This window comes from Myxocyprinus asiaticus, chromosome 44, assembly GCF_019703515.2.
Source record: "Myxocyprinus asiaticus isolate MX2 ecotype Aquarium Trade chromosome 44, UBuf_Myxa_2, whole genome shotgun sequence".
NCBI classification, from domain to species: domain Eukaryota; kingdom Metazoa; phylum Chordata; class Actinopteri; order Cypriniformes; family Catostomidae; genus Myxocyprinus; species Myxocyprinus asiaticus.
Window position 1 is genome coordinate 30,070,178 of NC_059387.1, and position 72,089 is coordinate 30,142,266.

Consider the following 72,089-nt stretch of genomic DNA (forward strand, 5'->3'; position numbering starts at 1 on the left):
TTAGTAAACTGCTTTCGTGTGGTCATAGTGTTACACATTTCCTTTCTTGAAAACAAACTATCCCCTTCTCCTCTTCCTCCTTTTTTGATAAGAAGAATGATTTGGAATCTTGCCAGCTAATCAAACTTTACCACCTCATCTCTGACTGGCTAAGATTCTGGCACATTATATTGCTTGTTGAGCAAGCAAGCGGTCAAAGTTATGAGCGCACATAGAGTGGGTAGAAGGAGAGATCGAGTGAGATGTTGCACACGCAAAAAAAAGGAGAGTTACATACATTTTTAGAATTATGTGCAAATTTACATTCAAATAAACTTTTCAAGTGCAAAATTTATTTTTTCCCCTCAAAATTAATTCATCTTTGCAAGAAGATACATTGCTTTACAAAACACACATACAAAATACCTTTTTGTGTGTTCAAAATATCATCTTGCCTGTGCAGAACATTTTTGTGTGCTCAAAATTTGGCGTGCGCAGAATTGTGGCACACATATAAATCCATATAAGGCCAGACTCTAGCTCTCAATTTCATCTCTCTCTCTACCCTTTCTCTCTCTTTCTATCCTCCATTCTCTCTCACTCAGGTAGTGGTTTCTTATACATATTTCATACATCCCATTTTTAACTATTTTATCTAAACTGTAACCATCTGATTTTACCTTGTAAGACTTTACTGTTATTATACATTTTCAACTTAATCTATGTCAAGTTTCTAACACTGTGTAAAAAATATACTTTCAAGTGCTCCATAGTGCATAACAATAAGGTCATAGTACGGCTCTAAATAATGCTCTCCCACATTTGAATTATTAGCTATTCTAACTGCACTTATTTCTGTCATTGGTATAATTAGCAGAAGGTGGTAGACAAGAAATGCAGAGTTTTATTCCATCTTGCTGTTAACATTTATTCAGTCACCTGGGCATTCTTACAGCTTGAACCACTGTAGTGGAAAAAACCCACCTTATGTGCCTAACATGTTCTTTTGGGTTCCACAGAAGAATGTAATTGTTCTGACTTTTTTTTTTGCAGAAAATTCCTTTCTTTGGAAAATTAGTTTTGACTTGAATTAAACCAGTTAATTTAGATGTAACCACATGAAGCACATTTTCAAGGTTTTCTGAAAACTGATTTTTTTCCAGCGTACTTTTTTAATAAAAATGTTGAATTTAAAGGAATATTCCAGGTACAACACAAGTTAAGCTCATTTGATAACATTTGTGGCATGATGTTGATTACAACACAAAATTTTCTTTAAAAAATGGAAGTGAACGGGGCCAATTCATAAATGTTCAAATACTTAAAATAAAATACAAGATGTAAACAGTAAACAAAACCTTTGCTGTGTAAAGTTATATCCAATTTTACAACTTTGCCATGACGACTAAACACCATAAACCTAAAGCCTAAAAAGAAAATGTAAAAACAACAATTTAAACAACTTTAAAGCTCAAATAATACACAAGCTTTAACAAAAGAATTGTTGTAAGTGCTTTTATAAAATTATAAGCTTCACATTTCTGCCTTTAAACCCTCCAAAAATTGGCCCCATTTGTCTCACTGTAACCTCAATTTTTGCTTTTTTAAGAAAGGAGGGACGATTTAAAATAATTTTTTTGTGGTATCATCAAAATGAATTAATGCCACAAATGCTGAAGACTGAGCATAACTTGTATTGAACCCAGAATATTCCTTTAACCAAAATCTGAATATTTTATGCTGCCCAAACCATAAGTATTTTATCTTTTGATTTATTGCAATTTTATCCCCCTCAGTATGGCCATTAGAGAAACAAACACACAGTGATCAAAACCGAACAAACTAGTTTTTACTCAACAGTTGAGAGATATAGTTTTCATGCAAGCATCAATGATTCAAACACATTTCAAAAACTTCCAGTGTCAAAACAGCATGTCACATGTGCACATTTCTCATTGTCTTATTGTGTCAGATGAAAACAGCTTCGCCCTGGTGTGATGAAGCATAGCTTTAAGCAAGGCTGCATTCATTTCTGTTTTAATAAAACATTTTTAGATTCCATCAAAGTGGTAGAAACGTGTGGGAGGATTATATAAAAAAAACAAATAAAAAAAACAAGATGGTGCACCATAAACAGGCAGGCAGGTGTTGATGATGCAAATGAATCAGATGACAGATGGTTAGCGACTCCATCACTTACTGTGTGGATAATGGATAGAGGTAATCAAATCCCTCTGTGAATTCGGGACTTTCTTCAGAACTTTCTCCATCTATATCACCATCAAACACTTCCTGAGAGATGCTGCTCCACTGGAGGGTGGAATCAGCATGGTGTAAACTTCTAAAGAGACAATTTTGTCACAAATGTTCGCTTTCCTGTTGCCTTTAGGTGTCAACCCCTTTGAGAAGTCACAGACATGATAATGAAGCTAAAACTCTGTAAACAGCACATCCTGTGTTTAAAACTCTGAATATGTCTGAAAATCCCATTAAAACATACAAAGCAAACAAACACATTACAGACCTTCTGAGAGATGTCCTTGGTACCAATCTATAACACAAACCGTCTTTAGGGTTGAGAATCAGAACCTCTTTATTACTCGTTATTAATATTCACAGCTGACCCTGCTGAAAAAAACAAAACGTTTTAATCCAGCATAAACTGGTTTGCAGGTTTTAGCTGGTCTCCGAGCCTGGCCAGGCTGGTCTGTTTGCTGGTTTTAGAGAGGTTTGGGGTACTTTTCCACTGGATAGGTTGGGAGTCCAGCTGTTCTCCCAGCTAGACCAGCTGAAGACCAGCTTGGACAGGTTGGGAGACCATCTTAAACTAGCTAACATCAATGTAATCCAGCTAAAACCAGCAAAGCACCTTAGTCTGGTTTAAGCATTTTGTTAATTCTACCAGTAAATTTAATTAAATAAATAAATAAACAAATACAATTCTGGAACCAAATGATTTTGAGTTTTTGAACAGTTCTTGACCATTTTCATGAAGAAAAAAAATATTTTGAAATGGAAGTGGAATTTGAATCGGAACCAGAATCATTAAATTCCTTACGATATGTTAACATCTATGTACAATGAATGAAGTTCATGTGCACATGCATGTTCAGCTTTACATCATACATAAAAGATGAACAAATACAGTTGAAGTCAGAAATTTACATACACCAGCCAAATACATTTAAACTCAGTTTTTCACAATTCCTGACATTTAAAGGAGTAGTTCACCCAAAAATGAAAATTTGCTGATAATTTAATCACCCTCAGGCCATCCAAGATGTATCTGAGTTTCTTTCTTCATCAAAACAGAATTTAAGACTTTTAGGATTTCATTTCAGGCCTCCTCCTCTAAACAATGCAAGTGAATGTCCTCCATTTTTTGACGGTCCAAAATGCATATTTAGGGTGCATCAAAATAATCCACACGACTCCAGTCGACAAATAAAGTTCTTCCGAATGCAAACGAGTGATTATTTTGAGAAACAAAACAATACTTATACACTTTTTAACTACAAATGTTCGCTTCCGTACATCTCTGTGACGTGCGCTCATGAGAGGGATGACGTAAGCTCGTTGGTAAGGTCACGCGTCACGTGGAGGAGGAGTCAGGAAGCGCGTCATTGTTTACAAGAGAAACTTGTGCCATTCACAAACCAAAACAGTCCAAAACAATTTAAAAACAATATAAAATAAAATTAAAATAATTTCCAAATAATAATAATAATAATAAAAACAATGTAAACAATGACGCGTTTCCTGACTCCTCCTCCACGTGACGATTTTCTGGAATTTTCCAAGCTGCTTAAAGGCACAGTTAACTTAGTGTATGTAAACTTCTGACCCACTGGAATTGTGATATAGTCAATTAAAAGTGAAACAATCTGTCTGTAAACAATTGTTGGAACAATTACTTGTGTTATGCACAAAGCAGATGTCCTAAATGACTTGCCAAAACTATAGTTTGCTAATATTAAATCTATGGAGTGGTTAAAAAATTAGTTTTAATGACTATGTAAATTTCTGACTTCAACTGTAGCTGATGTTTGTTACTAAAATCCCATGTGTATCTTTTAGGTTTGTTCATTTAAAATGCTCTTGTAGGAGACTTTTTGCACAGACCTGCAAAAGACATTTTAAATCTCTAATGGGTAAATTATCCAATTTAAAAACCCCATAAACTATCTCCTCACATTCCACGAAACATAATAAAAATGTCACAGACAGCTAAAAGTGACATGTGCATTAACAGAATAGACTCATCTCCTTCTATTTGACCCACTACTCTGTAAAGCTGATGAATGAATCTGAAGGGAGAAGCTGCAGTTTGAAACATAGCCCTCAGAATACGTTGAGCATATGTTACGTTCAGCTGAAACCATCACAAGATTTGTGATCAGTTTAGGCCTATGGGTGATTTCTCAATTTTAGAACAATTCTAATGAACCTCTCAAACATGTTTGCAAATTGCTGTCACTTCATAATTGTTCCATATGCACATGGCAACAAACTCTCCTTAATTTTAAAATGCCAAAAAAATATATATATATTTTTTTTACATTCTTAACATTTCTTTGACATATTTTTCAACAAAGCTAAAAAATGTTTACACTGTTAAATTCATTAATCAATAAGTTTGTATACTCCATATATGAACATATGTACACTTAAAGGAACAGTTCACAGTAAAAGCAAAGTTCGGTCATCATTATTATTCATTAAACCTATTTTTTATTTTTTATGTAGAACAACAACAGCTCATTGATCACATCTATAAAGCTACAAAAGGACAAAAACAACCATAAAATAACTCCCACTAAAAAAAATAACATCATGAAGGTGAATGAATAATGACAGAACCGTTGGATGAATTATTGGATAATTATTCCTTTAAACAAACTTTGTACTCATTGTTGGCCCATTCAACCAATTACACTATCTATTGTACAGCTGTCTTCTGCAACCTTAAAGGAATGTTTTTAGTTCAATACAATATTTGTGAATGTAAAAAAGTCTGCAAAGTATCAAAAATCAAAGTGCACGACAAATGGAGTTATTGACTCCCAAAAGAAAGAACCAATTCTCAACACCTGAAACGAGTCATTAGTCATTCCAGACTTACTTCCTGTACTAACCTACGTAATTTGGTAACAAAATACCCGCCTCTGGTCTCCACTGGCTGCTTGCGAACAGCTTTGACCCGCCCTCAAACACTACACTAAGCGGTAGACCAATCACAACAGACTGGGACATCTGACCAATCAGAGCAGAGTAAGCTCTTTGAAAGGAGGAGTTTAGAATGAATCCTTTAGAACGGATCATTGAACGAGTTGTATTTGACACTGGGAAAAAAAAGGTAATGCTGCAATTTAAATTATGAGCAATTTAAAGTGTTTTTTGACCTTGGATGCATGTAAATCTATTGTATGAGAACTTTAAAATAAAATTAGGCACGTTTAAAAACCATAATAGGTGCTCTTTAAGGCAATTGCAATGTAAGTGAATGGTGCCAGTCCAAAAACATGAAAATACTCGATGTTTTAAAATTATGGCCACAAGACATAAAACATATATGTGTTGATGTGATTTTAATGTGATAAAATAGCTTTCTAACCATATATGTGTAAAGTTTAAAATTCTAAAATTACAACTTTATTGTCATGACGACATAATGCAGGTGATCCCAGTAAGTGATTTTATAACACTCAAATGTAGAACTGTGATTTTATCGCACGCAGATTATGTTAACACATGTCATTTTTACATCTTGTGACTATATTTTGTAAACTTTGTGTATTTAAATGTTTATGGACTGGCCCCATACACTTCCATTGTAAGTGCCTTTCTGTAGCCGTCATTTATACATTTTTTAAACAAACAAGTCAAAGTTATTTTCTCTGAGAATCAACATTTTGCCACATAAGCTGTTGATTGAGATAAACTTGTATTGAACCTGGTACATTCTTTTATTTATTTATTTTTTCTGATTTTCTCCTCTTTTTCTCCCCAGTTTGGCATGCCCAATTCCCAATGCGCTCTAGGTCCTCGTGGTGGCATAGTGACTCATCAATCCAGGTGGCGGAGGACGAATCTCAGCTGCCTCTGCGTCTGAGACCGTCAATTCGCGCATCTTCTAACGTGGCTTGTTGAGTGCATTACCGTGGAGACATGGTTACTTTGGGCCTTTTGTGGAGGCTTCACACTATTCTCTATTCTAAAGTTCTCTGCGGCATCCACGCACAACTCACCACGCGCCCCACCGAGAGTAAGAACCACATTATAGCGACCACAAGGAGGTTACCCCATGTGACTCTACCCTCACTAGAAACCAGGCCAATTTGGTTGCTTAGGAGACCCGGCTGGAATCGCTCAGCACACCGGCACATTCTTTTAAATAGCATGTTTACATTAGAGTCATGACTTAGTGGTTAGTGTATGTGGCTTTGTGGTGCTCATGTGGGTGATGTGAGTTTGAATCTGACTCTCAGCATTTCTCCATCCTGTTCTACTTCATACCTTTTCTTCCTACCATTTCCTATATTCTTGCACTTATACTATGAATAAAATGCCAAAAAGACACTTTTTTATCTCAAAATATAAGATGATGATCAGGTACTGCAGAAATATACTGATGCAAACACACTGATGTCTGCTTGGATGAGTGTGTTTGCATGAGTGTTTTATGTGGGCTGGGTTGTGATGGTATCCTTGGGCCTTTTGTGCCAGTCTGTGCTGTTACACCTTGCTGCCTGCTAAGATTGCCCTGCAGGGACAGCAGGTAACACAGTCTGCCAGCCCCAGAGAGCTGCAAGTCAGGGAAGGCTGCCAACAGAATACCCAGGAGAGGATGGAAGGGGCCGAGGGCAGGAACATACACACAGACACACTCACAGCCTTCCTCTGGAGCTCATTACAGCAATACCTCAACATGATAGAGCAAATGTGGGTTGTGCTCCTACAAAACCACATACTGCAGTCTGCTTTCAGATGATCTGCAAGGAAGAGCGAGTCTGTGTGTGTGTGTGTGTGCATATATGCCACTTTTTTTTTATTTTTCATTTCCATCTCTAAATATCAGTAGATGGTAGAATGTAAATGAGATGGTTATTACAGCAACTTTCATCAAGCCGGGTTGGAGAGACTTCAATAGGTTGATGAATATGCATGCAAATTTGTTAATTAAGTTAATTATTCTGCTGAAAATTCATTTGTCTTCCAAGGACTTCTCTAGCAATGATTTTAACATGTTTCTCTCATTAGTCATACTCCATGCTATTTAAAATCACTTGGGTCCACTTTTTAAAAGTTTGACACTGTTGGAATGAGAATGGAAAATTAAAATAAGAACATGAAATGGAAAGAAAAAGAAGGATTTTTTTCAGTGCGAACATTACTAACTTAGATCCTGCCTTTCAGAAAAATAAAAATTCAAATAAACCAAAATCTTGATGCATTTTAGACACACATGATAGCATCAGAGGGTCAAATATAATGTTATTTTGACTAACAGTGGCATTTATTACCTGTAAATTGTTTTCTGAAAGTTGCATATATTTTGAGTTGAAAGCATTGCCATTCTTTGATACAACGAAGCACAATTTCAAATACACTGTAGAGTAACATTGGCTATGAAATGAGACTTGGAATTGACTATTGGAAGAAAAAAAAAATAAGACTCTAATTGGAATTAATGTGTACAGAGAACAAAATCAGAGCAAAATGCATGTGTCAAAATGCAGTATTTACATTGGCTTAATCGTACTTTAAGATAGTGGAAGTGGGATCATGTTGTTACATATTAAGACTGTTTGTACAAGACAAGTGTTTGTTTAGTCAATTAGGATCTTAATAGTAGCCTAGGGTCTGCCTCAATGGCAGTTACGGTTGTCTTTATCGGTAAATTTGCATGAAAACACAGGATTTTTTCTTTGCAGATGCCACTTAGTTTGATATTTTGCCATGTAACAGAATGAAATTCATACATTTTAGGTGTGGATTAAGTGCAGAATTAATTTTTGGGGCCACTGTATACACATATAACTAATCAATACAACAAAGCACAAAGTACTTTATGCAGGAGTCAAATTATAAACATTGGTCACATACATTCTTTTATTGCAGACACATAAATCACGAAAAAAAAGATAGAAAAAAGAAAAGAAAAGATCTTTCCCAACCCACCTAACAGAACAAGTTAGGCTACCATTTTATAAAGAATATCCAGGGTTTAAATCGCCATTTACCAAGATTACAGGGTGTGCGTGTTACTTCGTCATGGCAACAAAGTTGTAAAATTGGATATAATTTGACACAGAAAAAGATAGTAAGCAAAGTTATCATACAAGAATCATGTTACCACGTAAATTGTTTACGTCTTGTGGCTATACTTTTGAAACAGTGAGTATTTTAACATTTACAGATTGGCCCCCATTCACTTCCATTTAAGTTTCTCACTGTAACCAGGATTTTTGCTTTTTTAAAGAAAATGTGGGGCAAGTCAAAATACGTTTTTGTGGTAATCAACATTATTCCACAAATGCTGTCCATTAAGCTTAACTTGTACTGAACCCAGAATATTCCTTCAAATGTTAGAAACAAATATTAAAATAATGTTAATGGGACATCCTTTTAATGTTATTAGCAAAATAAAGAACATCCTTATAACGTTATAATTATAATGTCAATTGAGATTTTTTGGACATTTTCATTTTTTCAGGAATATTATGCTAGCCTTGAAATAGCGTTTCAAAGATGTTATCTCTACTAAAAAAATCCAGCATTGCTGGTCACCAGTTTACGTAGTGTTTGGTGTGCTTGTCCCCCAGCATGGCATGCTGGTGCCAGGCTTTTTAATTAGCTAAACCAGCTTCACCTGAAAGACCATGCTGGTCAACCAACTTCACCAGCTGGGTTTTGCTGGTGAAAAACATGGCTATGCTGGTCCACCAGCTAGACCAGCACCAAACCAGCATTAACCAGTTAGACCAGCATGGGAATTGCATACTGGTTAAGCTGGATTTTTTTTTTAGTAGGATAAGAAAACATGGACATTTCATATTCCCACAACCCCAATATAATGTGTTTGAAAACATTTTGAGAGCATAAATTTGTTAGCTGGTATAGCTGCAAACATTACAATACTGAAGTTCTAGTCCAAGGCAGATGGACTGTATTCAGTCTTGTCTATATGTCTGTCTGTCTGAATGCCATGTGCCTGCCTGATTTTGTGTGTGTGTGTGTGTGTGTGTGTGTGTGTGTATCTAGTTGTCTGTCTGTGTGTGACAGGAGGCTGTAAATCACTTGAAATCTCTCAGATTCAGTGAGCAGCTAGGCTGCTCCATAGGGGGCCTTCATCTTCTCCTTTCTCAAAACACGCTCCCATACTGCAACAGACCGGGCCCGACACATTACAGCAGCAACTGGCCAAAAACATGCAGAGACACATGCACATTCTGCATGTTTGGAGAATATCGTAGACAGACAGATTGTGAAAGCCCATGAAAGCTTATGAGTTTAAAGACAATATAACTCGATGCATAATAGAAATGCCTGACATACACAGATCGTCGAAGTCCTGAAATTTTACAGACATACTGCATTTGTTTTTTAAAAGTTATTTGCTCTGTTCCAAACCTTTGTGAGCTGCCTTGCAACCCATTGCCAACATTCTCAGACAGCATCCAAACTAAAATGGAATCTCCAGGGTTGCTGCACATAAAAAAAAAAAAAAAAGACCTGAACAAATCAAATGAATACCATATGTCCATACAATCTCAAAATAATTCATGCATCACAGATTCTTTTAATAAAACAGGCTGAGGCACACCGTAGAACTTGTAACCCTGCTCAACACCAAAACAGGGTATATGCATGTTTAAAACGCAAGATATGTTTTCCATGTTTTATATAAGCATGCAACACATGCAGACAATGTATACTTAGCCTTTAGCAGTTTAATAATCGTGTTATATAAAGATTCAAAATTAAAGAACTCAACAGATGACGATTAAGACTTTTGTCATATATTTAAGATATTTAAGACATTTATGGCCTTAATAAAAAAAAAAAATTAAAACATTATTTAAAACATTTTAAAACTTTTACAGGACCCACAGGAACCCTGATCTCATCAATGACTGATTTGGAACCTTTACATAGGAATAATTCAGCCAAACATGTAAATTTGTTGTCATTATTTGCTCACTCTAATGTCACTCCAAAACCCTGCTGTTATTTTTTCCAATGACACACTAAAAGGACAATTTTGGAAGAATATGTACACTACTCTTTTCTATACAGTTCAAAATGACTAAAGCTGAAGGACACCATAAAGGACATAAAAGTAGTCCATATGACTTGTGTGCTACATTCAATTTTTTCTGAAGCTTATGTGCCAAATTGAATATGCGGAATTGAGTGTGGGATTTGAGAGCTGCAGTGGAAGATCTTCAATTAAATAATAACAATTTTGGTCTGTTCTTCACACAAAGTTATAGGATGGTTTAAGAGGACTCGTAAAATAGTGCGTTGTAAAATAGCAAGTTGTACGGACTACTTTTATTGGATTTATTTATTTATTTATTTTGGTCATTTCAGTTACCTTGAAGGATACATGCAATGCTACCTTAGCATTCAGTCAAAATTAGATGTCTTAGAAGACTACTATTTGGAACAGCCTCCATTTCGGAAGCACCCCTGAAACCCCTAAAAAAAAAAAAACTGCCGCTCACAAGGTTTACTTTAATCACTATTTTTTTTTTTTTTTCTCTCTCTCTCCAGTCAAAGCAGTAAAACATTCTCTGGCTGACTTTATTAAGCTTCACACAATGTGTCCATGATGACCCACAAACCCCTGAGGCACACATAAAAATGGCACGAGTAGTAATTACCATCCAGCTTGTTGTGTCTTACCAATTAACCCTGTATACATCTGAAAATCATATTTAAGAAATTTTTGCATACATATGGTGCACAGAGACATTCTCAATGACTCTCTTCACATCTTTAAAAATGGATCACTCAGAAAAACATATTGAGGCAGAGCCAGACCATCCGTTTCACTGGCAGCTGCCGACACCGTGAGCATGAGCCAATGAAAACATAAAGTCCCCTGTTTCCTCTTTTAATTGGGATATTTTAGTGCTATTAGCAGCAAAAGGCTGGGTATGCACCAAACCTCCACCCCAAAACATTGCAAATGCAGATGTGCACCCATCATGGCCACTGGACCAGGTAGGCATTCAATTGTGAAACTCAGGTGTCTCTGAAACGAGATCATACAAAGCCATGGATGTATCTGGCAACATGCTCAGTTAATGAAGGTTGAGCTAAGACTAGAACAGAGGAACTGGATGGATGCCATCATTTTAAGGAGCTGCTGTTTTGAGGATGAGTGGGGGGTGTTGCAGCTCTCAGGGACTGACACCATATGTTATGTCAGCATTCATTACAGTTTTATAGAGGCCTACAGTGCTTTGCTTTCAACAGAATATTTTATGTGTTTATATAGAATGTATCTGCTTAAAGATGTGCGCTGAAAACAGTTTTAATATTTGATATTTAATCTATCCAAAATGATAAATCGGCAAGGTAGTTGTACACCGATGTCAATTATGTATCGCCACCTAGTGGTTTCAATCGTAATGACATATTGATTAATTCGTACAGACAGCGTTCTAGCAGATCAGGAAAGAAGAAAAAAAATTAACAAAATGGAACTCCTCTCTTGTTTCTCAAAGGAACAAAGAATCTCAATAATCCACACAAGTGTGACAACATTTAACAGCAGTGAGAGAATTTGTGTTTATTTATGCTTTATAAAGGTAGGCCAGGGCTAGTTGTCACACTGTTTACTAAACTCAATATTTCTCAGTGTAGGTTTATTTTATTTATTTCTGTAGACATACACTATTTTTTATTTTTTTTTACTGTCATTGCCCAGAAAAAAGATACAGGTCATTTAACATGCAGGATATCTTTCACACTATATGGGGTAAGTTGTCACAGTGGAAACCTGTGCATTGACACTAATTTGAGAAAAAATACTCTTTGAAATATGAAATACTATCTAAAAAAATTAAAAATCATAAAAAGTCATCATAATGGCTTGTCAGCAAAATGTAAACATTAAAACAATTACTGCTGCAAGAGAAAAGCCATTTATGCAATCAGACTTTTAACACAAAACCTTATCATTACTGAGATATTGTCCTTGTAACAACTTCCCAATGTGACAACTAGCCCCAGTCTCCTCTAGAGATTTAAAATACTTAGTAATGTCGAGACTTGACTGGATTAGATTATGCTGGTTATATTTAATTTTGCTGTTTGACCCTCAAATCTCCACACCTGCAACAATCAATTGTAAGAATTCATAAATGCTATTTATTTTTCATTTATAATTCAAACTGTGAGCAGTCTAAAGCCATGCATGTCTAGGCCATCCAATAGATAGATACTAGACAGACAGATAGATAATGCAATTAAATGCCTTATGAGTTGAATCAATGCTAATAGAAAGGTGAGTGTAGAGGGGTGAATGCTCGGGAATGCAATAGCACACAAAACAATAACAGCTGGTCGGCCTCTGGCTAAACACAAACAAAAATAATGGAATCTGCCGACTGCCAGACGGGCATTTACCAGTTCTGCCCAATATCAAGCTCTCATGTGGAATTAATACAAATGCATGCAAAGTCATTCCTTGCCTTTTTCATATTTTAACACACAATGAATGCATACACTCAGTGAGCTGCAAAATAGCTTTTAAACTTCTTTAAAAAGAAAGTTTTTAAAATGCCTCAGTCACCATTCACTTTCATAGTATCCCCCCACCCAATACAACGAAAGTGAATGCTGACTGAGGCAAACATCCTACCTAACATCTCATTTTGTGTTCCATGGAAGAGATAAAGTCATACAGGTTTGGAACTACATGATGGTGAGTAAAAGATGACATAATTTTAATTTTTGTGTGAACCATGCCTTTAAGTGGAAGAGATCTGATTGTTCAGCTTTGAATGGACTCACTGCGGGAGGAAGAAAACAATAAAGCATTAAGAACAGGAAGTGTGTGCTGATGAATGGGAGACATCCATCATTAACTCTGAATGTTTGTCTGTTGGAGGTAATGGAGTGGAGCGGAGAGGACGGTGGACAGCCCCAGGCATCCACACGTGCTCCGTCTGTTTCTCTATCTTTCTTAAAGACACCAGCCTTTAAAGTTACTGAGACCAGAACTCACCAACCAACTCTTAATGGACAAACTGCGTCTTTTGGCTTTTATAAGTTGGACTCGGAAAAACAGACTCTTCCAGAAGTAATGTGACATCATTCATAGAGGACGTTTAAAGCATGCTACCAAATTGAAATCATGTTTATAATCAGTTCTCATAGAATTTAGAAAAGTCAGGGAGGATTAAAGAATAGAATACAAATCTATCCTAATAATAATACGATTAAGCAAGCAATTCTCTAGCATGGCTTTTATGGGCTTTTTGCCTTTTCACATAAGAAAGTTGAGTGACAGGAAAGAGGATTTTGAAAATTCAAACCTTCATCTGTGCGAGTCCATACATAACCCACTGTGCCCATGGCTCCATCAATATAAAATGTTTTTTTTTAGATGTTACATTAAGTGTAAAGTTAGAACTTAACATTTTTAAACACTGTTTGAAAGAAAGCATTGTGTAAAAGATTTGCCATTCAGATTAAATATACAAACACAAGTTTTCACCCAAAACTGAAAATGGACAATTTCCCAACCTCACGTTGTTCAAAACTCGTATGGCTTTCCATACAACCATACAACTCTTGTTGTTAAATCCAGTTCTTCTGAAGTGATCCATTCGATTGGTTGAGAACAGACCAAAATATCACTCCTTTTCACCATACATCTTGCCATTGCAGTCTCTAAACACGATCATTTCAAGCTCAATTATACTTCCTAGTGCTTGACATGTGCAGAGCACTAGAGTGCGCTAGAAAATGTAACAGAGCTTGAAATCACGATTGCCAAAGAGACTGCTGATGTCAAGACTTGTTATATTTTGGTCTGTTTTCACCCCCAAACCAATTACATAGTTTCATAAGACATGCATTAAACCACTGGAATCTTATGGATTACCTTTATTTGCTTTTTTAAGCTTCAACATTTTAGTCACCATTCACTTGCATTGTGTGGACCTACAGAGCGGAGACATTCTTCTGAAAACTTTTGTGTTCTGCAGTAGATAGTCATACACATCTAGGATGGCATGAGAGTGAGTAAATGAGAGAATTCTCATTTTTGGGTGAACTATTCCTTTAAATTTTCTGTTGTTTCTCAACAAAACCTATAATATGCCCTCAAAAGACTTGGAATATGACATGAGTCAAATGTATTTTTTTAAACTTTAAAGTCACTATCAACTGCCGTTGTTTTGAAAAGATGGACCAGTATATTCTATAAAATATATCCTTTGTGTTCTGCATCAGATAATCACATGGGTTTGAGGGCAAGTAAATGACAGAATCTTTCTTTGTGGGTGAATTTTCCTTGAACTTTTTTTGTACATCTTCATTTCTGTTTAACATCTTAACATCTTAAATTCTGATACTTAGACACCACTGCAGATTAAAGATCATCATATGTCTGCTTTGGCCAACCAGAACAAAGCTTCTGAATGTGATACATTAGGTCATGTGCTTGTCTAACAGGAAAGAATGGCTAATTTCCTCTTCAAGTGTAGGGCCTAAACAAAGTCTTTTTAGCAAGTCACTTCACTCGGCGGCCATCTTTGGAACGCTCCCAGGGAGCTACTTTTCTATGTAAACAAGCGGTATGCAGCTCCTTTCTACTTAAAATGGGGGAAAAAGACCAAAATCTCCAAAACGGTTGGTTAAGATTATGATCAAAGAACATATTTCAAACCAGCAGTAAAATCTGACTACAATGGTATCACAAATTGTGCTTCTTTACCTCAGATTATGCTAAAAAATAAAATTTTCCCATCCTGTATAGCTAATGCGTATGCCCGTTCTCGAGTTGATTGACAGGCAATATCTGCATCTAAAAGGTGATTGGCTCTTTTACCAGAAGGCGGGACTTCCTTTCTACATCTGTTGACCATTGGGCATTCCAAATTCTCCCATCATTTAAATAGAAGTGGCCCATCTCCGCTAAATAATCTCTGGCCTCAACCAACACTGAACCAGCCATAGTAACAGAAGAACTTCTGTGCAGGGCTGCATGGATAACTCTTTCATTAAGGGCATCAAATTACTTGCGTTCACTTATTTTGTCAGAATCTACACAACTATGCTGGACCCATGCACAAGCATTAGTTGATACGGTTTATTTGCTAAATAAATTTTAACTTGTTTCCGCATTATGTGCATCCTTATGAACATACTGCTACGCAAGTCTGTAATCAGGTACGCAAACAGCAAATTTTTGGTGGTTGGGAGAAAAAGAAAAAAAAAAACAAAACACAGATGTGCAAAGTCACATAACTTTATTGTCTTTAATAAAAAGATATCTTGCAATTGTTTCTATCGTAAAACATTAGCTAGCATCAGCAACAAAAACTCGAGTCTAAATCAGACCAGCCTGGAATTAGCGGCCTGCTTGAGGTCATTGTGAAGATTTCAGCTAGGAATGATTGCAAAAAAATAAAATAAAAATAGCTTTATCCTGCTGTCAGTATTGTAAGAATATGGTCAAAAAAAAAAAAAAAAAAAAAAAAATGTACATACTAGGATTGCTACATGCTCGTGCAGTCCTTTTCAATCCCCCGGAGGGGCAATCATTTTAAAAACCATGAACCTTTAACTGTTCCTCCTTTACGATGTTGATCTATAAAACAAGAAAATAAAAATGAGCAACTCTCCGAGATTTGGGCTGCAACTGAATCAAACCAATTTAAACTAATACATTCTAGAAAGACAAAAAAAAATATGCTTGCCTCTAACAGAAATTGGCAGATGTTCTTCCTCTGGTCACCCTGTAACTGAATCACCTCTCCATACTCTGGATGCTCAATCACTGTACCATTGCAGGCAAATTTCTATAGAACAACATAGTCCAAGATTAGTCCATGCCAAATAATTAAGATTTTTGGGGGTACAATATTGAATGTTGGAAAACACCTTTTTGAAAGCTTTCACCAGCTTCTTTTTATCATAATCATCTGCTATTCCTTGCACAGTAGTCAGTGTTTTGCGGCCGTTCCGCTGCTGTATCCTTATATGTATTTTATCCTCTGTCCCAGCCGGGAGCAAGTCATCACCCTTAGTTGCATCAGCAAAGGGATCTATTGGATGGTATAGGACAGAATAGACATAAACATAACCATTAAACATCAGCTAAAGACCAATTAAACATATGAACAACCTTAGAAAAGCATCTACAGGTCTCATAGCTACAGTACTAGATTAATAAAGGCATAGGGTTGAAGATAGATTGTCAATGTTGCACAATAGGAGTGAACCCAGAAGGAAATCAAAGCAGACGCGTTTTTTGTACTCCTGATTGCTTGACCAATATTCTGAGCATTAATGTTTTTTTGTTTATTGGATTAAGTCTATTATACATGTTCAGGACTCCCAATCGACTTCCTTTGTTTTAATAATGACCTATTGGTATTTTCTACCCCCTTACACTCACAGATCTTTCTGCATTCTTAGATTTAAATGCATAAATATGATTTCTGTTCTCTAGATGATTTTAATCATTTGAACTATACACTGCACAATGGTTCAAACGGATTCTCATGCACGCAGTGTGTAAACTCGCGCACGAGACGTAGTTACTCACCGAAAGACTGGAGGTTCTGTATATTGGACATGCGATATTACTCAGATAACTTCAACAGATGAAAGATGTCGGCGATCACAGCCGCTTGGAGAGCTTTAGATGTGTAGTTATTGTTTTTAAAAACAGCGTCGAATCAGGGAGCGGCTGTTTATAATATGCCTGATACAACTTCCAACGAGTCTCTGAGCAGGACACGGAAGTACTTTAATGCGAAACAGAGCGCGATGACAAAGGGCTTTAAATATATTTCCAAGTGCACTTGATTTAGATCTTTTACAAAATCGATATATAGGGTATAAATTCAGGAAATAATGCTCGGGCTACAGCAATGGACTGAAAAAAAAAAAAAAAAGAACTCTATTTTCTAACGTGTTACACTATATATATATATATATATATATATATATATATATATATATATATATATATATATATATATATATATATATATATTAATAAAATAATATTTGATGTGATCTCCCATTCAATCCCATTCACCGCTATATATATATATATATATATATATATATATATATATATATATATATATATATATATATATTCAGCGGTGAATGGGATTGAATGGGAGATCACAGCAAATATTATTTTCACTTACTCATTTGCTCCAAGACCAAAAGAAAAAAATACACTCTTACGTTTTAATGACTTTACAGAATTCAAATACATAAATAAATAAAATTTAAAAAAAAATAGAGGGAGCGGTGGATTAATGGGAGAAGATGGCCAAATTTACTGTCTCTCAGCAGCTGTAATCTAAACCCCCTCGCAGCTGTGGTAATTAATTATTTAAAACTAATTCCTGGGTAATATAACACAAAGCATAATGTTATAAATTTACACTTAATATTTTAAAAATGTATAATATAAAAAAAAATCGCGAGGTTTACGCTGCTAAATAAGTCGGAAACGAAAGGACCCGGAAGTAAAGCTAAGCAATCGCTAAACTGGTTCCTCAATTTGCTTCTAAACAGAGTATGCTTTCATTTTGTTATATTGTCATTATAAAACAAAGAATTTAGAAATATATTTGGCCCGAAATGTTAAATAATATATATTTAAAAACAATAATAGTTGTATAATTTTGCCTTTTACACCAGGCAAACAGTAAGCTATTTAAATGGATGAACAAAGCCAATGAAATCTGCACACAGTCAGTAACACTAGATGGCGCTAAAAAGCGTTTAGAGTTTTTATTAGAATAAGAAGAAGAAGAAGAAAGGCTTTATTATTGTCACACATTATACATTTTTCATATATACAGTGAAATTTCTTTGTTTTCACATATCCCAGCTAAGCTGGGGTCAGAGTGCAGGGTCAGCCATGATACGGCACCCCTGGAGCAGATAGGGTCAAGGGCATTGCTCAAGGGCCCAACAGTGGCTGAGTAACCCAGAGCCTTTAACCACTGAGCCACCACTGCCCCAAGTGGTGCTTGCAAAGCATAGAATCACTATTATAATCTCACATATGTATTATTAGTCTTCCGTACACTAACTCGTCCCGCACCGTTTGTCATAGACCCACAAATGAGGTGTCAAAACCCCTGGGGAGGAAAAAAAAAAAAAAAACAGTCTCAAAAAGTCCCATGAGGTACTATGAGAAAGGATTTTTTTCCTACAATGACAAATCAATGCAAGAAATTTGTCAGATCATATCTCCCAATCAGAATGTTGTTAAGACATGGGGGCAGGCTCATTTCACTCGGGCTACAAATCAGTCTTTAAGTATCAGCTTGGAAATGGCGTAGCCACGCCCTAGCAACCATTTACAGCACCCTAGCAACCGCCCCCATAGACTTCTATTCAAAATGGCTCAGAAGGATATCTTCAGAAAAGAATATCGTAGACACTTGGATATTGGCTCTTTTGAGTCAGGTTAGTAAGCAGCCAATAAGAATCACTCTGGTCACTGGCTTGCCACGCTGTAGCAACCATTTAGGGCACCCTAGCAACCAAACCCCATTGACTTCCATTCAAAATGGCTGAGAGTGATATCTTTGGATCAAAATGTCCTAGAGACAAGAGAGTTGGTTTGTTTCACTTTGGTGAGCAATTAGTCTTCAAAATCACTTAGATCTCTGCACCAGAACATTGTAGAAACTTCCTGTTTGGCTTGTTTGACTCAGTCTAGCAAGGAGCCTTTTAACTGCCACACTGTTAACTGCCTAGAAACCATATGGTGTTACCATAGCAACCAAGTAACAAAACACATATCTCTGCACCAGAACATGATAGACACTTCCATGTTGGCTCATTTGACTCAGGCTGGCAAGGAGCCTGTTGAGTGTCACCCTGGTAACTGCCTAGTAACAAGATGGGATTACCCTAGCAACCAAGCAACAAAACACATATCTCTGCACCATTACATTTTAGACATTTTCGGGTTGTCTCGTTTGACTTAGGCTGGCAAAGAGCATTTTGAGTATCACCCTCCCTAGCAACCAGATAGAACACCCTAGCAACCATGGAACAACACCAATATCTTTGCACCAGAACATCCTACTGTCATGGGGGTGGCCTCTTTCAACTTGGGGCAGTTGGTGAGACATCGTAGTGACAAATTTCCACTCACATTTTCTTCAGGAAATGTGCCTATCTAGTTATTATTAGTAGTAGTATTATTATAGATCTATTTTAAAATTCAAAGGGAATTATCAATTCCCATTTGGCTTAATACTAACATTACTTATGCATTGGGAGACATGATATTGTTTTTTTTTAAAAATCAATCATTTTCGTTTTTGTTCTCAAACTATAAAGCAATGTGTGCCCTCTGGTTTATTGTTGTTACGGTATATTAGTTATGTCGAAAAACACAAGCCAACAAGATTATGAACTAGGTGCCTTATCGCTTTCTTCCAGCAGGCGGCAAACTATTGCTGTTTTAAGACTATGGGTGAATCCAATCGAAGGTGATCATCCCTATGCCCTACTCACTACGAAAGACAGAGCTCTTGATGTGGGCTCTCTGAAGGAAAATGGCATTACAGTTTAAATGTAGCCTTCACTGAAAGTCTTCTGAAAGGTCCCTTTATGAAAAAAAAAATGTAATTTCTTACTTATGTTTGGAACGGCCTTTCGAGTGGCGTCCCCTTCGCGAAGTGCCCTTCAAGGGTGCAAAAATGCCGTTTGATAAACGCCCTATCACAGAAGAAAACGTAACTGTGATTACTCCGGTGATTTTAACAACACTTTATGTTGTTTGTAAACGGGAGGAGGTGGAAACACCGGCGAAATTAACAACACCGGTATACAATAACCGATAATAGAACAGCAGCGGGTCTGACAGGAACTAAAGGAAAACTCTCAACTAAAAATATGGGGAAAATATGTTTACTCTGCCCACAACCTTTCAGTCACATTAACACATTAATAAAGGTTCATTTTTAAAGGATAGTCTTTAATTTAGGTTGGATTTAGTTTAAGCTCCTGGCCTGTCAGTCAATAATATTTTCGGAATCTTTTCAGTAAGTCTTGACCTCTTGGAGTAAATTTGATTGAAAAATATATTCTTGGATCACCCATTATGAGTGGTAAAACTGTTGTTCATAAAATCTACTTAAATCACAGAAACAGGGGCTTTTATTACTCTACACACCACATTTAATTCGGATCTGTTAATATATGTATTTTTTTTAACTCTTGTTTTATTACTTCTCTTGTAGAGGAGGCCAAAGCTAATGCCCCATGTGTGATTTTTATCGATGAGCTGGATAGTGTGGGTGGAAAGAGAATTGAGTCTCCAGTGCACCCATACTCACGACAGACCATCAAACAACTGTTGGCTGAGATAGATGGTCAGTCCATGTCTGCATGGCTTTTGTTTAGTTTTTTTCATTTATATACAGCTCTTTTTGTTTTTTAAATAGATAATGTGGCTCTCATTTATCATTTTGATGATTTCAGGTTTAAGTCCAATGTAGGGGTGATTGTGATTGGAGCCACACATTTTCTGAAGTAGGTTTCGTTACATTTTTATACAGACAGGAATTATGATGATTTTACAATGCACTGTCTCTCTAAAGCAAGCTTGGGGAAACATCTCACTCAGAAAGATCAAAGATTTTGGGATTCATGATTCAACCTAAATTCATAAATATTTGGCTTCCATCATCACAGTAAACCTGCATCATCCTGTTTTGTGATTTCAGTCCCCTGGTGAGACCAGGCAGGTTTGACATGCAGGTTACCATATCCAGACCTGATGTGAAGGGATGCACAGAGATCCTTCAGTGGTATCTGAAGAAAATTAAGGTGGATTCTGGTAAGAGTGATATCTTAAATATTTGTTAAATGAGGGCCGTAACCACTATAGACATTGAGGGGGGAGCATGTCAGCAGAAAATTCAGGAACGTGATTGCTCATGGATTTGATCTATGGAGTTTTGTGGTCATTTTAAGGTCATGTTTATTAGCCTTGAGTTCATGCTAGTGTACTCTTAGAAGTTGACAAAATCAACTTCTAGCAGTTAAACACATTTTAAAATGACAGTCTTTCTCTTCTAGGAAAACAGACCAAAAGTGTTGACTTGTGCTGCATTATGCAGATTTTTGCTCAATCAAATTCTCCCTAGAATGACAATTTTCCACCCCCTAATACCACCTACAACTGATTACCTAGTTGATTTATGTCTGTGACATAACTAAAGCCTTGTGTTAATTTAAAAAAGAGAGGTTTATTAAAAAAAAAAAAAAAAAAAAAGAGATGAGGCCTTTAATGTCCCACCAAAGCTTCCTGTTTCAATCGAAAATATACGTGAACGCAGGACAGACAACTGCGCTGAGCAATTTTATGAGGTATTTAAATTTTGCTCCTTCCCAATCTATGAATATTAGGTTAAATTAGAGCTGTTGATTTAACACATTAATTTAGTTTTAAAAAATCTATTAAAAAATAAAATAAAATAATGCTATTAATCTTGCCCCCTGACTGTTCAGAATTTCCGCAAGAATGAAGTCAAGCTCAATTTAAAGAGAGTTATACAGAGCACATCAGAATCATGCAGAGATCTCAAGATGTGTTTTTCAAAGTTTGAAACTATGTTTAACTTGACACAGTATCCTTAAAACATGCCATTTGACTGTGAGAACTAGTGAGATGCGATGCAACCAAAGTGAGACACTCCAAAAGTGTCTCTCTGACATATACAGTTGAAGTCAGAAGTTTACATACACCTTAGCCAAATACATTTAAACTCAGTTTTTTCACAATTCCTGACATTTAACCATAGAAAACATTCCCTGTCTTAGGTCAGTTAGGATTACTACTTTGTTTTAAGAATGTGAAATGTCAATAGTAGAGAGAATGATTTATTTCAGCTTTTATATCTTTCATCACACTCCCAGTGGGTCAGGAGTTTACATACACTTTGTTAGTATTTGCTAGCATTGCCTTTAAATTGTTTGTACTTGGGTCAAAATGTTTTGGGTAGCCTTCCACAAGCTTCTCACAATAAGTTGCTGGAATGTTGGCCCATTCCTCCAGACAGAACTGGTGTAACTGAGTCAGGTTTGTAAGCCTCCTTGCTCGCACACGCTTTTTCAGTTCTGCCCCACATTTTCTATCAGATTGAGGTCAGGGCTTTGTGATGGCCTCTCCAGTACCTTGACTATGTTGTCCTTAAGCCATTTTGCCACAACTTTGGACGTATGCTTGGGGTCACTGTATATTTGGAAGACCCATTTGCGACCGAGCTTTAACTTCCTGGCTGATGTCTTGAGATGTTGCTTCAATATATCCATCTATTTTGTGAAGTGCACCAGTCCCTCCTGCAGCAAAGCACCCCCACAACATGATGCTGCCACACCCATGCTTCACGGTTGGGATGGTGTTCTTCGGCTTGCAAGCCTCACCCTTTTTCCTCCAAACATAACTATGGTCATTATGGCCAGACAGTTTGATTTTTGTTTCATCAGACCAGAGGACATTTCTCCAAAAAGTAAGATTTTTGTCCACATGTGCACTTGCACACTGAAGTCTGGCTTTTTTTATGGCAGTTTTGGAGCAGTGGCTTCTTCCTTGCTGAGCAGCCTTTCAGGTTATGTCGATATAGGACTCGTTTTACTGTGGATATAGATACTTGTCTACCTGTTTCCTCCAGCATCCTCACAAGGTACTTTGCTGTGGTTCTGGGATTGATTTGCACTTCTCGCACTAAACTACGTTAATCTCTAGGAGACAGAATTCGTCTCCTTAATTGGTATGATGGCTGTGTGGTCCAATGGTGTTTATACTTGCATACTGTTGTTTGTAAAGATGAAAGGAGTCACTGAGTTTGAAGGTAGGCCTTAAAATACATCCACAGGTACACCTCCAATTCAGTACACTTCCTATCAGAAGCTAATTGGCTAATTGTGTAAAGGCTTGACATAATTTCCAAGCTGTTTAAAGGCACAGTTAACTTGTATGTAAACTTCTGACCCACTGGAATTGTAATATATTCAGATAAATGTGAAACAATCTGTCTGTAAACAATTGTTGGAAAAATTACTTGTGTCATGCACAAAGTAGTTGTCCTAAACAACTTGCCAAAACTATAGATTGCTAATATTAAATCTGTGAAGTGGTTAAAAAATGATTTTTTTAATGACTTCAACCTAAGTGTATGTAAACTTCTGACTTCAACTGTAAGTACATAGACCAACAATCAGAAATTGTGGAGATGGAAGCCAATAAAATTATGTTCAATGATATGGAAATAAAACATTTTTTGTATTGTCTAAATGCTTTACTTGTCTGCTGCCACAATATATGTGTATGATGTACTGTAATGGATTTGAATTATCTGAACTGTAATATTTATTATGTGTTATATTTATAATGATTATTTACTAAATTATATTTATTTGGCACCTTTCTCAGTAAATATTGATTAAATGCAATTAAGTCGATTAATTAATCGGCACATCATGTAATTAATTTTATTAAAAATTGCAGCCCTAGGTTAAATGTTTATGCTATATATGTGGAAAGAAATTCTAAATGTCTGTGTGTAATGATGATGTTTGTCTGTTGTAAAGACTTTTCTATTATAATAGTCAGTTCTTGTGTGTTTTGAAGATATTGATGCCAAGATCATTGCCAGAGGAACAGTGGGTTTCTCTGGAGCTGAACTGGAGAACCTGGTGAACCAGGCGGCCCTGAAAGCAGCAGTGGATGGGAGAGATCTGGTCACCATGAAGGAGCTGGAGTTTGCGAAGGATAAGATCCTCATGGGTGAGGGCAACAGGGATGGACGGCTTATTCTCTGCAACATGTGATTGGGAATATTGCCATGATCAAAGAGATTCGTTCCTAATGTCCCTCTCTCTGTCTGTCCAGGCTCAGAATGCAGAAGTGTGGAGATAGATAAGAGGAATAAGATGATAATAGCCTACCATGAGTCAGGACACGCTATAGTGGCTTACTACACCAAAGACGCCATGCCCATCAACAAAGCTACCTTCATGCCACACGGTCCTTCCCTGGGACATGTGAGTAGTTAGTCTCAACATTCAATAAAGACCATTCCAACAGTGGCTACCCATATTTTCCAGGATAAGTATATTTCCCATTCAAACAGCACCCCTGCAGTTAGAAATAATTGGGCCCAGTACAAAACGTATTCAGTTGCCCGACGGGAAGGGGGGTTGGGGTGGTGCAGACAGTTATTCCACCAACATGCGCTACCCCGACGGCTTTCGCTGTTGTGCACTATCTCTTTGTTTATATCCGCGTCTCTTGCTGAATACGTTTAGATGCGCTCTACAATATGGAACAGCCTTTCTGTGGGTCCCCCCTCAAGCCCGGGCCTAGGACAAAAGGTCTAGTTGTCCCCCCTTATCGGCGGCCCTGTACACACTTAAGTACGTGTGTGAGATTGTAGCTTTTACTCTTTAGCATTTATACATCATAAACTGATTCTGCTGGTGCCTCTGGTCTCTCTCTCAGGTATCCTTGCTGCCTGAGAACAATCGCTGGAGTGAGACACGAGGCCAGCTCCTGGCTCAGATGGACGTCAGTATGGGGGGCATGGTTGCTGAGGAATTGGTTTTTGGAAATGAGAACATCACAACTGGTGAGAGATGTCCCCAATTCACTCTTGTCTACTTCATATTCTTTAATGTATAGATACCATAAAGTTTTATTTGTCTCTCACACAGGAGCATCAAGTGATTTTGATGGAGCAACTAAAATAGCACAAATGATGGTGACACGGTTTGGGATGAGTGACAAGATATAATGGGTTCCATGTGTCCTCCAATGTATTAAGCTATTAGTGTATTTATGCATTTCTGAAATGTGTTATATGTGAAGTAAATAGTGATTTTCCCATTTATGAAACACCAAGTTTTCACTGATCATCCCAAATGACAAGATCGGCCAGATCACATAAAAAAATGGTAAACAATTTAAAGTATTATTATTATTTCTATATAATAAAAATAAATACAAGCAAATTTAGCAATGCTTTGTAAAAGCTTTAATAACATTTCAAGCTATTTGAGTATACATTAACAAACATAACATTTATATGAAACAGATCATTATTATATTTTATTACATATTTCTTGTATTTTATTATTTTGCAATTGTGACTGACTGACTACATTATTTCTTATGTATTTATAATGTTATACGTTATTATAAAGTCATTCAAAATGGGAACAAAAAAGTATATGGCTGTTAGGAGAGGCAATTTGAGTCCTTCCACATGGTAAAGGCCATTAGAGTAAGGTTGTGTAAGTACTAACATTCCAGACTTAAATCTGGGTTTCATCCTAATCCTTTTTTCTGTGCTAAATTCAGACTCAGTGCTCTGAAATGAGCTGTGCACATGCAGGGTCACTCACACACTTCCATTCATCTCTAACCTCAGGGTTTCTGTTGCAATCACAATGTTTTTTGTTGTTGTTGTTTTATGTGTGAAATGCTATTTTGTGTCTGTAACTGCAGCTCACACACCTCTCTATGATTTCCAGCTAGGGGTCATGACCTATAATGACCTAACGGACCATAGCCCGGAGACTCGGGCAGCTGTAGAACAGGAAGTCAGGGTGCTTTTACAGGTATGTGACCCCCAATTTACCTTTTGCGGCAATAATGACTGATATCAATCGTGACAATTTAACTTCCTCATTTTCTCTGTCAGGGTTCATATGAAAAGGCAAAGACACTTCTGAAGACTTACAGCAAAGAACACAAGCTGCTAACCAATGCCCTGCTAACTTACGAGACTCTAGATGCAAAGGAAATTCATATGATCTTGGAGGGAAAGTCACTGGAACCCAGATGGTGAAGGCTAGACTTTGACAAAGACATTTTAAGATATTAACTAATTTGTGTAAATACAAAATCTGTTATAAGCCTTCAAAACATTTTTGAATTACTTTTTAGCTCTCTCTTCATATGGTTAATTTTACATGCAACAAGTTGGCTTTCAAGCTGACACTATACTAACAGATATTCGGATATTTTCCATTGTTAAATTGATGCCAACTGTATGTATGCCTGAGCAGTGAACTCTGGGGTAATGGCTACTAATCAAGTAAACTTGGCCCAGTTTTTAGAAGCCAAGTGTATAACTGAAAAACAATAAATTTAATGATTCTTGTTACCCAATCATCTGAAATACATGTTCATATTAAAGGGATAGTTTTCCCATAAAACAAAAATTATGTCATATTTTTCTCACCCTAATGTTGCTCCAAACCCATATGGCTTTCTTTCTTCCTTGAAACACATAAGAAGATTTTAGTAAGAATGACAGCCACTGGCACTGTATCACTTTCATTAAATGGAAAAATGCAATGAAAGCAAATGGTGACTTAGACTGCCTAAAATCTCTTGTATCTTTTGTAAGGAAGAAAGAAAGTCATACGGATTTGGAGCAGAATGATTGTGAGTAAATGATCCCAGAATTTTTATTTTTGAGTGAACTATCCCTTTAAATTTTTTCAAAGCAACTTTTAATTTATAAATAATGTATTGTGCTTGAAAAAAAATACAAATCCAGAGCTTCTGTCTATCCATTTACAACACAATCGCAGTAATAATTTTTTTATGCAACTTAAAACCACAAACCAATTTCGAATGTGACTAGAATGTTGATATTTATTTCTGATCTACAGATTCTTTCAGTTTATCAAGTTTTTTATTTGAATACACTTTTTAATTCTGTCACTGTTTCAGTTTTCCATTTGTGTGTGCATGTTTAGACTGCACCGTATAAATAAGTATTGTGAGACATTTATTTGTGTTTTCTTTTAAAATTAATACCACGTTCAGATCTATTACTATCAATAAAAAAATGATATAAGTCTTTATTACTAAATTTAAGAAGATAAAGCCTGGATTTCATGTAAATGACTTTAAATAGGAAAACTGAAATTAATTAATTATTTTTTAAAAGGCTGAAAAAAAGAGGACTGGCAAAAAAAACAAAACAATGAACACCACTGTATTATAATCACAGGTATCGGGTTAGGTGCTCTAAGACAGTTATTAGCAATCTTACTTCAAACTGGTGATCTTCACGGACTACAGATTCTCCTTCCTCTTTCTTGTCATCTGCTATTTGTTTCTTCAGAGATGCCAATTAAAGCCAATCATGATTTTAGAGAATCACTCTATTTGAGTAGCTGTTTTGTCAATAGCTTTGTTGTATCCAGTAAGGGGTAACTGCAATCAGTATATTCCCATCTCTGCTCAAGCCTGCAATTACAGGCTTTTGCTTCAAACCACCTTAATTAACTGGTTACACTAAGTGCAAGGACTGCACATCTAAAGAACCTTTTGTTTTTATGAAACGTGTCTTCTCATCAGCTTTCACCAGTGGAAAGCTTTATAAAAATGCATGGATGACGTAGGGAACTGAAGAATACAAGTCACAACCATGAGCAGAGCAGCAGAGCTTGCACAGTAAGAAGAGCTCAGAGTTTCTTTCTTTCTTTCTTTCTTTCTTTCTTTCTTTCTTTCTTTCTTTTATTTTATTTTTATTTATTTTTTATTTCCTGTCCTTTGTTTTTAAATTTTTATGAAGAGTTTGCAAAATGACATGATCATTTGGAAAAGAAATTGACAAAATGGATGAGGATATTGCCATCATTGGAATTGGGTGCAACTTCCCTGGAGGTACTATTCTAATGTTTGTACTCTAACATGTACTTGAAGCTATTCTGGGAAATGTGCATGAATGATCTGTTCATGAATTATCACACTTTCACAGGTGAGGGTATCGATAATTTCTGGAAAGTTCTTGTGGAGGGCAGGAACTGTGTTGTTGAGATTCCAGATGAGAGGTTCGACACATCAGAGTGGTTTCATCCCGATGAGAGCGAAGTGGGAAAAACGCAGACTACAAAAGCTGCTCTCATTGATGGGTAAGAATCATTAGTTTATGACAAAGCATTTGAGGGATGTAATGTTTGTAATTTCTAAACTGATGGAACATTACTTAAGAAAGTAAATTTGATTACCTTTTTCTGCAGATTCAATGAGTTTGATCACAAGTTTTTTGGCATCAGCGAGGCTGAAGCTGATTATATGGACCCTCAGCAGAAATTGCTACTGCAGTGTGCATACCGGGCTTTAGAGGATGCTGGTATACCCTTGGAAAAAGTGAATGGAACCAGAACAGGAGTTTACATAGGTAATACATTCAATACAAACAGTAGAGCAATTCACCTTTTCTACAGATTTGTTGCTTTTGATTATAGTGATGTCATATGTTGTTTTCGGCATGTTTTGGTTTCAGGACTTATGAACAGAGACTATGAGACACTTTTAAACAACAGCCCCAGCACAATAAGCCACTATAATGGCACAGGAACTGCCATGAGTATAGCCGCCAACAGAATTTCTTACAGCTTCAACCTCACCGGACCCTCCTTTGCAATCGACAGTGCATGTTCTTCATCCCTAGTCGCCCTTCACTCTGCCTGTCAGGCCATTAGACAAGGTAAATCACAGTACATATGGTGGCATCAAAAATTATTTGGATGCCTAAGCCACACTTACGAATGTATGAATGTCAATGTATTAGATAAGAAAATACCAAACCAAGTAGCCTGTATTAAAAAAAGATAGCACAAGCATACTTTTCGAGTAAAATTTTTTTCAAGTTTGGTTTTAAATAATAAAACATTAGATGTAGGCCTTCTTTTCAAATTTAAGACAGAACGTATTTAAACACTGTGAGATTAGTCATACTTAAGTGCCGGGTATACTTAGTTTTTCTAATTTCTGGTTCGGATCGCACCTGGTCGAACATGTTGCCTTTCAAAGTGTACTCCTTTTGACCGCGAGCGAATACGAATGCGTTCGAAGCATGCACACTACGACTGCTTTGTGATACTCTTTTAGCATAGCCAGTGGCAGGCCCATACGCCGACAATGCACACAGGAAAAGGACTGACCACTTTTCGAGAAAATCTGGAGTGTTCACTTTGGTGAAATATGCCCATAGTTAATATTAAGACCTACATGTGATTTGCAACCAGCAGGTTTAAAGTATTTGACAAATTTGTAAAAGAAAAGTGTTGGCAAGTTAGTTCTGAGAAAAGGTCTTGCATTATTGTTTTGCAGATGCCATTAAGTTTGATAATTTATTGATATTTTGTCAATGCAATGAAATGTATACATTTTAGTTCCAAAACGCTTTTTGGAATACTGTATTTAAACTTACTAGATATTGCTAGATACTCACACTGTTAACCAACCATTTTTATTCATCTCTAGGTGACTGTGACATGGCTTTGTGTGGAGGGGTCAGCTGCATCCTTGAGCCTCGAGTCTTTGTGGCACTCAGCAAGGCGAAAATGATCTCGCCCGAGGGCACAAGCAAACCTTTCTGCCGGTCTGCAGATGGATATGGCAGAGGAGAGGGCTGTGGTATAGTTTTACTGAAGCCTTTGAAAAAGGTAGATATTTTCAAGTAGGGATGTCCCGATACCATTTTTTTTTGAGAACAAGTACGAGTACCCGCTGATACCGAGTCCGATACCTGTTTTTTCTTTTTTTTTTTTTTGGAACTCAATATTAGCAGTTTATTTAAATGTTTTCATTAAAATTGTGTTTAAATAAATAAATAAATTAAAACTTTAATCAAATGAAAATATAACAATTAATTTTCAACATGAAGTTGTATTATTTTTATCAAATGAAGTGATGTTATACAGAATCTCATTGCACAATCCTAAACACAACATAGGAGTTATTTTTGTCAAATAAAGTGCTGCATAATAGATCATCACAGGTGTGAGATATTGCTTAAATATAATTACTATTCATTTATTATTATTATTATTAGTAGTATAACAGTGAATATTACAAAACTATACTGTAGTGATCTGTTTCTGTCATACTTTTTCCCCTTTAAATTGCGCTTTTAATTTGGCGGTGCTTTTATTTGGAAGTGTTTCTGTGTTGTTAGACCAAGGAGCTCTGACGTAATCACTGCTGCTTCCCAATCCAGAAAAATCCGGTCGCCACGTGAATCACAGTGATTATTAAACCGCAAAAGGCTGCTATTTAAATAAATAAATATGTAGTCTGAATATGACTTGAATTAGTGCTCTGCCTGCTGTCATCTGCTACAAACAGAGCATGCGATGCTCATAATAGTGTTTTCCGTGTATGAGCCAAGGATCTCTAAAGGTATGAGCAGTTTGTGGCTCTATGCCTGCACAACACCGGTTCTACACATTCACAAGCACTCACGTTTAAAATGCTGCATGTGCAAACTATATATTTATCTGAGTAAATCGCAGCTTTTGCTGTTAATTAATCTCACTAGGACATGACATGATTTTAATCTGTGCACTGAAAGTTTACGTAATGACATTTGTACATCAGATGGTATTGGTTTTTGGTATCGGAGCATTTTCACGAGTACGAGTACAAGTACATCAGCACGGTATCGTTCACGATTCCGCTATCAGTATCGGTATTGTGCATCCCTGTTTTCAAGTCTTACAAATATTTGTCTCAAAGTGAAATGAGGTCTGTACACTTTAGTGACAGTCTTTTGATATTTCTTTGAAGTAAGCTGGTAAAATGTTGTTCCCTTCAGGCTCTTGAGGATTTTGATCATGTTTGGGGCATCGTCAGCAAGACTGCAGTAAACCAAGATGGTCACACTGTCACACCAATCACCAAACCCTCCATGACCCAGCAGGAGGCTCTTCTGCGCATGATCTACTCCTCTGAGGATTATCTTGCAAATGTCCAGTATGTAGAAGCTCATGGGACTGGAACACCAGCAGGAGATCCAGTTGAGGCAGGTAGTATCTCAAACATCATTTCAAAAGCAAGGCCTTCAAGCTCAGGTCCTCTATATATTGGCTCAGTTAAGAGTAACATTGGACACACAGAATCTGCAGCTGGGGTGGCAGGACTCATAAAGATTCTGTTGATGATGTGGCATGAAACCATCGTCCCCTCTGTGTTCTACTCAACTGACAATTCCAGCATAGACACTAAAGCTCTCAATCTTAAAATCCCCACCAGAGCTGAAAAATGGATTTACTCAGGCTCCAAGAAAAGGATTGCTGGATTAAACAGCTTTGGGTTTGGTGGCACCAACACTCATGCCATCATCAGTGAGCATGTGCATGCGACAGTCTCTAACATCCACACTCTTAAGTCTCTAAAACTGTTTCCACTGTCTGCAGCCACAGATCAGTCTCTTCAGATGTGTATAGCAGACATGTACCAGAGGATCACTGAAGGTGACACAGTTGATGTACAAGCTCTCGCTTACACATCTGCTTGCAGAAGAAGCCACAAGAGGCACAAATTTAGGAAAGTCTTAGCTGCATCATCTCTTTCAGAGTTACAAGTGCTACTCAAATCTAGCATGAACAAGATGTTAGCCCCAACAAAACAAGGCTTAAAGATAGTGTTTGTATTTTGTGGGAATGGCGTCACTTATAGGGGCATGTGTAAGCAACTACTGAAAGAGGAGCCTGTCTTTAGGGACAAGGTCAAAGAGGTGGAAAACTACTTTCAGAAGTTCAAATGTGCCAGTATTTCGCAAAAGATTGCAAACAGCTATGACAACGAGGATTTCTCTAAACCAATTGTTGTCCAGCCACTTCTCTTTGCAATTCAGGTTGCGATTGCTCACCTTCTTAAGCATTGGGGCATCAGACCAGATGTTGTTCTTGGGCACTCTGTGGGAGAAGTTGCAGCAGCTCATTGCTCTGGTCTACTGTCACTTGAGGATGCCGTAAAGGTCATCTACTGTCGCAGTGCTCTGCAAAGCAAAGTGACAGGTGGGAAGATGCTGGTCATTGGTAACATAGCTGTCACAGACATCCTGGAAATTCTCCCAGCATATACAAAGAAGATTTGCCTAGCTGCTGTTAACAGTCCAATGTCATGTGTGCTGTCAGGCGATAAAGAAGCTGTTGACAATGTGCACCAAAAGCTTCAGTCTTCATTTAAGAGCAAGAATCTGTTCCTTCATGTCTTGGATGTCCCTGCTGCCTACCACAGCCATATGATGGATCCTATACTGGGCCAAATCAAAGACAGTATTGGATATTTAACTCAGAATGAAATGGATTGTAAACTGTATTCCACAGTTACAGGAGAGATGTGTCGTCAAGGGGATTTTATAACCGGCGAATACTGGGCACGAAACATCCGAAAGCCAGTTGCTTTTGAACAAGCAATTAAATCATTGTCCAACAACAAGAAGAACATAGTCTTTGTGGAAATTGGCCCAAGACGGGCTCTGCAGAGGAACATCATTGAGATTCTGGGAAATGACACCACAGTGCTTCCATCAGTGCAACCAGATAAAGATCATGAGACAATGCTCACTATGGTATCAAAACTGTTTGAGCTGGGGGTCAATGTGAACTGGGATGAGTTCTACAAAGGGTATGAAACAGAGCTCACCCCTTTCCCAAGGTATCAGTTTGAGTGTCTAAAGAATGAGGTTTATTTTGAAGACGTAAGACTGGGAAATGAGTCAGTCTCTCGTTGTCCACATCCACTGATAATTCCAAGTAAATGTAACAGCAAAGTGGTCAAGTGCAACCTATCAGCAGGTGCAACCTCATACCTTTGGGAGCACAAGAACAATGGTGTAGCCATCGCACCAGGGGCATTATATGTTGAGCTGGCTTTCGCATCTGCAATTGAAACTGCTTTTCCAAAAAGGCCTCTTTCCTCATTACAGCTCACAATTGACTTTCAAAGTTTGTTTGTTCTAACTAAGAACTGTCGTCCTCTCAAAATAACACTAGAGACATCCATGGACAAAACCAATTTTCAGATACAGTCCTCATCTGCCATGCATGCATCAGGATTCATTTGTCATGGAGGGGGACCGGCCGTCATTGAGCAACAATCCATTCTCCTGACCACTGTTTTGAGGAGATGTCCATCAGTCATTAAAAGCCAGGATGTATACAGCATTCTAAATGAGGTAGGATTTGAGTACGAATCCAACTTCAAACAGCTGGGAGACATTAATTATGGACAGGAATTCAAGGAGGCTGTGACCAGTGTCAGTATTCCAAAGGGATTACTAAACCATCTGTATGATTATTGCTTACACCCAGTGGTCCTGGATTACTTCTTACAAATGTCTGCAGTTTTAGCATCAGCCTCTAGCACTATCAGGCCAGGGTTTCCTTCTGCAATTGGTAGTATGGTTATATCTGAACCTCCTCAAAAAGACATGTTCATGTACATGAGAATGACCAAAGAGAAGTCAGATTGTTTTGAGTTTTGTGGTTGTTTCACTGACAAAAATGGGCATGTGCTGATCGAGCTGAGAGACGTCAGAATTAATTTTCTGGGAAAACATGCACAGATCAGAGAATCATGTTTCTTTCACAATCAGGTGGTTGCCGTTCATGCTGAGAGCAATATTTCCAGCAGAATCAAGGCTTTGGTCTTTGAGGACACCCTGGGAATAGCCAAAGGTTTGAAACCATACTTACACCCAAAATCAATATTTGTACCTCCACCTGATTCAACACAATGCTCAGCCTTGGAAGTCCTAAACTTGCAGTCCCTTTTCAGTACAGCAGACATGGATCTAGATGAGATCTTGTTTATCTGGGGCATTCAGAATATTAGTCATTTCAAAACTGAGGCAATTCTAGAGTATTTGGCAGACAACTGTGAACTTTACCGTCAAGTTGTTTTGACTTTAAGAAGCTGCAGGTGTGCAAGTTCCATCCGAGTCATAACATATAGGTTGGCAGAAGGGACAGTTGATAATATTAGTCCTGGATTTGTGCTATCTGGCATGACAAGGGCATGTGCTGCAGAATTGTCAAGCATTTCTTTTCAGTTGATCGATCTTTCCATAGTGTCAACAGAGGACATAAAAGCACTGGCTCATGTTCTTCACTCATACAAGAGCCATGAGTGCCCAGAGGTCTTCATTAAAAAAGGTGAAGTTTACTCTGCTGTGATAAATCACACTCCCATTACCGCATTAGGGAGAGTACAAGCTAAATCTAAAACCCTTCAATCCCAAGAGTTCACTTTACAGACGGCCGATCCCTACAGAGTGACAGGCTTATCAGCTTTGCCCTTAGACAATTCAGTCGGCACTATTGAGCGGAAAAGCGTTGAGGTTCAACTCAGTAAAATATGTGTGCATTCATCAGACTATTTTCCAGTTAGTACCTCAGATCTAAAATTTGGTCAGACAATGTACTGGAATGAGCACACAACTCAGAACCACAGTTTCCTAGCACTCGACTTTAGAGGGACTGTTACGGCTTTAGGAAAGGATGTCAGCAAACTTAAAGTGGGTGACATGGTTATCTGTTGTTACCCCATACGAGCAATTTCTAAAGTTGTCCTACCGGAAGCTGTTTGCTATAAAATAAAAAGATTCCCATTTCTAAGGGACGTTCCATGTGTTTCTTACATTGTCCTGATCTGGGAGATCTTGCAATGTGCATTACCCAAGACCAAACAACAGCAAAGTTTAGGCATCTTCTGCACTGTTCATGATTCAGCTCTGGTTAAGATACTGACACTCATTGCAAATATATCTGGCTGGAGTGTGTTCACAGAGACTGATCTAAATGTATTAGTCCAAAAACCAAAGCACTGTCTTCTTTTTGTCATTCTCCCCCCATATGACCCCTCACGTTTGACAGAGATTGTCCGTGTTGCCAATGCAACTCAAATTGTCTTAGTAGGCGGCAATCGGGAGCAACAGAATTCTGCATTAGATGCCATTCAGATGGACAGTGAGAGTACTTTCTTCCAGACTCTTGATATTTCCAAAATCTTCCAGAAATCACGTCTTAAGGCATATGGAGCTCTTATACAGAAATGGCTAAAAGGAATGCACTTGCATAGAGGATGGCCATCGATACAAAGCAGAATTCTTCCAATCGTATCCCCTGAAAGTATGTCTCTACAGTCTGTAGAGCATTCTGGTTGCTACTTCAGTGCAAAAACTCTGGACTTGATAGTTCTTGGTAGTGATGACTCTATGACCAAGATATCACCCATTCCCTTGCTTCCAAGACCAATGCAGTTGTTCTCAAAGGAAGGTGTATACTTAGTTTCAGGTGGCCTTTCTGGTTTGGGATTTGAAACTGTTAGGTTTATTGCCCACAGGGGTGGTGGGTGCATTGCCACTCTCTCAAGGAGCACTCCATCTGAGAAGATATGCAAAGATATAAGCGCTCTCCAGAGGAGATATGGAGTAACAATTCTCACTCTCATGTGTGATATCTCTGTGCCAGAGCAGTTGATGGAAGCAATGACTGTGATTGGACAACATTTTCCCTCTTGTCCAATCAGAGGGGTGTTCCACAGTGCTGCTGTGCTACATGATGGATTACTTGAAAGCCTTGATAGGTCTCTTTTCCATAAAGTCCTGCGACCTAAAGTCAGTGGTGCTCTGAATCTTCACTTCGCCACTCTACAAAGCCCAACTCTCGATTACTTTGTGTGCTATTCTTCAATCTCTTCCTTCATTGGAAATGCAGCGCAAGCCAATTATGCTGCAGCTAATTCATTTCTTGACACTTTTTGTCACTACCGCCGTAACATTGGACTTGCAGGACAGTCCATAAATTGGGGGCCACTTAAACTGGGCCTGCTTATGGACAAAGACAATTTTCAAACATTCCTTGAAACGAAAGGACTAATGACAATGGATGTGTCAGAGATCCATGAAGCTTTAGAGCACTGCCTACTGTCAAACAATCCCCAACAGGTGGTTTGCAAATTCAATTTTAGGAACCTAAAGAACCACGTTCTCTCTCAGAATGCATCTCTAAACTTTCGCCTATCAGCTTTAGTGGAGGAGGGTCTGAAAAACAAGACTGTGGAGGACTCCAGGACAGATGTTCTGTCATCAGTGCATGAATGTGTTAAAGGGATTCTGACCGAAATTTGCAGTGTAGATACTGATGATCTTAGTGATGAAACTGTCCTCACAGCACTAGGAATGGACTCAATGTTGGCCATGACGATGCAAAATCGCTTGTTTCAAGAGATAGGAGTGAATATCCCTCTTGTTACCATACTTGATCCATGCAGTACACTGTCCTCACTGACTGCACTCATAAAACAGAGTACTAGTGAGGATTGTGAGCTAGATGTGAAACTATAATTCTTAAACATTGCCACCATATAATTTTCCTCTTTGTAACAATGTGATGTGTCTTATGTGTCAAATTGTCCTGAAATGTTTGTAAAGAAAATAAAATGTAATAATTTTTGAGCACAGTTATTTTGTTGTACATTAATGGAGAGAGAGCTTTTTTTCATTGTTGCGAGTTTGATTACAGTTATGATATAACCACAAGATTATTTTCTAAATGTGATACAAATATTATGTCAAACAATGAAATCTTAATTTCAATCATCCATTCTGATTAATAAGAAGCCAAATTATTTTTCTTTTTAAAAAAGTATCTCGAAGAGAGGAGAGGTGCTCATTGCCAAGTGGGGCAACCATCAACATCGAAATAAAGAAAACGTGCAAGGCGCTCAATCTCCAGTGGTATACAAAATTACTATATTTGGGCAACAAACATTAAAAAGCCAAATGTTTTTTTTTTGGCAGACTATCTGCCGTAGTCAGGGTCAATCCGATTCTGATTATTTTATACCTTCCCTGCCCCCTAGTAATACCAAGGAGTCAGAGATCAAAAGTCAGGTATGTCTAATCTTTTTTCTGCCAAATATGTAAATCCATTGAGGTTCTTATGCATGTAAACTATGTGCAGCAATAGGCTCTTGGAATGCTGTAAAGGGACATGCTTGAGGGTTTGCTGCCATTCATAAACGTGAAAAATACTTTTTTCAAAGTTGACAATTAACATTTCCACTAATCCTCAATCAGGCAATGCTCTTTTCACAAGGAAAGTTTTATGTGAATGTGTAAACAAACATGCAGGGTCAAAGGGAAAGGTATGTCTCTTAAAAGACAGTGAAATCAAATCAAGGCAGAAACAATCAATCTAATTCTTGTTTGGTGATGTTTGTAGTGAATTTTTACACCAAGAACAATCCATAAGAAAACACTGCAAAAATCCCATGAATACACAAAATGGTTACTTATGTGCTTTTAATTAGCTTATTATTTCACAGAAATTAGGAAAACTACATAATTCTACATTTTATAAAATAGAAAGATTCACATATCCAGCAAAAATTAGACACATTTAAATATTTTCTGAGAGATTATTATTACTCAAAATGTGTACATTGCTTACATGTGTGGTGAAGAATCTTGTGATATATTTTAAATGTTTTTGTTCTTTTACAGTATTTTTTTTTTTTTATTTTTTTTTTATATCAGATTCTAAGTCCATGGAGATATGCTACAGCTTGAACAGTTTCGCTGATTGCACTGATTATGTGTCTTCTTGGGTCACTAAATCCTGAAACTGGATACATTATATATATATATATATATATATATATATATATATATATATATATATATATATATATATATATATATATATATATATATATACCATTAATATAAACCATACACAGCACTGAACTGCTGCCTGCCAACATTTAACAATATTAGTTTATAAACATTAGATTTTATTACATGGCTACTTTTTTAAATTACTATAAATTTCAGTGGCCCTGCTGTATTTTTGTTAAAAACAGGTTTTTTACCTTGCAATAATTTGTGTTATATATTGTGATTTAGGTTTGCACCACATACAAAATTTGGTTCACAAACAAACAGAAAACATCTGGAAGGAAACGAAAGATACAGGTTTTATAAAACGGCCACATCAGAACAATTAGGAGTGTGAAAATTTGAATCTTGAATGTGGTTGCAATTTCCTAAAACAAAATGTTGCTCTTCAGAGCTCTGTTTTGAGTTTTTACAATGCATCATCAGACGGTGTATACATGTCACTTCATAGGTTTGACTGTCCACCCTGAACATGGGCATAGTGCTTGCCATGCACATGTGATTCTCTTGAACATGTTGGTTATTGCCAGTAATCATCCAAATGCAGGGCTGATACTGGCATGTTCAGTGGTGGTTGTACTTAACAGTGGTGGTAAATACTTTTTCACACAGGCCCAGTTGGTATTGGTTAACTTTTTTTTTTTTGCTTCAATAAATAACATTTTCATTTAAAAACTGTATTTTGTGTTTACTCAGATTGCTTTTGTTTTATGTTAGATATTGTTAGAATTTTTGAAACAGTTTAGTATGAGATATACACAAAAACAAAACAAAAACTTTTTCACAGCGCTGTATATGCATAATAATTATACAACAATTAGAAGATAATTTGTTTAAAATAGTTTAAAATGGAGTAGGCTATAGCATGTCACTGCAGGTCACTGTTGTTCTTCACATGTCAGCTATCCTTATATACATTACTACAGTACAGTGATGTTGATACCTAATATCAGGAATGGAGAGTTTGCTACTGTCATGACAAACGGGACTCCAATGTGTAACATCATTCCAAAAGAGGACAGGACAGCTAATCCAGCAGAGAACACCCTGAATGTAGACACCCACACTTTATTCCTGACACAATCAAACCTGCAAAACAGATAAAATACATTATTTTACCACAGTGAAAATAGTGAAATATGTCTAATAAAAAAAACAAAGCTAGCTGGACAACATCCTAGGGAACACACATACTAATAAAATGAATGCACTGCAAGTCACTTTAGATTAAACGCATAGACGTGAATAAAATAATTGTTAGAGTTAACATACTTCATACAAAAGAGAATGGATAATGCAATGGCAATAACATATGTGATCGAGAAGAGAGGAATCACATCCTTTGTGTTTGCCTCAAATTCCTTCTGTCTTGATAAAGATGTTGAATGGGTCACCTGAGAAAGCAAAATCATCATAATGACATCTCACCATCTCATGATATTTATACACTGTGCATCAGTAGAATACAGTTATTTATTTTAAAGCACCACACTCATTCTGTACAAGACTAAACAATTCAAACTCCATGCCACTGGATTTTCAGAAAGTGGAATGATTAATTCAGATTTCAGTTCTGAATGTCCTATTTGCACTGCTGTGTTGGAATATGTCTCCACATAAAGATAATAAAATAAGAAAAAATTTAAATAATAATTAGGATATGCATTTTATATTTGACAGAAGAATCCAAAAAGAAAGTGCAACAACAAACTGACAATGATGAAATATGTGTGACCTGCTCCATCATTTTGAGTCACTTTTACCCAGAGACACATTTGGAGTTTAATGCACTGAAGTAAAAAGAAAAAATAAAATTAAATGACAATATCAGCCATTGTTTAAATAGTTTGAAACATAACAATTATAGGCCATGTGATTAGAAAGCTGAGAATTTCCTTTTTACTTTAGTGCATTAAGTCAAACTGTGTTTCTAGGTCAAAGTGACTCAAACTGATTGAGCAGGTTCGAGGGAGAAACTTTAAGCTATTCATTCAGCCACAAATCTGTTCTGGACCGATTATCCTCCTTTAGGAAATAAAACAGGTGAACTGCTTTGGCACTTTGAATAACAGAAGAATTTAGATTCACTCCACCAACCGAATAGCCCAGGAAAATGTATGAGAATCCATATCGAAAGAACGGAAAAGTGAGCTCGGTCGTGTCCAAATGTTTACCAAACAACTTGTAAATGTCCAGTATCTTAGGTATGCATTTCTTGTACCTTCTCATGCAAAGTCCCTCCAAAGTGAGCACCCCGTGACCCATGGACACGTTCAGCTCCCTGACTTTCCTGTATAAAAATGCAATCTCCTGAAATGCAGCATCCGTGAGGATGTCGGACGATCTGGACACCGATATGAAGGATGCGTATACTCCATCCGTGTGGAGTCTCTGGTTGGAGAACACCGAGTCATTGTGCTGCCCAAATTGCCTCTCCACTTTGGCAGGACCGTTCACAGATGTGAACTGATCCTCAATGTCATTGGACTCACAGTCTTCTTAGAAATAAAACCCACTCCCCAGCACAGCGGAGATGAATAGAGGAGAAACGAAGAACCACCACGGATGAGAGCGACCACTCACGAGCATATGCAGCAAAAGAGGCACAAATTACATTTGTTTAGAATTTATTTAGACCGAATAGTTTCTACCACCTTGATAACACATAATATAATAGGTCAATTGTATCTGTAATAACTTGCCAATAAATAATTACATTAACAAACATCATTCAATTAAAAACCTAAAGAATTATATATATATATATATATATATATATATATATATATATATATATATATATATATATATAAATGTAAAATGTCTACAGAATAGTGAATATGCATTTTCATAGTCTAAAAATCTTCTTTTTTTGGCTGTAAATTATTCAGTGTGTGATCTAAAAAAATATATTTTCAAAAAACCTAACACAGTAATTCAAACGACTGGAAAAATAATGGAAATAGTCTTTCATGGAATTTAATGGGTAAAAAATGTAGGAACCTTGTATTTGACATTTAATTAACCAAAAACACATTGGTGTTTCGATTTTCATTGAGGAGGTCTGAAACTAAGTTGCTATCACTTTGTGCACTTAATATTTTAGGCCTGTAGTATAAAAAGTTATACTGTATCCTATATACACCGATCAGCCACAACATTAAAACCACCTGCCTAATATTGTGTAGATCCCCCTCGTGCCGCCAAAACAGCGCCAACTCGTATCTCAGAATAGCATTCTGAGATGATATTCTTCTCACCACAATTGTACAGAGCGGTTATCTGAGTTACTGTAGACTTCTGTTGATCTCTCTCATCAACAAGGCATTTCTGTCCACAGAACTGCCGCTCACTGAATGTTTTTTGTTTTTGGCACCATTCTGAGTAAACTCTAGAGACTGTTGTATGTGAAAATCCCAGGAGATCAGCAATTCAGATGAAACCAGCCCGTCTGGCACCAACAATCATGAGACCCGGTCCAAATCACTGAGATCAAATTTTTCCCCATTCTGATGGTTGATGTGGACATTAACTGAAGCTCCTGACGCGTATACGCATGATTTTATGCGCTGCACTGCTGCCACACGATTAGCTGATTAGATAATCGCATGTGTGATTGTTGGTGCCAAAAAGTGACTAAGATGTTCTGCCAAGATTTTTGTTTGCCACTAGGTGGTGCTAGTGTTATGTTCCTGTGCTTTACCCGCTAAATATTGTGCGGTGGGATGTTGTCATGGTGACAGGTCACAAGGAGACTGGAGCTGCAGTTAGAGGTCGTTATTGTGACTGGGTCAGGGGGAGAGCAGAACTGATTAGAGGTTGCCATGGTGACTGGGTGCAGAACTGATTAGAGGTTGCCATGGTGACCAAGCCAGGGAGAGTTGCCATACTGACATTTTTTATGTCAATATTTAAGTTTTGTTAATTTTTCTTTTTCTCTGCGGAACAAAAGCTGTTAAATGTATAATTAGTACATGTATAACAAATATTATTGTAACAGCAATATATGCTGAAGAGGTGGACGCCTGGATCACCACCTCTGCTCTTCAATATATACAGGTGCATCTCAATAAATTAGAATGTCATGGAAAAGTTCATTTATTTCAGTAATTCAACTCAAATTGTGAAACTCGTGTATTAAATAATTCACTGCACACAGACTGAAGTAGTTTAAGTCTTTGGTTCTTTTAATTGTGATGATTTTGGCTCACATTTAACAAAAACCCACCAAATCACTATCTCAAAAAATTAGAATACATCATAAGACCAATAAAAAAAACATTTTTAGTGAATTGTTGGCCTTCTGGAAAGTATGTTCATTTACTGTATATGTACTCAATACTTGGTAGGGGCTCCTTTTGCTTTAATTACTGCCTCAATTTGGCGTGGCATGGAGGTGATCAGTTTGTGGCACTGCTGAGGTGGTATGGAAGCCCAGGTTTCTTTGACAGTGGCCTTCAGCTCATCTGCATTTTTTGGTCTCTTGTTTCTCATTTTCCTCTTGACAATACCCCACAGATTCTCTATGGGGTTCAGGTCTTGTGAGTTTGCTGGCCAGTCAAGCACACCAACACCATGGTCATTTAACCAACTTTTGGTGCTTTTGGCAGTGTGGGCAGGTGCCAAATCCTGCTGGAAAATGAAATCAGCATCTTTAAAAAGCTGGTCAGCAGAAGGAAGCATGAAGTGCTCCAAAATTTCTTGGTAAACGGGAGCAGTGACTTTGGTTTTCAAAAAACACAATGGACCAACACCAGCAGATGACATTGCACCCCAAATCATCACAGACTGTGGAAACTTAACACTGGACTTCAAGCAACTTGGGCTATGAGCTTCTCCACCCTTCCTCCAGACTCTAGGACCTTGGTTTCCAAATGAAATACAAAACTTGCTCTCATCTGAAAAGAGGACTTTGGACCACTGGGCAACAGTCCAGTTCTTCTTCTCCTTAGCCCAGGTAAGACGCCTCTGACATTGTCTGTGGTTCAGGAGTGGCTTAACAAGAGGAATACGACAACTGTAGCCAAATTCCTTGACACGTCTGTGTGTGGTGGCTCTTGATGCCTTGACCCCAGCCTCAGTCCATTCCTTGTGAAGTTCACCAAATTCTTGAATCGATTTTGCTTGACAGTCCTCATAAGGCTGCGGTTCTCTTGGTTGGTTGTGCATCTTTTTCTTCCACACTTTTTCCTTCCACTCAACTTTCTGTTAACATGCTTGGATACAGCACTCTGTGAACAGCCAGCTTCTTTGGCAATGAATGTTTGTGGCTTACCCTCCTTGTGAAGGGTGTCAATGATTGTCTTCTGGACAACTGTCAGATCAGCAGTCTTCCCCATGATTGTGTAGCCTAGTGAACCAAACTGAGAGACCATTTTGAAGGCTCAGGAAACCTTTGCAGGTGTTTTGAGCTGATTAGCTGATTGGCATGTCACCATATTCTAATTTTTTGAGATAGTGAATTGGTGGGTTTTTGTTAAATGTGAGCCAAAATCATCACAATTAAAAGAACTAAAGACTTAAACTACTTCAGTCTGTGTGCATTGAATTTATTTAATACACGAGTTTCACAATTTGAGTTGAATTACTGAAATAAATGAACTTTTCCACGACATTCTAATTTATTGAGATGCACCTGTATATATATATATATATATATATATATATATATATATATATATATATATATATATATATATATATATATCCTTTGAGTGAATTAAATTTAAACTGATCAGCATTTAACCTAATGTGATTAAGTGAATTATTTTAGTGAAACTAATCAGTATTTTTATCACGAGCTAATGATTTATTATTATAAGTCTCTTAATATATGTTCTTTGTGGTGTCATGCTCATACAAGCAGTTTGAGACCATTCCATATCTGTCTTCATGCTTTAAGAGACAGAGTGTCTTCTGATTAAGAGGCCTAGGTCATGTAGGCTGCTTCTCTAGTGTCTTCATGACCCAACAACATAAACTCAGCAAAAAAAGAAACATCCTCTCACTTTCAACTGCTTTTATTTTCAGCAAACTTAACATGTGTAAATATTTGTATGAACTTAAAAAGATTCAACAACTAAGACATAATCTGAACAAATATCACAGACATGTGACTAACAGAAATGGAATAATGTGTCCCTGAACAAAGGGGGGGGGGGGGGGGTCAAAATCAAAAGTAACAGTCAGTATCTGGTGTGCCCACCAGCTGCATTAAGTACTTCAGTGCATCTCCTCCTCATGGACTGCACCAGATTTGCCAGTTCTTGCTGTGAGATGTTACCCCACTCTTCCACCAAGGCACTTGCAAGTTCCCTGACATTTCTGGGGGGAATGGCCCTAGCCCTCACCCTCTGATCCAACAGGTCCCAGACGTGCTCAATGGGATTGAGATCCGGGCTCTTCGCCGGCCATGGCAGAACACTGACATTCCTGTCTTGCAGAAAATCACGCACAGAACGAGCAGTATGGCTGGTGGCATTGTCATGCTGGAGGGTCATATCAGGATGAGCCTGTAGGAAGGGTACCACATGAGGGAGGAGGATGTCTTCCCTGTACATCATTGAGGTTGCCTGCAATGACAACAAGCTCAGTCCGATGATGCTGTGACACACCGCCACAGACCATGATGGACCCTCCACCTCCAAATCGATCCTGCTCCAGAGTACAGGCCTCGGTGTAATGCTCATTCCTTCTACGATAAACGCGAGTCCAACCATCATCCCTGGTGAGACAAAACTGTGACACATCAGTGAAGAGCACTTTTTGCCAGTCCTGTCTGGTCCAGCGAAGGTGGGTTTGTGCCCATAGGCGACATTGTTGCTGGTGATATCTGGTAAGGACCTGCCTTACAACAGGCCTACAAGCCCTCAGTCCAGCCTCTCTCAGCCTATTGCGGACAGTCTGAGCACTGATGGAGCGATTGTGCATTCCAGGTGTTGTTGCCATTCTGTTCCTGTCCCGCAGGTGTGATATTCGGATGTACCAATATTGTGCAGGTGTTGTTACACGTGGTCTGCCACTGCGAGGACGATCAGCTGTCCTTCCTGTCTCCCTGTAGTGCTGTCTTAGGCGTCTCACATTACGGACATTGCAATTTATTGCCCTGGCAACATCTGCAGTCCTCATGCCTCCATGCAGCATGCCTAAGGCACGTTGACGCAGATGAGCAGGGACCCTGGGCATCTTTCCTTTGGTGTTTTTCAGAGTCAGTAGAAAGGTCTCTTTAGTGTCTTAAGTTTGTATAACTGTGACCTTATTTGTCTACCGTCTGTAAGCTGTTAGTGTCTTAATGACCGTTCCACAGGTGCATGTTCAGTAATTGTTTATGGTTCATTGAACAAGCATGTTTAAACCCTTTACAATAAAGAGCTGTAAAGTTAAAGTCCTGAAAAAGGGGACGTTTCTTTTTTGCTGAGTTTACATTTGATTATGAATTTTTCTGCCAAGTTAACAAGAATACAACTTCAGCTCTCCTGAGAGAAAGTGCAATTATCTCTATGTTTTGAATTCCAATAAGATAAGACCAGTCTCCAGCAGAAGCTTTGTTGTATAAGACCTTAAATAGGAGAAACTATGTGTGTTTCCCCAAAGGTATTTCTGTTTCAGGAATTCAGTTAAGTGAGAATAGCAGTCGAGAGATGGACAACTGGACCTCAGAGACCTACTATTGTCTATAAAGGGAAGACTGTCCATGGCCTATGACCTGACTCAGTCCATTGGAGCCTATATACAGAACTAAAGCGTCATGCCAACAATCAATATAATAAACGATGTACACGATGACCATGTTCAGAAATGTTCTATAGTTATCTGTGCTTGTAACCAATCAGAATTCTAGAAGCTAAAGCATTAACATCAACTTAATGCTGTATCTGACTATATGTATTGATGTTTTTGGACCTAAGTTCAGTTTGTGATTCTCCTGTCTTCGAACTCAGAGGCTTTTGTACTGCTGACTTCTGCCATTTGATTTTGCAAACAACTCTCTTCAGTAAAATTCAACTAATTGGATTGACACCTCGACTCCTGGTCTTCATTCCAAAGCCTACTGGTCTACAGGCCCAAACTGTAATCCCCAAAATGCTATTAATGAATAATCCCCACACATCTGTTACTGGTAGGTGCATAAGACGTTGAACAATTTGAAAATAAAAAATCCTGCACACAACTGTAGCTTGCAAGAAGGTCACATGACCAAAACGTTGCGATATATATATATTTATTTTCTTTGCAGGCTATGGTAGTGTGAATGATGTTTTTTTTTTTTCTTTTTCGTAAAGATATCTAAAGTTTTCTTTTCTCTTAAGGTCATACCAAAAATTTTCTTTATTGTAAATCAAAACCAGGATACAAAAATTCAAATGTTTACAAAAACAGATAATTCTTTACATATACAATACACTTTCTATTGCCTGAACTTGACATTTACTACTTCTGACATCATTTAGTTTTTAAATATTTTAGCAGTATTATATATAAAATCAACAACAATTTCATGTCATATATTATATTTGATTTATTTTTCTAAATTTCCTTTTGATAGTGTGTCCGTCATTACATTATTATTTCCGACTTTGATAGTAGGTGGACAGACATGAAAAAACCTTCCCTCTTCAGGAACAGAGATGAGTTTTCACTCCCATGTGATGTTGAGCATCTTACAGCTGAGTTCCCAGAGACGCTGGACCACATCATCATCCAGGGCAGCTCAGGAGCAGTTTGCAGGTGCACAGTCACTGTGTGGAGAACAGCAGATTTGTGCTAACTGGTTCTAATAGACCATTTAAAGGTTAGTGTTCTATTATAATTCATATTGTAAGACATCATGACTTCTTATACAAAATAAATAAAATGCTAAATGAGAAACAGATCAATATTTACGTCATTTTTTAGAATAAATTCTCCTCCTTGCCCTGTAGATGGCGATCTGCACAAACAATGTGAATAACTCTAAGGAGAGAAGAGCACTTGCGGACATTTCTAGTAGAAATAAAAACTTAAAATATTAATCTGTTTCTTACCCACACCTTTCACATCACTAACATGGATTTAACCAACTGAGTTGTATGAATTACTTTTATGTTGACTTTATGAGCTTATTGGAGGTTTCAAGTTCTGGTCACCAATCACTTGCATTGTGAGGACCTACAGAGCTGAGATATTCTTCTGAAAATCTTCGTTTGTGTTCAGCAGCAGAAAGAAAGTCAAACATATCTGAGATGGCATGAGGGTGAGTAAATGATGAGAGAATTTTCAGTTTGGGTGAACTATTTTTTTAATCAGATAATAATTTAATGTGGTTAACCTCTCTTTGCCAGGTCAATGGCAGTCTCTTTGCCAATTCCAGTATTGGCCCCAGTAATTAAAACCGTTTTGCCATCAAGTCTAGCATTTGATGACCACGAACGTAAACAATTTCTGAGAGGAAAAGAAAAACATGCATTAAATACTACATTCATATTACTCAACTTGATCCCTATGTGTATACAGTAGTTTCACGTGCACATCAGTGGAACCACATTAAAACATAATGTCATGTCTGTTCTGGAGTCGAGCCTGTTCGAGCAGAAACATTTTAAATATTATCATTCAAACATGATGTGAATGAACAGCCTTGCTTTACTTCCGCCTCATGAGGCAATTACTGAGCAACTTTTCACTATCAACATGTATTCTAACATCTATAATGTATTATAAACTTCATTACAACGAGCTGTATTCAGTCACACAAATATATGAGTTTATAAAAAGCGATTGATCAAGTTTTATCAAACACTCCTCTCGCACAAGGCACTAGTGGGAGGAGTCATGTGACGTTTACGGAAATAATAATGGATTGGTAGTTTGGGATTGGTCAAAGACAGTAAAACCCCGCCCTTTTTATATTATATATTATATTAGTACTATTATTTTAATCGTTCATTCATTGAAGAGCTGTTAAGGTTGTAGTCCAAAAATCCATAAAGAATGAGCATTTTCGAGCAATGGGTTCTCCTGGGATTTTCCAATGGGGTTAAATAATGGCAGTTTTTGATTGAGAAGTAGCTAAAATAAGGTCTGGGGTAAACATTACTCAAAGATACTTGGACGTTTCGTTCTACAACATAAGTTGCACACAGTAATACCTTAAAACATAAATTTTGAAGCAGCCGTGTTTAAAAAAATAAAAAAATAAAAACAAAGTGTGTTGCTAACAAGTTGCTAGATAAGAACTACTACTGCTTGCCGGTTCCTCAGGTGCGTTCACTCATATGCTTGTGGTATTTGTAGTCCTTATCTAGCAACTCGATAGCAACATACGTTTTGTGAAAATAGGACGGCTTCAAAATTCAAAACTCAGACAAACATCTAAGTATCTTAAAGTAATGTTTACCACAGACCTTATTTCCAGCATGCATTGAAAATACCTACTATTATAAAATCCCTGTCATGGCTGAACAGCTCTATTGAAGCCAAAATTATTTTAGACTTTATTCATTTATTTATTTATTTGTATGTCAATTATATGTATCAATATAGCCATTTTTTTTATATAGATATATAAAAATCTGAATTAATGACGTTATTCTTCATTTGACCAGGAGATGCCAGTAAATGCATGCATGATGAATATTCGATTTTTTTTGTAGGTATAAAGTATATGGAGAAGTGTAAATTGATTAAATGCTGTAACTGGTCAACAGATCAGATTTTTTATTTTATTTATTTTTTTATTTCCTTCACCATTTCAAATCACCTCCTTTTAGCTTTACAGCTCACTTGTGACAAATGCATTTTTAAAATTCCTTATACATCAATGCAGTCTCTCAGTTAAGATATTGAACACTGATTGTCTAATACTTATGTAAGAATTACAAAGCATTTACATGTTTTAGATGAAGTAGCCTATGTACAGCATGCTATAGTGGAGGACACTGATGTTGCTGCTCGAACTGTCATTGAGGCAACCTATAGGCCTCCATAGGCATGTTGTTCTTACTGTATATATGTACATTTATAGATAATTATTTAATCATTGTGTTGTAGGGCCCTGCCAGGCTATAGATAAAACCAAACAGCAAAATACTTAATTTTTTTTGCAGTTAAGATTATTTGTGTTACAGACAGTTATGCTTTATTTTTGTTATTTGTGTAAAAAACAAAAAAAAAAAAAAAAAAAAAAAAAAAAAGAACTAAAGAGATCACTGTTATTGCTGCAGTTACACAAAGTTGAGCCCAGTTCAGTTCATTTCAGTGATTATACATCTCAGCTGAGCAGGAAGCCATTCTCCTGCATTCTCTAGGCTATATTTCACTCTGCTCTCCCTCTTTTTGTCACTCTTTCTCTGCTTGTAAAGAGTGGCAAAGTTAATCTTTTGGGTTCAGTTGGCTGTTCCTTAGGAACTGGAGCATTAATAAGACCCCTGCTTTGCTTTATCACTATTGTACTCTTGAACAAGCCACCTTTGTTGTTCCAGGAGATTGGTATTTTCTGTCTTACAAAGTCACATTTAATAAAAAAGAATATTACATATGATATACTGTATATTTATGACCTATGACTACTGGTAACTGCAAAGCTACTTTTGTAGTGATGTTTATATTAGTAATCTAAAGGAATAGTTCACCTAAAAATGAAAATTCTCATTCTCATCATTTACTCACGCTCATTCCATCCTATATGTGTATGACTTTCTTTCTTCTGCAGAACATAAATGTCGTTTTGGACAAAAATCTAAGCTCTGTAGGTCCTTACAAAGCAAGTGAGTGGTGGCAAGAAATTTTAATGTTCAAAAATCACATAAAGGCAGAATAAAAGTAATCTATAAGACTCCAGTGGTAAAATCCATGTCTTCAGAAGTGACATGATAGGTGTGGGTGAGAAACAGATCAAGTCCTTTTTTTTTTTTTTTTTTTACAATAAATCTCCACCTTTGTCCATCCCGAACAATAGGTGGTGATATCCAGAAAGAATACAAACTGCCAAAAAACTAAAGAAAGTGGACCTGAAAGTGGAGATTTATTGTAAAAAAGGACTTAAATATTGATCTGTTTCTAACCCTCACCTATTGTATTGATTCTGAAGATCTGGATTTAACTACTTGAGTCGTATCTATTACTTTTATGCTGCCTTTATATGCTTTTTGGAGCTTCAGTGTTCTGGCCACCATTCACTGGCATTTTATGGACTTTCAGAGCTGAGATATTCTTCCCAAAAGTCTTCATTTGTGTTTTGGAGAAGAAAGAAAATCATACACATCTAGGATAAAATAAGGGTGAATAAATGAGAGAATTTAAATTTTTTTGGTGAACTTTTCCTTTAACGTCAGTGTGAATGCAGTGAAATGCTGTGTTGTCTCAAAAGCGTAATGTTTGGGTGCAACCAGGGGACAGTGTTACTGTTTATAATAACTGTGGTTATTTCAGGAGTTATTTCCATGGGGAATGATTTCAGAAAAATTTATCAGCAGAGCAACGCACACACAAAATATGTGTACTTCACCTCTAGAAATGTTTATGACACCTCAGAACTGAACATTACTCACTGGGGTGAATTTGCTGTTCAAATGCGCACAGGGAAGCATCTAAACAGGAAGTACATAGTCAGCCATCAGATGACAGTGTGTAAGTAAACATTTCCTTCCCCTGTTTCAAACAGGACAACCACTGACAGAGGACTATAATTAAATCACCGCTGATTAAAACTCACCTCAGTGATGACACATTGAAAGCCAAACATTGGCTTTTATTTACAACTAGCAAAAAATCCTCAAGCGCAATACATTTTGCAGCACTTCCCTTTTTTTGGTTTATATATGACAGTGATTTTCATATGGCATTAGAAAACTGCAGTATACTGTCACAAAAACCCAATCTTACACCTATATTTTTGGTAATAGTATGGAATTGCTTCTCACTTAACGGTTTAACTGAATGAAGCTGATTTTTAATGTTGTTGTTTTTCATTAAACCGTTTTGCAGACATTTAGATGTAATTATATGTTCCTGAGCAATTTATCGGGAAAATTAACTCAGATCCAACCTATTCTATAAAGTGCCTTTTCAGAGAAAGTTCAGTCTCTCAACAGCTAATGCCTTCAGGGATTCATCATAAAGGTAATACTGCAGGACAAACCAGCATGCATTAATTAATTATGCCATTTCTGTCACCTCCCATGTTGCACATATGGCTCTCTTTAGCTTGACCTGTCAACATGGTCTGTGTCAGTTAAATCAAGAATGCTTGTAGTATTAACTTGGATCTCACAGGCCTCCAAAGCAACTGTCGGGCCCCCTTCGTATCGCCGGTCGATTCAATCGTTCCTATTTGGACGGGTCTCGCGGGACCCCCCCTCTTACCTGTGGGCCCTAGTGCACACCCTGCACTGCCTTTAGTTGCGCCACTGCTGCCTAGCCTACTATATTTATGAAAATACAAAATAGTAATTGTAAATATCAAACTGTTATGTGAAACAGGACACATTAGTGTATGCAGCGATAAACATTTCAGTGTTGTATACCACTTTGTCTCATTACTTTGCATGATAAATTATTCTGCTATACCATCTTCACCTTGAAAATAGTATTATTTAGAATCTTTTTTTTTTCTTCAAATAGTGCTGATAGTTAGTATAACAGCATTAGGATGCTTCTCTAGTAGTATCAGTTTGCTTGTCCAGGTTCGCTGCATTTCCAAATAGTGGTGGAAATTTTAGAATTGTGTACACAGACCGGATACGAGTCATCAGCCAGTTGGATATACTGAAGATGCAGCTGTAATCCACACATTAAAGCTGAAACATTTGCATTAGTGCGGTAAAGTTAGCTTTGGTTTCACAAATTTTGTACCCTGCTTAAAAATAATTATTGCACTGTACATATATTTTTATGAAAATACATTTTTGTGACTATTTTTTTTTTTTTTTTTTTTGACGTACATTTGCATTCATGTGAAATCAAATAAACAAGAAATAGGTCAGGAGGAGGGATGGTGAGATAACCATATCATCCAATTCGGTTTGATAAACGATATGAGGTTCATGATTTGATATAATCTCGATTCAATATTATAACACTTAAATGACAAAATATGGCAATAAATTGTGTTCAGTTTTTGAAAAATGTTTGCGCAAATATACCTTTCACTATAAGAAAATATCACAAACAAATAAGCCTTCAAAAATAGTGGGCTACATTCAGGCTGATCAGGTGCAAAACAAGCAATAGAACTGAACAGAACCTGTCCTGAAAAATATTTGAAATATTTTATTTTTTAATAATTTGTTGGTCTTCATTATTATTATTATAATCACATTTGAACTTCTAAAAATATAAAATTCAATGTTCTATCAGTTAATATTATGTCATGAAATGGAATATATATAATAATGATGTAACGCTTGGAAGAAAGTCATGAGAGCTGGATCTAGATGTGGCAAGAAGTTTAATAAAGAATATAAGCAAAAAATAAAATGACTCGGTAAACACAGGAACAAGGCATAACTAGAAACGAAACAAACAAAACATCCACAATGGGAACTGATTCATAGGAACAGAAGAGAAACACAACAACTCACAAAGACTGGGTAGAAATCAGGGCATTATATACACAGGGGTAAATGAGGAAATGAAACACAGGTGAGAACAATAGGGAACAGCTGGCAGTGATGAGGGCAGGGAATTATGGGAAGTGTAGTCTGGGGGAAACAGATGACAGGGGCAAAACACAAGGCAAAACAATAGTGAATAATGACAAATGATCTGAGCTGTCAATTTTTGAAATAATGTGTACAATTTACAAGAAATAACATTGAGTTTACATTCATTTGTGTAACAAGCGCTACAATGGTACTGTCATTTTAAGAGTTAAACATGCATCTCACAGACTGGCACAGGTGCTCCAGTTCATTCTCTCTTTTGTGTGACTTCTTTTGTCTTTTTTTCTCTATTTCGTCCGGTTCTTTTGCCACACTGACTGCTATGAAAAAATCTTAATGAACCATGTTTAAGACTTTATATGCCTGCATGAAGTAACCTACATTCTGTAAGTTTCTCACACTCCTTCTGAATACTGTACCTTTATGATTGACAAGTACTGCATTTTAGATACACTGACATGCCACCTTTGACTGGAGGCTGATGTGCTTATGTTCTTGATTGAATGTTTTAGGATTGTTTGAGTTTAACAGATAATGATGTTGATCACTATTCTCAACTTCTTTAAAATTGTCCCTGTCTAGATCTCCAGGGAATTTAATCAACCCCCCAGACCAGTCCACAGGAAAAACCAGCACTGGGTATTGAGATTGTCTATTAAATTAAAGGGGTCTGAATTATGTAATCAGTTATTCTCCTGTAAACCAGTATTCTAAAATCTCAGCAGCACAGCCCGTGTAGGCACCTAATTCACAGTTCTGTAGTCATTTCCGAGAACACAATCATCCACACATCAAATTTTGCAATTGTAACATTTATCATGTTGTTGTTTTGTTTTTTTGTTGTTGTTGTTGTTTAGAATGGTTTACTGACAGCCATCCCCAGAGGGATTTTAATGTTCAGAAACTAACTCAGGACTAGATGGAGTTCTTAATTATGTTTCATTGAAGTATCAACTTTTTCTCGGATGTTTCTCCTAAAATACCTTAGGTGAAAAACAAACAGAAAAAAATTAGACAATTGTTGCCATACAGTAGGAGAATAGAGCTAAATACGGAGCCCCTTAGAGGCCACAGAATTTTTTTTTTTTTTTCCTAAATTGTTTTGAGTTCTCTTGCAGTAATTTTTGCATTCCCTTGCCTCCAGTGGTTTTAAGTTTCCTCGCAATAGTTTTGCATCCCCTCACAATAAATTAACCATAGATTTACTATGGTAATATTGTAGTAACCATTATTGCAGTAACCATGGAAAATCATGTGGTCACTATGGTTTAACTGCAAATATCATGGTTTCTGTAGTAAAACCATGGTTACATTTTTATAAAGTTTAATCATGGTTTAACTACTTTAGCTTTAGAACTGTGGTGTTTGTAACAAAAATACAAGTAACCACAAAATTATGAATTATATCACATAGTTTTCATTTTCCTGAATTATGACTGTTTCAATATGAATATCATGGTTAAAATTTGGCTACTGTAGTTAAACCATGGTCAATTTTGTGGTTATGTTTTTTCAACAAAACCCATTGTTGAACTATAATTACCTTTAGTAAAATCATGGTAAATTTTGTGGTTAATATGGTTATACTACAAATACAATTGCATTAAATTACTGTAGTAAATCCATTGATAATCATTTACTCACCCTCATACTATCCAAGATGTGTATGACTTTCTTCTGCTGAACACAAACAAAGATTTTTAGATGAATATTTCAGCTCTGGAATATTCAGCTTCAAGGCAAAGGAATAGCCAGAACTTTGAATACTTAAAGATCACATAAAGGCATAAAAGGAATCCATAAGACTCCAGTCATTTAATCCATATCTTCTGAAGCAAAATGACAGGTCTGGGTGAGAAACAGATCAATATCTGTCCAGTAGGTGGCAACATGCATGAAGTATGCGAATCGCCAAAAAACAAAAGAAGAATATGGAAGTGAAAGTGGAGATTTATAGTAAAATATCATTTAAATATTGATCTGTTTATCACCCACACCTATCATATCACTTCTGAAGACATGGATTAAACCACTGGAGTCTTATCGATTACTTTTATGCTGCCTTTATGTGATTTTTGTAGATTCAAAGGTCTGGCCACCATTCACTTGCATTGCATGGATCTACAGAGCTGATATATTCTTCTAAAAATCTTAATTTGTGTTCAGCAGAAGATAGAAAGTCATACACTTCTGGGATGGCAATGAGAGAATTTTAATTTTTGGGTGAATTATCCCCTTTAATTTATTGCGAAGGAATGCAAAACTGATTATGAAGGAATGCAAAACTCATTGCTAAGGAACTTAAAACTATATATATATATATATATATGTCTCTGTTCTCTAAGGGTCTCCATAGTTATACAATTCATGTGGATAGCATAGCAAGATAAATATATAATATTTTCTTGGGATTTGATGAGAAATGTTCATGTTGATATCTCTAACTTTTGTTCATTGACAAATTTGGGCACAGTGTGAGGCTTGTTTATATCTCTTCTGAAACTCTAGTGGAGACACATGTGAGATTACTGGGGTTTTTACTCAGGAGAAAAATCAGAGAAGCTGGAGACTTAAAAAAAAAGTACATTTAATCTCATTGCTGTCTAGCAGAAACAACTGAGATATTAAAGAGAACTTCTTTGTGATTTTGTCTTCCTAATAGACTTCAAGAGTCTATTAGCTCATCAAACAGGGGCACATACAGTTTCATCTATTTTTAGCTTGAAGCTCCTTTTTGAGGAACTCAAGGAACTATCAATTACTTAAAACAGTTTCTGCTTTTCAGCCTGTCGTGTGTCATAGATATGTCCCAGATGCAACTGCCTGTCATATCGCTGTTCTCCTGAGATTAAATTACCAGCATTAATTCCCTTTGATCTCACCTGTTTACTGCCTAAGTAGTTCACATGACCCTTATAAAATAATGACTGCGTATGTGCTTAAAGATCCTGTGTTCTGCCTGGAGTGGCCTTGGGTTTGTTTCTGCATCACAGAGTGTTTTAATGACACTCGCTGCGTGAAGCACCAGCATACTGAACATAATGTTATACTAATATGCATGACTTAATATTTTACTGTAGGTCAGCAGCTCTGAGCTATAACTCATCTCTGTTGGGTCACACCCACAGCGGTGGATATTTCTGGGCCTGTTTGGCTGTGCTGAGATAATCTGAGAAGTACTACTATAAGGCAATTGAGAAGGTAGGAATTACTGGACCAGTGAAGAGTATGAAAGCTGTGACATGTTTGGTATCATAGCAACCAATGTGCTCAGACAGATTGAGAGTACAGTGTGATGATGAGTGAAATATATTTAGTTGTATTTCAACACTTACAGCTGTAACTTCAACTTCAAGCTGTTAGTCAGCAATCAGCGCTTTCTTAACTCAAGTTTGATATTTAAGACTGTTGCTTTAGGTATGCCACAAGATATTAAAGTTAAGTATGTAATTTTTTTCAATGTTAAAATACTTTCTCCTCTCCAAGTACAATAGGCAGAGACAACTATGAGACATTAATTGTTTGAAGTATAAACACTCTGACTCTGTGGTTTGTGAATCCCCACCAGCCTGACACAGCAACATTGGCTCAACCATTGGTATGAGTTTGGGGTGGGCCTGTCTGTTTGTGTGACTAATGGAAGACAAGGAGGAGTGTTTGAGAAACCTATTTGAAGATAACCATTATGTTTGCAGTTTTATTTGGTAACGCTAGTGGTGCAGAAATGAAAAATATCAGTTCCTTCACCGAAATTATTTATTTAAATTGTTAATGTTTTTAAAAAATCAAATGTTTATTACATTATAAGTCTAGCATTTGCTTTATTTGACGTGGTCAGAAAATATTAAGAGGGTTTGGCTTAGATTAGGGCCAGGGAGATGAGGTTATTTGATTGGTCCCCTCGGGGTGCAGCACAGGACATTGGCGTCAGTGGGGGGATGTTTGTCGTGTGCAAAGGCTCTGAGCTAATAGAAAGGAAAAACACAGCTTTTCCTGTTTCAGAACAAATAAACCAACCCATATTCAATGATGTCTTCCTCAGGAGTCCTCCTGCTATAAAGATAAAAAACCCTCCATGTCATTAATAATTGTGCTGTGTATTTCCTGTATAGTGACCCTCTGACCCCACAGTATTGATCCTTATTGGATTTTGCACTATGTGTAATTTAGGTCACATTTGTTCTGGTAAAAATTATTGCCATTCCCTAGCAGTCACTCTTTCAACCTCAATTTGTTTGTTTTTAGTTGCAAATCAGTTACTGTCTGTATCTAATGAATTACATTATCAGATGATAGTCTGACAGCAGACTATTTACAATGTATATGCACCCAGCAGAATATGAGTTTTGAATTCTGTAATCTTGTTTTCTGTTTTCACGTTTATGTTAATGCAGAATTTAGTTTGGTTTAGTGTTTCATAAGGTTTGATGTTTCATGAAGAAACAATAAAAATTATGGCCTCACAGTGGACTGCATTTGGCATCTGGACCAGTGACAGGTCTAGAAAAATCAGAATGTTGGTTACAGTTACAGGTAACATTTTTTCAGAGAGAGATGCTACTGCTGTTTTTAATGTCTACATGCACTACAGTATCTTTTAGTTGTGAATCATGCTAAAGCTGACACATGCTGTGGAATGGATGGCTTATATAGATGCCTCCCCAGATCTCTCTTGATTCCCCAGGCAGAAAAACAAGATCAGCATCCCTTCTGAGCTCTAACAGAGAGGAGAGCTAGCGTGTATCCTCCGATCTCACTTCCTGCGACTTGTGTAAGAGTTTAACTGAATTCTCATACATTTAGATTTCCTCCAAGGTACTAAAAAGAATACATTTACATTACTTTTATGTTTATTCATCTGGCACGCACTTTTATCTCTGAGAATTGAAGGTCAGCAAAGCGCAACAGTGCCCGCCCACATTTTAAGCTGTCTTAGTTCCGGAAGTATTTTTCCAATTTATTTTTTCATAAGGATTTCATAAAGGACCTCACAGAAGAGTTTTATGCCATGAACCAAATGATTGTCCTGCAATGGCAGCTAGTCTGCCTATATGCACCGGCTTTTTATTGTTTGTTGCCTAATAAAATAATTTTGCATTGGTGATTGAGTGTCTTGCTCATTTTGTAAAACAATTTGATGAGCACAACATTGCATTATTTGATTTAAGCAAAAAGTATTTTAGAATCGGGACAAAAAGACAAAGGTTCAAGACCGTGCATGGCTTTAATGGGGGAATGAACAACAATCCCATTAAGCATTGTGGATGTGGTAATTTAAATAAAAATGGTGGAAAAAACTATTGATTTAAAGGGGAACTGTTATGCAAAATTCACTTTTACATGGTGTTTGAACATAAATGTGAGTCGGCAGTGTGTGTACACAACCACCCTACAATGTTAAAAGTCCACCCACTCCTCTTTCTTATATTTCTGTTAATCAAAAACAGTGTCTCAAAATGATCAGTTTTCATTTCTGCTCTAAAGTGACGTCACTTTAGAGCAGGCCACACCCACGACTGGTGACGGACTCCACCCTATTATCATAGATCCTCCCCCGAGTGATCTATGCACAGTCTGCCGTTTTTTTTCTGCACTGGAGCACCTACGGTGGGAAGAATAATGTCTCAGCTTCGTAAGCGTCATAAGTGTCCTGTTGTTGGCTGTAAAAGTGAACATAAGAGTCTTCATGTACTCCCAGCATCTGAGCCACTGAAGACGCAGTGGACAAGTTTTGTTTTGAAGCAAATGTGCCCCAAAACATACACAAAGTTTTGTATGTTTGTTTAAATAATTTTGCACCGGACTGCTTTGTGAATGAGGTTCAATATTGTGAAGGTTGCACGGGAAAGGTTGAGTCGGGAAGCTCAGACACTGTCAAAGTAAGGCTTTTATTTTCTGCCCTCTGCACAGCCTGTACACTCTCTCTAGTGTGTTCCTGGGTTCACTCAGATAGCTTCACCAATAACAAAAACTCTCCATAAAGTTCTTAAAAGACATGCAGCTTTTTTGACATTCAGGACACATGGCAACACTGGACTAACATGTCGTTCTCTCTCTGCTTATGACGGTGGCGTGGCTGTTTATATGCCGCTCTCCCCAGCTCACTGGAATTAGAGACAGGTGTTAGACATAATTTAGCTCCGGTGTAAGCGCCCTTACCGCTTTCTCTCTCTCCGGATGGGTGCTGGACCACGCCCCCGCTGCCACAAATATAAAGCAGGATTTTCCAAAAATGTGATTCTCAAGCATGGATCAGTACCAACTGTTCGTGTTCCAGATTTAGTATCGCACTTTATATTTTTTAATGTTTGCAAATCGCCTTTCCGAATGTGCTTGTTAGCTGATTCCACGGCTAATGCAGTTAAAGTTACTATTGTCTCTGATTGTATTCACGGAGAACAGAGCTATGTCGTTATTTTTATGCTTACTGTCTGTATAATAATAGGGGGCGGGGAGCAGCAGCTCATTTGCATTTAAAGAGACACACGAAAACAGCTTGTTTTTGATTCCACCTAAAAAGAGGCATTTACAACATGGTATAATAAATGATCCGTGGGGTATTTTGAGCTGAAACTTCACAGACACATTCTTGGGACACCTGAGACTTATATTACATCTTGTAAAAAGGGCAATAATAGGTCTCCATTAAAGTTGTTGATTACAAGTATAAAATTAGTATATTTAAAATGTATTGCAAAATATTCAGACATATGCAAATATATAGATAAAGAGTGTAGGGAGACTCTAATGTGTCATTCACAGTGCGTCATGGAAGTGGGCGGTCGCTGCAGAGCTCTTTTGCCGCAGTTTGTTTGCCACGATTCTCTGATTGGTGGATTTTCTTCCTCAGGATCCTGGATTGTGTAGTTTTTCATCAGGAATTCATCTATTACACTGTTTATTTATTTATTTATTTATTTTTAATGAAATTTAAATGACAGACTGATCGCTTCAACAAAAGAATATAACCATTGATTAACAACCTCAGAGCTCATGGTAAGTCCAAATGTAAAAGTTAATATGTTTTATAAGTTAATATAAGTTAATAAGTCATCATTAATTATCATCTCCCCTATAGACAAAAATAATAATAGGATTTTTACTTCTGGAACCTGACTGAGGTGCTCTTTTGTTCATATTTAGTGTTAGGTATTTGAACAAATTCTCATTACCAGAATATTAGAGACATGGTGGTGAGCTCTTTTGTTTTGAAGCAGTGCGCAGAGGTCCCATGTTGGGCCCCTGGGTGCCCCAACTATATCTAGGCACAAGAATATCTTAGAGGTCTGAGAAAGTTGTCTGGTCAGCTCCAACATCATTGCAGCAAGTTTCACACAGAAAAGCACCACGTTTCTTCGAAACTTGCAAAAATCTAGTTTGAATAGTTTACTGAGGATGGTAAAAATCAAACATTACACTTGCCTTATTTAATTGTAATGCTGCGGTAGCTGCTTTGTTAATTAACCAAGTAACGAAATCCAGTTAACTGTGTCGAGATGCTCATTCACCAGCTGCAGTTCTGAGGGATTGGGACAGCCTCCATGTGCGGTAATACTGTGGATTTAGCTAAGATGCTTACTGCTTCACATTCCATATAAAGATAATGAGATCTGCTGCTCCCTCTGCGGATGGAATTGCACAGATAACTTAGACCTAAAATTTGGGGTGGCATTTAGTTTCATCCGCATGTCTCACAATGAGGCTTATTGTTTTTAAGGCCCGAAAAAATTGCTGGTTCCCTTTTTTTTTTTTTTTTTTTTTTTCAGAAACAAAGCTAAGTATGATGTGCAAAGTGAATTAGAGTCATTTGACTAATCACCAAATTATTAATAATAGAAAGCTTTGTTACTCAACACACTTCGTTTGAAAATATAAAATGGTTTAAATCCAAAAATGAAATGCTGAGTAATTTGACTGTTGTGGTTAGTGAGCAGTCTCATCATTCACAGCAGTCTCAAATTGTTCGGCTGATAATATAATCTGTAATGAAAATTTGGAATTAAATTTTGAAAATACAGAATAAAAGCACTTTCAAGTGGTGTCAGCCTTTTGGACCCCAGTGTTCGGTATTTATCAAAACACAAGAGCTGAACCTTGAATAATATTAATTAAAATACTATTTCAAAGAAATGCATATTTTTAAGGTTCATTTCTGGAGATTTTTTTGTATTTTATTTTTCATAATAAATTTAACATTGCTATATTAGCTTATGCTTTTTTACTTTGTTCATTTAGACTTTATGGAATCAAGTAATTTATTTTCAGTGTAAATGTTTGTGTTACAGTGGATGCCAAATGTCAGTGACGGGTCAAAGAGAAGATGGGAATCTTCAAAAGTCCTATCAGGGTCATTTGGATATGTTTCTGTAAATATCCTGTAGTGTGTGTAGTGCCATTGTCCTCACAATCATCATGCCACCAGTGTTTTAAAGTTTGCATACTCATCACTGGCATCACACAGCACTTTGTTGTAAATAGGCTACAGACAGCCTGGTGCCTGCGGGCCAATTGCAGAATGGTTGTGTCAAGAGCTTTCATGTTCTAAGACAAGCCCCATCGCCAAGGAGGAAGTCTGATGACAATCACAGTGTTTAAGCAGACCTGTTTTGACTTCAGATGACAGAGGTATTTGTGTTTGCACTAGCAACATCTAAGTTTCTATAATGCCGGTGCAGTTGTGACCTTTTGTTATTGTCTGTTGAGTTGATCTGGCTTCTGTTGAAGAAGATAATTGTGAGGAAAGCATATGTTCCAGGATTTGTCCAATGAGTTTGTTTCTTATTTGCATTTTTTTTTTTTTTTTTTAAATGCTAAATAATTGTAGAATATAAAGTAAATTCAGTCTGGGTCAAGGTGGTTCAAAATGGAGAAATCTTTAAAAATCTAGTTCAAAACACACATGTCGAGTTTGTTTAAATGTAATCTTTGTGTCCAATTTGGTTTCATACATTTTTGAAAAACCTTTATAGCATTTTCTACTAAAAAAATAATCAAATACTTTTTATTATTATTATTAAATAATAATAATAATCATAATTTAATGACTTGTAAATGTCACGTGGTGTGACCATTAAATCAAAGGTATTAAAATACTTTCCTTGCACCTTGAACACATTAGGGTGTACATACTAAATTTATCATTAATTTAAAAAAAAGTTTTAAAACATATTTTAAGGTGAAAAAGATGTTTAAAAAATATAATGATGTTTGAGTCAAGAATACTGAAAAGTTTTCTAGGGTTACTCCATATGACCTGAACAAAATCTGCCTTTTCATAAAAAATGTCAAAAAATCTGAAATTTTTAAAAACTTAACTTAAAACTTAAGTTTAAATGGGTCTTTGTTTTATTTTTTTGTGTGTAACATGAAAATCAAAATGACAGCCTACATTTTGTTACACCACATGACTTTCATTTGATGGACAATTTTTTTTTTGTTTTGTTTTTTGTTTTTTCAAAAATTGATATAATTTTGAAAAATTTTTTTTTTAAAGAAATAAATTAAAAGATTTGTCTTTTTTCTGCACATTCCTTTTTTCAAGAATTTCAGTTTTAAAGAGATTTTTTTTCTTATTGTCTCCGGACAATTACATCACAATATTATTTACTCTAAACCCTAGAAAGAAATATCCAATTGACTTTGAACTAATTAAAACATGTTCATCATAGTAGAGGTGTTTTCAAGGAATTTTTTTGTCTGAATTAATTATTATTATTTATTTTAATAACTTAATAGATCTGGACAAAAAAAAAAAAAAAAAAATTAAAAAAAAACCAGTCATTGACCCATTTACTATTTGTTGGAATGCTGATGTCATTATTATTTTCATGATGGAGGAATTCAGTACAAATATAATATACTGATCTTAATCCTATGGCCTCCATATTAATCACTTATCAATACCTACAAATACATTTTGATCAACAACCTATCATGGCAGATGGCAATTCAAAATGGCTTTTCAAAAATGTTGCTATTCTTGAAGGATTTTCAAAAATAATTATATATATATATATATATATATATATATATATATATATATATATATATATATATATATATATATATATAAAATAAATTAATTTATATAATATATACAGTACTGTGCAAAAGTCTCAGGCACATAAGATTTTTCACAAAAGCATTTGTCTTAAGATGGTTATTTATATCTTCAGCTTTAGTGTGTCAATAGGAAATATAAATGTTAGACTCCCAAACATTACTTTTGCAAATAGAAAAGATTAGAACAGAAGAACAGAGAGCCCTGCAACAGATGTCATGGGCCCCACAAAGCCCCACACTGAACATTAGTCTGGGATTACATAAAGAGACAGAAGCGATTGAGATAGCCTAAATAGATAAAAGAACTGTGGTGAATTCTCCAAGAAGCTTGGAACATCCTATCTGCCAACAACCAAGAAAAACTGTGTTTACAACTGTGAAACATCACCATTTCTTCTACTAATACTTATTAAGCATTTGGGCACGGAAGACACAAGTTTGTTAAGTTTAGAAAGTGGAATTTTCCCCCATTCATACATTTTTTTGGTCTTTAGCTGCACAATTGTACAGGGTCTTCATTGCCGAATGGTGTGCTTCATAATGCACCACACATTCTCAATTGGAGATGGTCAGGACTGCAGGCAGGCCAATCTAGCACCCACACTCTCTGTTCACACAGCCATTCACTTGTAATCCAGGCAGAATGTGGTTTGAAGTTGTCTTTCTGGAAAATGCAGGGATGTCCCTGGAAAAGACGCTGCTGGATGGCAGTATATGCTGCTCCAAAACTTGTACATATCTGTCTGCATTCATGGTGTTCTCACAGATGTGCGAGTTACACATGCCATGGGCACTGACACACCCCTGGCCCATACAGACACTGGCTTTTGGACCTGACACTAATAACAGCTTGGATGGCCCTTTTCCTCACGACGGCTTTGTTTTTCAAAAACTTTTTGAAATGTGGACTTTTCAGACCAAAAAACACAGTTCCACTGTTCTACTTTCCATCTAAGATGAGACCGAGCCCAGAGAAGTCAGCAGCGCATCTGGACAGTGTTGATGTATGGCTTCTGCTTTGCATAGTAAAGTATTAACTTGCATATGTGGATGCAGTGGCAAGTGGTGTTGACTAACAAATGTTTACTAAAGTTATTCCAAGCCAATGTTCATGATATCCATTACAGGTGAATGTCGTTATTTAAGACAGTGATGTCTGAGAGATCAGAGATCACACGCATTCAGAAGTGGTTTTCTTCTTGCCCTTTACGCACCGAAATTTGACCAGATTCTATGAATCTTTTAACTATATTGTGCACTGTAGAGGGTGAAATGCCCAAATCCTTCCAAAGTCCTTTCAATGTCTTTGGGGAACATTGTTCTCAAAGTGCTGGATTATTTGCTTAAGCATCTGTTGGCAAATTGACAAGTCTTGAACGATCTTTGCTCTTGAAGGACTAGGCTGTTTTTGGAGGCTCCTTATACAGTATACAGAATTATGACACAACTGCCTCACCTGTTTAACATCTCCTGTTTCACATCGCCTTGTTATTTCAACTCGTCAAATTGTTATTAGTCTTAAATTGAGTGTGTTGCAATCATCTGATTTGAAATTACTGTACATTTTCAAAAAAACCCGATAAAATTCATAAGGAAAAACATCATATAATGTGTAGTTGTAATGCTTTCAATAGAGCAAAGGGTGAATATAATTTACAAATCACTGCTTTTTGTTTTATTAGCATTTTTCATACTGTCCCAACTTTTTCAGAATGGGGGTTGTACAAATGACACCCAAAGATACCAAATGATATTTAGCAACAATTTTTTAGCCAATTTATAATGTCTCTATTTAACCATATTATACAGCAATACCATTCATTTCATATTTTCATGCACTAAAGACTTTTAAAATTGTAAATACTAAAGATCTGCTGAAATCAAAACTGGAGTTGTGTGGTTTTTGGTTTCAGATATAACTTTGAGGCCATCAATATTCTACATCTTTTATAATATCCAAAGTAACAGTGAAAAGTGTTTTGAGACATTGTTTTCTATAGAAGTTGTTGGGGTTTTTTAAATGCAGAATGAAACAATATTTATGAGATTATTAAAAGCATTTACCATAAATTACTGTAATCTTGTCTGGTGTGGCTTTGGGTGATATGTATTCATTTGATTAGGACACATATCAAGCTTTGATGATATGTAACACATATCAACTTTGTCGGGGGTCAGTAAAGTCAAAGATCTTCCATAATACATAATACGCTGTGGGAAAGCCACACTGGTAGTAACAGCTGCAGTGACCGCAATGACAGGCAAATGTGTGAATGTGGTGTTTGTTCTCATCGCTACTTTGTGTTTTAGCAGCTGACAAACTCATTTTTAATCTCGAATTATGTAAAACTTGGAATCCGATCTGACCATCCAGACTGAAATGCATTGCCAAAATGTTTAATCAGATTTTGTAAATCGGAAATTACATTTCATGTCTTTTGCCGTTCATACACAGCGTATTTGAGTCGGATACGCCAAAAGGTCCGATTTTTTTGCCTCCTGTCTGAAAAAACCATTGTGTTCTATAACTCAATTTTAACCAAATAAATTGGCATTCACTAATTTTTCTGTTATCGCAATACAATGTCAGCATTAATGGAACCTTCTTTTAAATATATATTATGAATACTTCAACTCACAGTAGAAGTAATTTGTGGGAAGATTAGCTCTCATATACAACCACACCCAGCTCTTCCAGGTCACTTTCCGGTCACTAAACGTTTCCATAAAGGACAACAATAAAAATCACCTGACAGGGAGCTTTCTGTACTACACTGAATGACTTAATGTCAAATGAGATAAAGCAATATTCACAGTACAATACAAGTTAAGCTCAATCAACAGCATTTGTGGCATGTTAATTACCACAAAAAATAATTTTGACTCATCCCTCCTTTTCTTTAAAAAAACACAAAAATCTGGGATACAGTGAGGCACTTACAATGTTTTACAAGTCAGCATCAGACAGTTGTCCAGACCGCCAGACTCGCCTGGGAAAATAACAACAATCAGCTACTGTTTCCTCAGTTTTTTTTTTTTCTATTTAGGGATTCATTGTGTTTGTCACCATCCTGGCCAGTCTATATGTGGAGTTTCCATGTACATGCATTCTCCAGATCCCACGTATCACCAGGGGTTCAGGAGGTGTATGTGTTTCATCTCTGTTTACACTGTAATAACACAACAGGGTTAGCAATCCATGTAATTTTGACTCTAAAACATCAATTCATTCCTATAGTGTACTCATTTCTCAGTGTAGACTCCACTGCATGAGAGACTCCACTTGCCCACATAAAAGACCATCCGCTGTGTTCCTGTCACTGGACTTTGAATATTATGTTTGTTTCCAGGAACTTTAGCAACAGTGAGGTCAGATTACCACATGTTTTAACTAACAAATGAACTACTCATACAGTGTTATAGGATATAAGAAATACCACATATTCAATTTCAATTCAAAGTATTAAAATTACATGAAAATTGAAATTGAAATAGGCATGATTGTTTTGTATACACTACAGCCAAACAGTCAGCACACCCACAAACACTCAAAAAAAAAAAAAAAACAAAAAAAAAAAACACAGTGACAGGAAAACAAATAAGGTGCCAGTAATGGTAACTAAAATAAAATGCTAAAAAAACCCAACAAAAAAACCCATCTTAAATCAACCTGAGCTATTTTGATGGTCTTCGCTGTTTTAAGCTCCTCTCCCAGCTGAAAAGTGCCTAAAACATTTGGCTGGTTTAAGATTTACCTGGTTTTTCAACAGGTAAATCAGGATAAAATAAAATAGAAAAAACAAGACATCAGTGAGCATTAGAGATCCTCTATTACAGATTTACACAGACTACTCTTGTATATTGTGCATCAAAGTTTTTCTCTCTTGTAACTTATCTTCAAACTTATCACAGTTAAGGAGAAAGTGGGCCTCTGTCTCAACCTCACTCAAATGATCCAATGAATAAATGAATCTAAATGATGAGCTAAGTACTTTTTATGCTCATTTTGAGGGAAATAGCAACGCCCTCGTGGAGAGAGCTCTCGCAGCCGAAGCTACAGAGGTTAGTTCACTCTCCGTCTCTGTTACGGATGTAACCCGATCCTTCCGATGGGTGAAAATCCGCAAAGCCACGGGTCCAGATGGCATTCTGGGCCGCATCATCAGAGCTTGCGTGAACCAACTGGCTGGTGTTTTTATGGACATTTTCAACCTTTACCTCTCTTTGTCTCTGGTCCCCACATGCTTCAAAACATCCAGCATTGTGCCTGTTCCAAAGCAATCCAAAATCACTTGCTTAAATGATTGGCATCCTGTTGCTCTGACCCCCATCATCAGCAAATGCTTTGAGAGACTAATCAGAGATTACATCTGCTCTGTGCTGCCTCCATCACTAGACCCATTGCAGTTTGCTTACCGTAACAACCGCTCCACTGATGATGCCATTGCATCTACAATACACACTGCTCTCTCCCACCTGGAAAAAAAGAACACTTATGTGAGAATGTTGTTTGTAGACTACAGCTCAGTATTCAACACCATAGTGCCCTCCAAGCTTGATGAGAAACTCCGGGCTCTGGGCTTAAACAGCTCACTGTGCAGTTGGATCCTGGACTTCCTGTCAAGCAGACGCCAGGTGGTAAGAATGGGCAGCAACATCTCCTCATCACTGACCCTCAACAATGGAGCCCCGCAGGGCTGTGTTCTCAGCCCACTCCTGTATTCCCCTGTACACACATTAGTTTTTGCATTAAGTTTGCTGATGATACGACGGTGGCAGGTCTGATCACTGACACTCTGACACACTGGTGTCAGGAGCACAACCTCTCCCTCAATGTCAGTAAGACAAAGGAGCTTGTGGTGGACTTCAGGAGAAGAGATAGAGAACACAGTCCCATCACCATCAATGGAGCACAAGTGGAGAGAGTCAGCAGCTTCAAGTTCCTGGGTGTCCACATCACTGAGGAACTCACATGGTCCATCCACACTGAAGTCGTTGTGAAGAAGGCTCATCAGCGCCTCTTCTTCCTGAGACGGCTGAGGAAGTTTGGAATGAACTACCACATCCTCACACGGTTCTACACCTGCACTGTAGAGAGCATCCTGACTGGCTGCATCTCTGTCTGGTACGGCAATAGCACCACCCACAACCGCAAAGCACTGCAAAGGGTGGTGCGAACTGCCAGACACATCATCGGAGGTGAGCTTCCCTCCCTCCAGGACACACCAGGCAGTGTGTGAAAAAAGCTCTGAGGATCATCAGAGACTCCTGCCACCAGGGCCATGGGCTGTTCTCACTGCTACCATCAGGCAGGCAGTATCGCAGCATCAGGACCCACACCAGCCGACTTCATGACAGCTTCCTCCCCCAAGCAATCAGACTTTTGAACTCTTGATCTCTCACAATCAAATACATCAGCACTGCACTTTATTACTCTTACTCTTATATCTCACACCGGACTGTCATAAATTATATTATTATTATATTCTCTCTTAACAACACACTGGCAACTTACTATCAACCGACTGCCTGAATGTCAATACAGTACAATACAACCTACTGTACATTTTATATATACTATATATACTTTTTTTATTGTATAATGTGTATTCTATATTGTGTGTATTGTATACTGTACATTGTATATTATTATTGTGTTGTGTAATTATGTGTATATTAGATATGTAAATTGTATTGTGTAAATCTGATGTTTATTGTAAATTGGTATATGTCTCATCACTGTCATGACTGCTATGTGGGGCAGTGGTAGCTCAGCGGTTAAGGCTCTGGGTTACTGATCAGAAGGTCAGGGGTTCAAGCCCCAGCACCACCAAGATGCCACTGTTGGGCCCTTGAGCAAGGCCCTTGACCCTATCTGCTCCAGGGGCACTGTATCATGGCTGACCCTGCACTCTGACCCCAGCCTAGCTGGGATATGTGAAAAAAGAAGAATTTCACTGTATATGTGCAAATGTGATAAATAAAGAAAATTATTAATTTAATTATGTTGCTCGGAACTGCACCCAAGAATTTCACACACTATTGCACTTGTGTATATGGTTGTGTGACAATAAAAGTGATTTGATTTGATTTTTGATTTGAATCATTGTAATAGAATGGTTATGGATAGAACTACAATACTAGATCTGGTATATCTACTAGCACTTTACACTATGGTTGTACATGTTAACATTAGTTAATGCATTGTTAACTGTTAACACGAACTAACATGAACACATTACCTGTACAGCATTTATTAATATTGGTTAATGTTAATTTCTGTATAAACTAAAATATTTTACCTCTTTAAAAGTTGTGTACATTAACATTAGTTAATGCATTGTAAATTAGCAATGAACAATAATTGGTATACATTATAAATTATCATTGACAGTCAAGATTAATTGATGCTGTAAAATATTTATTTATTTATTTGATAGTTAATCATACATAATGCATTTACAAATGGTAATGTATAGAACCTTTTTGACTTCCTATTTGTCTTAACAAACATCTGACCTGAGTAAAGCTTAATGCAATATATCAACTACATTGTTTTGCGTATACACAGTATGTTTGGGGATTATACTCATTGTTGCCACTGCTTTCCATTTTTTATGTAATTTTTTACTGGAAGATGTCATTATCTGTGACTTTCTAATACCTAAAGTTATTCCATGGCATGACAAGTATTGTTTCCAGTTTCAAGGAAGTTGACAACACCCCTGTTCTTACTGCATGGATATTTATGGAGTTTGTTTGTATGTATGGTATTTTTTCTGCAGGCTGAAAACACAATGTACAGACAGTGTATGGAATGTGACCGATAAGTGGTGTGCACGGACCTCAGCCGGGACAGGGGTGAAAGGATAAAAAAAAGGGCACTGATTTTTTAGAACTAGATCTGCTGTAGCGTATGCTGTTAAAGGCACCTCCGCTTAATTTTCTTTAATACGCCCACGATTTACAAATAAATCACATAATAACACATTATTACTGTTATTGTGAGATTATTATATAATTTTTTTTAAAACTATTTTAATCTAATTATTTGTATTTTTTATTTTTTATTTATTTTTTATTTTGGATCCCCTTTTCTCCCAATTTGGAATGCCCTATTCCCACTACTTAGTAGGTCCTCATGGTGGCGCGGTTACTCACCTCAATCCGGGTGGTAGAGGACAAGTCTCAGTTGCCTCCGCTTCTGAGACAGTCAATCTGTGCATTTTATCACGTGGCTCGCTGTGCACGATACCGCGGAGGCTCACAGCATGGGAGGCTCATGCTATTCTCCACGATCCACGCACAATTTATCATGCGCCCCATCGAAAGTAAATTAATCTGAAATTAATCCATTCATTTGAACCGCCGCTACCGGATGTCTATAAAGTAATTTAATCCACCCAATAAAAGTATTCCCGAACCCATACATTTCCAAAATCTTAAAAAGATAATCCCATTCTACCATATCAAATGCTTTTTCGGTGTCAAGCGAGATGGCAGTGACCAGAGTCTGATCGTTCGCCACTGCCCACATGACATTAATTAAATGCCTAATGTTATCAGAAGAGCTGCGGCCCCGAATAAACCCCACCTGATATATATGTATAAGAGATGTCATAACTTTACTCAATCGATTAGCCATAATTTTTGACAATATTTTAACGTCTAGCTGGATCATGGAAATTGGACAGTAACTCTTACAATTGCTTGGTTCTTTGTCCTTTTTAAGAATCAGACTGATCCAGGCTTGTGTCATGGCTGGCAGAAGCTTCCATTTTTTAATGATTCCGTATAAACTTCTAGCAAAAGTGGAGACAGTTCTGTAGCAAAAGATCTAAAAAATTCAGCGGCAATGCTGTTTGGCCCCGGAGCCCTGCCTGTAGGCAAGGCCTTAATTACCTCGCCAAGTTCCTCCAAGTTTATCTCAGAATCAAGAGAATTTTTTGCTCAGCCGACAGTTTAGGAAGTTCTAATGGTTCCACAAAGTTTCTACTATCCTCTTCAGTAGACAAAGATGTGGAACTATAAAGATCAAGATTATTAAAGCATTATTAATATCAGTGGCCTAGGTAAATATTTCCCCACCAGCAGATTTCACTGAGGGAATGGTAGAAAAAGACTCTCTCTGTTTTCCCTACTTCCCTGCTTTGTCCCCCGTCAAAATTCCACCTTCCACAACAAAATAGTATTATATCTGTATTTTAATCAGGTCAATTCTCTGAGGCCATTAGACGACATTTGGTGTTTCAGCTCTGCCTCGGCACTTTTAATATTCCCTTCCAATTCCACGAGTTCTTGTGCTTTGGATTTTTTGGTGAATGCGACATACTGTATGATCCGGCCCCTAAGAACCATCTTAAGTGACTCCCAAGCCACGCCCACAGAGGATACTGAGGATCAGTTGGTCTCCATACAGACATTGATTTCAGCCTTTAAAGTTTGTTGGAATTCAGGATTTTGCAAAAGGGATACATTAAAGCACCAACTATATGATTTCCTTTTCTTCATATGTGGCAACACCTCTAAACACACCAGGGTGTGATCTGAGAATTAAAATGTTTCCAACTGAGCAATCAACAGATGAAATGAGGGACTTAGAAAAATCCATACTAGAGTAAATCTTATGGACTGATGAAACAAATGTATAGTCCCTCCCAGATGGGTTCAAAAGTCTCCAAATATCTGTAAGACCAAGATTTTTACACATCCTGTGAAGTGTCAGTTGTGCTCTAGGGGGCTTGCACACTTTTGCCTCACTATGATCAAGGATTGAGTCCATCAAAAGATTAAAGTCTCCTCCCAATATTATAACATGAGGGGTGCCAGTGGCTTGCAACATCCCTTCAAGGTCTATAAAAAAGCCCTGATCATCAATGTTAGGTGCATAAATATTAGCCAAAATAAATTAAATCAGCTAAAACAATAATGACTCTTCCTAATTTATCTTTAATCTGTTTGAGACATTTGAATTGTAGATGTTTACTTATCAGCATAATGACTCCCCTGCTCTTACTCGAGCCAGCACTAAAGAAAACATGCCCATCCCATATCCTCCCAAATTATTCAGCTTCCTGCAGAGAAAGATGCGTTTCTTGAAGAAACACTATATCATATTTTTTACGCTTAAGAAGAGAAATAACCTTCCTTCTCTTTATGGAGTGCCCCAACCCATTCACATTCCACATGGAGAGAGACAATCCACTCATATTAACATTGGACATTTTGACATATAAGAAAAAATATATTGTGTGTCAAAAAAAGATTCTAAAGACCACATTCCAACATTAGTGCGACAATCAAAACCCGAACATCCCCCAGAACCAAAAAAAAACCAACAAAAAAAAAAAACGCATGCATTAACTCCACGCACGACAGCGCCAACTGGCGTCTGTCCCTCCAAACTCAAACAGCCCATGCACGCCTACAAGAACCCCCCGACAACTTTGCCATCAGATTGCTCAAGTCTGGTCTTTCTATACAAATTTTGTGAGACAGAATTACACAGCAAAAGATAATCTATAAACCAAACTCCAGCCAATAGACGGAATAAGCACAAATAGTGTGTAGCTTCATCCATAAAACTGTCCTGAAAGTGTGTTATTCTACAAAATAAACTCCAGCCACTAGGCAGAACCAGCAAAAAAAGAACGTGCAGAATCCTCAAACA

General features: G+C 37.0%; 3 protein-coding genes and 1 pseudogene across 3 annotated transcripts; 2 read left to right on the forward strand and 2 right to left on the reverse strand.

The window, feature by feature from the left end:
• Positions 1–15,456: 15,456 nt before the first annotated feature.
• LOC127434650 (eukaryotic translation initiation factor 1b) lies at positions 15,457–16,968 on the reverse strand. The gene is made up of 4 exons (XM_051687543.1): positions 16,775–16,968; positions 16,108–16,271; positions 15,924–16,025; positions 15,457–15,814 (listed from the first exon to the last, which is right to left on the reverse strand). Exons 1-4 carry the CDS (start codon positions 16,803–16,805, stop codon positions 15,770–15,772), a joined length of 342 nt encoding a protein of 113 aa, XP_051543503.1. The 5' UTR covers positions 16,806–16,968; the 3' UTR covers positions 15,457–15,769.
• A 1,634-nt stretch (positions 16,969–18,602) lies between these two features.
• Positions 18,603–26,072, forward strand: LOC127434533 (ATP-dependent zinc metalloprotease YME1L1-like; annotated as a pseudogene).
• A 1,783-nt stretch (positions 26,073–27,855) lies between these two features.
• On the forward strand, positions 27,856–36,383 carry LOC127434534 (uncharacterized). Its single transcript, XM_051687353.1, has 6 exons — positions 27,856–27,907; positions 28,002–28,155; positions 28,264–28,424; positions 28,530–28,733; positions 29,513–29,694; positions 30,846–36,383. The coding sequence occupies exons 1-6, from the start codon at positions 27,859–27,861 to the stop codon at positions 36,381–36,383; spliced, it is 6,288 nt and encodes a 2,095-aa protein (XP_051543313.1). The 5' UTR covers positions 27,856–27,858.
• Positions 36,384–38,638: 2,255 nt separating this feature from the next.
• On the reverse strand, positions 38,639–40,307 carry LOC127434535 (uncharacterized). The gene is made up of 4 exons (XM_051687355.1): positions 40,231–40,307; positions 39,816–40,062; positions 38,991–39,112; positions 38,639–38,807 (listed from the first exon to the last, which is right to left on the reverse strand). The coding sequence occupies exons 1-4, from the start codon at positions 40,305–40,307 to the stop codon at positions 38,639–38,641; spliced, it is 615 nt and encodes a 204-aa protein (XP_051543315.1).
• Between the last annotated feature and the right edge of the window lie 31,782 nt (positions 40,308–72,089).

Bases quoted from the DNA above. Each gene is read 5' to 3' on its own strand.
- LOC127434534 (XM_051687353.1), top strand. From the start codon at position 27,859: ATGGATGAGGATATTGCCATCATTGGAATTGGGTGCAACTTCCCTGGA. The intron at 27,908-28,001 runs GTACTATTCTAA...ACACTTTCACAG, and splicing joins TGGGTGCAACTTCCCTGGAG to GTGAGGGTATCGATAATTTC. The intron at 28,156-28,263 runs GTAAGAATCATT...CTTTTTCTGCAG, and splicing joins AAAGCTGCTCTCATTGATGG to ATTCAATGAGTTTGATCACA.
- LOC127434650 (XM_051687543.1), bottom strand. From the start codon at position 16,805: ATGTCCAATATACAGAACCTCCAGTCTTTCG. The intron at 16,026-16,107 runs GTGTTTTCCAAC...GTTGTTCTATAG, and splicing joins TGGTGAAAGCTTTCAAAAAG to AAATTTGCCTGCAATGGTAC. The intron at 15,815-15,923 runs GCAAGCATATTT...CTTGTTTTATAG, and splicing joins TCTGCCAATTTCTGTTAGAG to ATCAACATCGTAAAGGAGGA.
- LOC127434535 (XM_051687355.1), bottom strand. From the start codon at position 40,307: ATGCTCGTGAGTGGTCGCTCTCATCCGTGGTGGTTCTTCGTTTCTCCT. The intron at 39,113-39,815 runs GTTGGTGGAGTG...TTGCTTTCTCAG, and splicing joins ACATTTTCCTGGGCTATTCG to GTGACCCATTCAACATCTTT. The intron at 38,808-38,990 runs GTATGTTAACTC...TCTGTTTTGCAG, and splicing joins TCCATTCTCTTTTGTATGAA to GTTTGATTGTGTCAGGAATA.